The sequence below is a fragment of the Spinacia oleracea genome, chromosome 6 (genome assembly GCF_020520425.1).
Source record: "Spinacia oleracea cultivar Varoflay chromosome 6, BTI_SOV_V1, whole genome shotgun sequence".
In the NCBI taxonomy this organism is placed as follows: Eukaryota; Viridiplantae; Streptophyta; class Magnoliopsida; order Caryophyllales; family Amaranthaceae; genus Spinacia; species Spinacia oleracea.
In genome coordinates this window covers 140390774-140451721 of record NC_079492.1, presented here as the reverse complement: position 1 = coordinate 140451721, position 60948 = coordinate 140390774, and the positions used below count along the sequence as shown (strand labels likewise).

The 60948-nt window shown below is 35.3% G+C and overlaps 6 protein-coding genes and 2 long non-coding RNA genes across 13 annotated transcripts in view; 3 read left to right on the top strand and 5 right to left on the bottom strand.

The window, feature by feature from the left end:
* Positions 1–992: 992 nt before the first annotated feature.
* Positions 993–8306, bottom strand: LOC110778692 (uncharacterized). Of its 2 annotated transcripts, XR_008923433.1 has the most exons (5): positions 8012–8306; positions 5702–5764; positions 3296–4581; positions 2053–2115; positions 993–1434 (listed from the first exon to the last, which is right to left on the bottom strand). XR_008923433.1 is itself a non-coding variant. In XM_021983253.2 (3 exons), the coding sequence occupies exons 1-3, from the start codon at positions 3530–3532 to the stop codon at positions 1111–1113; spliced, it is 624 nt and encodes a 207-aa protein (XP_021838945.2). In that variant the 5' UTR covers positions 3533–3668; the 3' UTR covers positions 993–1110. The 2 variants fall into 2 exon arrangements, 1 of the variants encoding a protein (XP_021838945.2); XM_021983253.2 differs by lacking the exons at positions 5702–5764; positions 8012–8306 and having other exon boundaries at positions 3296–3668.
* Positions 8307–15021: 6715 nt separating this feature from the next.
* On the top strand, positions 15022–16959 carry LOC110778678 (5-amino-6-(5-phospho-D-ribitylamino)uracil phosphatase, chloroplastic). 2 transcript variants are annotated; one of them, XM_021983246.2, is made up of 2 exons: positions 15030–15178; positions 15660–16959. In XM_021983246.2, exon 2 carries the CDS (start codon positions 15764–15766, stop codon positions 16772–16774), a length of 1011 nt encoding a protein of 336 aa, XP_021838938.1. In that variant the 5' UTR covers positions 15030–15178; positions 15660–15763; the 3' UTR covers positions 16775–16959. The 2 variants fall into 2 exon arrangements, with proteins under 2 accessions (XP_021838933.1, XP_021838938.1); XM_021983241.2 differs by having other exon boundaries at positions 15022–16959.
* Positions 16960–17168: 209 nt separating this feature from the next.
* On the bottom strand, positions 17169–18218 carry LOC110778092 (AT-hook motif nuclear-localized protein 16). The gene has a single exon (XM_021982653.2). It carries the CDS (start codon positions 18122–18124, stop codon positions 17318–17320), a length of 807 nt encoding a protein of 268 aa, XP_021838345.1. The 5' UTR covers positions 18125–18218; the 3' UTR covers positions 17169–17317.
* Positions 18219–24850: 6632 nt separating this feature from the next.
* Positions 24851–26657, bottom strand: LOC110778673 (uncharacterized). The gene is made up of 2 exons (XR_002530902.2): positions 26287–26657; positions 24851–25352 (listed from the first exon to the last, which is right to left on the bottom strand). It is a non-coding gene; the product is annotated as an uncharacterized lncRNA (long non-coding RNA).
* Positions 26658–26764: 107 nt separating this feature from the next.
* LOC110778663 (glutamate--cysteine ligase, chloroplastic) lies at positions 26765–38478 on the top strand. Of its 2 annotated transcripts, none has more exons than XM_021983219.2 (17): positions 26765–27034; positions 27919–28219; positions 29333–29483; positions 30077–30184; positions 31152–31244; positions 31899–31982; positions 32455–32523; positions 32612–32682; positions 32786–32854; positions 33747–33840; positions 34234–34323; positions 34438–34518; positions 35815–35907; positions 36714–36794; positions 36874–36943; positions 37666–37755; positions 38110–38478. In XM_021983219.2, exons 2-16 carry the CDS (start codon positions 27927–27929, stop codon positions 37752–37754), a joined length of 1536 nt encoding a protein of 511 aa, XP_021838911.1. In that variant the 5' UTR covers positions 26765–27034; positions 27919–27926; the 3' UTR covers position 37755; positions 38110–38478. The 2 variants fall into 2 exon arrangements, with proteins under 2 accessions (XP_021838911.1, XP_021838918.1); XM_021983226.2 differs by lacking the exon at positions 26765–27034 and adding an exon at positions 27208–27801.
* Positions 38479–45026: 6548 nt separating this feature from the next.
* On the bottom strand, positions 45027–48866 carry LOC130464333 (uncharacterized). Of its 2 annotated transcripts, none has more exons than XR_008924708.1 (4): positions 48500–48866; positions 46281–46402; positions 45465–45545; positions 45027–45159 (listed from the first exon to the last, which is right to left on the bottom strand). It is a non-coding gene; the product is annotated as an uncharacterized lncRNA (long non-coding RNA). The 2 variants fall into 2 exon arrangements; XR_008924709.1 differs by lacking the exon at positions 48500–48866 and adding an exon at positions 46878–47521.
* An 867-nt stretch (positions 48867–49733) lies between these two features.
* Positions 49734–52163, top strand: LOC110778637 (tubulin beta-3 chain-like). Its single transcript, XM_021983190.2, has 3 exons — positions 49734–50282; positions 50936–51205; positions 51293–52163. Exons 1-3 carry the CDS (start codon positions 49889–49891, stop codon positions 51952–51954), a joined length of 1326 nt encoding a protein of 441 aa, XP_021838882.1. The 5' UTR covers positions 49734–49888; the 3' UTR covers positions 51955–52163.
* An 834-nt stretch (positions 52164–52997) lies between these two features.
* Positions 52998–60948, bottom strand: part of LOC110778628 (serine/threonine-protein kinase BSK7) — an 8910-nt gene continuing 959 nt past the window's right edge. For both annotated transcript variants that reach the window (XM_021983182.2, XM_056833858.1), the window contains exons 2-11: positions 60884–60948; positions 60306–60526; positions 59632–59767; positions 59367–59500; positions 58142–58247; positions 57527–57612; positions 57050–57238; positions 55497–55649; positions 54592–54705; positions 52998–53516 (exon numbers count right to left, since the gene is read on the bottom strand). The exon at positions 60884–60948 is cut by the window's right edge and continues 205 nt beyond it. In XM_021983182.2, coding sequence (XP_021838874.1) covers positions 53271–53516; positions 54592–54705; positions 55497–55649; positions 57050–57238; positions 57527–57612; positions 58142–58247; positions 59367–59500; positions 59632–59767; positions 60306–60526; positions 60884–60948 — 1450 coding nt within the window. In that variant the 3' untranslated portion in view covers positions 52998–53270. The remainder of the gene's footprint in view (positions 53517–54591; positions 54706–55496; positions 55650–57049; positions 57239–57526; positions 57613–58141; positions 58248–59366; positions 59501–59631; positions 59768–60305; positions 60527–60883) is intronic.

Here is a 60948-nt window from a genome sequence, read left to right as displayed (position 1 = left end):
TAACTATATTACGTATAAGTATAACTATATCAATATAAGTGTTACTATATGATCAGGAAGAAACTATATCACATATATTCATAATTATAAATTTAAAGTTGTTGTTTGACTATTCTAGTAACTATATTACATATATGTTATAGTTAATTACTCTCTAGATAATATCGTTACTCTTTTTAAATTTATTACATATGTATGACTTTTATGACTATTTGAGTAACTATATTACGTATAAGTATAACTATATAAACATAAAAGTTACTATATCATATATGCAGAAACTATATCACATATATTTATAATTATAAATTTAAAGTTACTGTATGACTATTAGAGTAACTATAAGACACCAAGCTTTCCATTATTTATGTTTTTTTGATTTTGCAAAGGGGATTGAATCCTTAAAGTTCCCAATAATGTAGCATACTGGGCTTGAGATTAAGAACTAAGAACCACACAGTAAAGTTCCAAGTGTAAAATTGAAAAACCAATATGGTCGTCCTGCTTTTGCTCCATTACGGCTTCTCGTTTGGATCAATAATTTGAATAATTTCTCTTCATTACTGTATTGTAATTATTATAAGGTATCCTTTGAACAGTCTATGATTTTCACCGGCTGAAATCTTGTCACTGTAATTTGTTAATCTAAACATCATCGTCAAGAACACCACTATTGAGAGGCTCACTGTCATCATCATCATCATCGTCGAAATCGTCGTCGTTGTAGATAGGTTAGTCCTCTTTGGAAGCCATGGGAGAAAGGGAGGAGAGAGAAAATGGAAGGGGTGGTGTGGTGGGAAGAGAGAGAAATAAGGGGAAGGAGGTGGATTAAGTCACGTGAAATACTCCTGGACTCACTTCTTATTTCCGAAAATACCCTGGTCCACACTAATTATACCGTGGACCGGGTCCATGCAAGTGGGATTGCAAATTGAAAGTCAAGATATCTTGATTAAACCTAAAGTGGTGACAAACATCAGTAATTCAGTACATCTCATAATAATAATTGATTCATGAATTACTCCGTGGGAGGTTAGTAGTACGAGTATGTTACAATATCCTTCGTTTAGTCTTACAAACAGCATATGAAACAGCAAGCACATGGATAATCTATACTGACTGAGGAAAGACACCTTTGCAGTCTTTGACAGTAAGACTTCGTAGTTTCTGATTGACATAGTCGTAGAACTTGCGTACGACAAACCCAGGGTTTTCTTTACGATCAGGCAACGGTTTGTGGAGAGGCACAAGATGTATCACGCACTCGTGCATCACACCGTCAGCAGGGAATTCATCAAGGTGACTACTGTAGAAAAGCTCCCTTGCATCGCGTGATTCCCAGGTTCCACCCCCCGTTTTCTTTACCTCTTCAGGCCGATAAAATCGCTGTGCTCTTACTATCAAACCCTCCTCGCCTTCAATTTGGAAAATGTCCTGACATCGTGCAAAGCACCAGAAAAATTAAACTCAAGAAAGGGGCATTGTGAAGATTAATATCTAGCTAGCTAAATACTTCCTCCGATCCTAAATAGTTGCACCGTTTTGACTTTCACGTTTGCCAACGCTATGTATTAGTAAAAATTATAAAAAGTTGATGTATTTAAAATATATATTAAGACAAACCTAATAATACTTTGTATAATAATTTTTAATTTTATTTATTAGTAGAAAAGTGAGGTCAAAGCAAGACAAGTGAATAGTGTCAAAAGTCAAAACGGTGCAACTATTTAGGAACGGAGGAAGTAATCCACTCCATACTCGATAGAGAGGAATTATATCAATGAAAAGAATACAACGTGCGCAGAAATACGATGGTTTTCCACGATATTTTTGGGAAACAAAACCCACTTAGCATTTGCAAGTCTATACTAGTTCTAACCGATTATATCAATTACCAAAAACGCACAAGAGTTTTTCTCAATGTTCAAAACTAACGGCATGCTTTGCGCACGACCAAACCAATTAGCATCATATGCAGGAGTTGTTTATTTAGATATATATCTAAAAGATAAATCATTATGCCTAAGAATGCAAGAAGCGAGGTGAGCTTACCTTGATCATTGTGACAGAAGGCTTAACCTTCCCTTCCTCTGGCACCACAAGAACAGTGTCCTCCTGCATACAAAAGACTTAAGTTGATAACACAATTCCACAAAAAAGAACTCAAGAGTACACAGTTGTTTGATCAGAATCAGAAACTTAATTTGGAACATATGCTGACACTAAAAACTAAAAGCAACTCATCTTTCAATAAAAACAAACAAGCAATTTATTCAAGTCTTTTAGTCTTTCCCTTGTTTGGATGTTAGCTAAAGGAGGGGAGAGAGGAACAGGAAGGATCAACTTTTCCCTCTTTGATTGGACTAAAAGCTTCTAAAGTTGTGTGCAATGTAAAGACAATTGTGTTTGCTAAACTTTAGAGCGAGATCAATTGAGAGGGTCAAATAATGAAAAGGTAGCATGTTCTGAGACTATGCCCTTTCCACACAAGTGTAGTTACCATAAACTGATAAAAGTGATACAAAGGCAAATTGATGAATCACCTATAACTCAAGAGGCCATGGTAGAAACTAATCAAGAGCTTGGCAAAATGGGTTTTAGAATCTTATCAAAAAGAGCCACCAAAATCCCTCACCTAACAGATATCATCAGAAAAATGCCACCTTTAGCAAGCCAGATTGGTAGCACAGTTTGCCTCACGATAAATGAGTGTAACACGAACCACATAAACATCTAAGCAACACACCAATGTCCTCTAAACTTTAACATGAGCATATCATCAGTAAAATATCATGAATTTTGTCACTGTTCCCATGTTTGCATACAGGAATACCATGGTTTTGTAGCAATCAAAGAGCAGTACAACATACTCACTTCGTTCCAATTTACTCTACCTAGAGATGAGACTACTTTCCCTGCAAATCAAAGTACTTACATTATACAATGAGTGAGATAAGGGCTAATCACTAGCCAATTCACCAAACCTCTAGCATCAAGCAACCAACGAAATCGATTAACACTGTCGAAACCAACGATGCTAGTTTAAATTGAAGGTCTAATCAATGGTTTCATGTCCAATAGAACCTATTGCATAAAGCCATAGTGGGTTCAAACGTGACATGAAAGTCGTCATCTTTCTGGAAATTGTCTAATTCTACAACCTCAAAACTCAATTCAACTACCATCATCCAACACAAGACCAATCAATAAACCCAGATTTTAAAGTTAAATAAGCAAACAGCCAAAAACAAAAAAAAGAAACCCTAAAAATGAAGAAATGAAAGAAGGAACTTACAAGTTTAAAAAGATTCCCATCGTATTCAAAAGCCTTGAAATGCTTCTTTCTCTCTATCCCATTATCAGAAACCCTAATAACCTCGCCAATTGGCTCAGCACCATTCTGTAATTCTTGCTCGCTCTCGCTGCAATTTCTGGATTGTTCTTCAATTGTGGGTTTATGGGTTTCATTAAGAAGCTGTGTCTTCTTGATTTCAGCTCTATTGTCGTTGTGAGATACAATTCTTCCCACCATTTTTATTTTTTCCGATTTAAGAAAAATGGTTTTCCCCCTCCAATCCCAAAGCTTGATTTTTTTTGGGCAAGTAATTCCAAAGCTTGTTTCTAAAAAGAGTGGGTGATTGTTTAAGAGATGGGTCAAATACTCAAATGCAAATCCATTGTTGTTTAGTGGATAAAGATATGGGTAGGAAATGAAAAAAAACGTGTTTTTCGTGCAACCAATGTACATTAAATTTATTGTACAATTGTGATAACTTTTACCCAATTACAGTAACTTTTATGGAGTACAGAGTAACATGTTTTGATACCTGTATAATTCACATTATGCATGATTCTGGAAGATTTTACATTATATCAGATAACCTTTAATCTGTGTTACAATAATTATGGAGTATTGTATACCAAGTGTAATTAAGAGCTTTTGACTAAAGATTGCATGACAAGAAATTATGAAGGTGATAAGATTAGACAGAGTAGGAAAACAACAGTATACCCCCTTTGTTGAGAATCCAGACAACTTGACCAAACCAAAATGGACCACAAACATCTGTACTTCTCCATAAGATTGTTTTATGAGTAATTTGGTAACCTATTTACAAAATCTGTCCAGCATATATACCTTTGAACTATTCTATACTCAGTAAGGCACAAAGTTCCTTTGGCAACTTAGTGTTTCCTTCATCCAGTCTAACAAACAGCATGTGTAAAAGTAAGCATATCAGCATATGTAGACTCTATAGTCTATACTGACCGAGGCAAGACACCTTTGCAGTCTTTGTCAGTAAGACTTCGTACTTTCTGATTGACATAGTCGTAGAACTTGCGTACGACGAACCCAGGGTTTTCTTTACGATCAGGCAACGGCTTGTGAAGAGGCACAAGATGTATCACGCACTCATGCATCACACCGTCAGCAGGGAATTCATCAAGGTGACAACTGTAAAAAAGCTCCCTTGCATCACGTGATTCCCAGGTTCCACCCCCCGTTTTCTTTACCTCTTCAGGCCGATAAAATCGCTGTGCTCTTACCATCAAACCCTCGCCTTCGATTTTGAAAATGTCCTAACATCATCAAAAGCACCAGAAAAAAATATTAACTCAAGAATGCAGCCATAAATTCAACAGGCAACCATAAATCCATAATGCGAAAAGAACATAGCCTTTGCAAGGTTATACTAGTTCAAATTCTCAGTATGAACTAAAAGATATTACCATACAGATTACCTTGAAAAATCAGATTATCAGAAAATATAACTGTCCATATGAATAATAAAAGAAGGATCCACACATCCACATCTACACTTTGTTGATTGCATGAAGTATTAATGTAATCATGTATTAGCCCTTCCCCCATGACCCAGCAGCAGTCTTTACAATAACAAGAAAAACATTCGAAAAAATGTAAAATTTGCTCAAGTCCAATAAAAGACCCACATCTACCTGGCCACCTGGCATTGCTATTTGATGTTGTGTTATTAGAATTGTGTAAAACTGAAAAAGCAAAGCTGCTGAAGAGCATTATACTTGGAGTAAACCGAGGATCAGCAGATAACCAGCATAAACAAGACACTTTCCCAGAAACATCATACGCAGTAAGGAACCTACTATACAAGGTCATTCCAATCTAAGAAACCACTGGAGTAATTGCATAAACTTCCAGCAAACGTAGTCTAAAACCATATGACATGTAAAAGAAAATATTTATTGGAAAATCTATGATTGTACGGAATCCACGAGTCCTTTACTAAAGAAGATAACACAAATGGTATTTTAAAGCCTAAGAGTCTGTTGTTCATCAACACTTTCTAAACCAAGAATATTTATCCTAGTTCTCGCACACCAGATAAGTAACAAACTTCTTCTCCTTGTCTTAGAGTGTGTGTGTGTGTGTCTCCTTGTCTTTCTGTGTTAGTGTGTGTGTCTCCTTGTCTTTCTGTGTTAGTGTGTGTGTCCCCTTGTCTTTCTGTGTTAGTGTGTGTGTCTCCTTGTCTGTGTGTGTGTGTGGTTGTGGTTAGTAAGCAGTTATACTAATTACCAAAAACGCACAAGAGTTTTCAATATTTCTCATTGTCCAAAACTAATATCATGCTTTGTGCACAACCAAACCAATTTGTTGCCTAAGAAAGAGTCTATTTAGATAAGGTCATCATGCCTAAGAATGCAAGAAACGAGGTGCGCTTACCTTGATGATTGTGACAGAAGGCTTAATCTTCCCCTCCTCTGGCGTCACGAGTACAGTGTCCTCCTGCATGCAAATGACTTATGTTGATAACACAATTGTACAAAAAAGAACTCAGACTACACTGCTGTTTAATCAGAATCAGAAACTTAATTTGGAACTTATGCCGATCATAAAAACCAAAAGCAACTCATCTTTCCATAAAAAAAACTAGCAGTTTGGAAGTTAGCTTAAGAAGGGGAGGAGAAGGAACAGAAACTTTTCCACTCTTTGATTGGACTAAAACCTTCTAAAGTTGTGTGCAAAGCAGAGAAGCTTTGCTAGGGTCAAGAGCGAGATCAATTGAGACGGTCAAAGAAAGAGAAGGTAGCATGTTCTGCGACTATTAATAAATCCCCAATAACTCAAAAGACCATGAGATCACCCCTTGTGATATTGCTTTTCATCTGTACACAAACATCTCTGTTTGTCCTTTGCAAATCCAGGTACCACAATAATGTTTCACATCAAAGAAAAACAAGAAAAATTCCGTGACAATCATAAAGTCCAACTTTATGCAACACCCAGCTTCAGCCCTGTATGACTGTATTGAGTTGTCCTCAAACTATAAAATACTACAGCTTTACATTTTCTTACACCCTAAATCTCAACAATATCACTAACTGCCAATATTGAAAGTACAAATTCTTATTATTTGATACTTCAACAAGTCATGAATCTCATGATACTCCAAAAATTGTACCAACAATAGAAAAGGAAAGTGGTGTATAAAATAGAGAACTACACATGGTAGAAATTAATCAATGACTTGCTAAGTTTATAAACATGGTAACCAACCCATGAAAGTACCAAAAACTCATACGGATTTGATCACAAAGATTCAGCTCAACATTTATCCTGCTCTTTTCTTGGTTTGAAGTTTTGTTCAAGGAGTATAAATGAAACAAAAAATGAAAAAATCCATAAAAATGGTCAAGTGCAGCTATACCACAAACAGCACAGAACAAATACTAAAACCACCCAAAGATGAAAAAATACTAAAAATGGAAAAGAAAAAAAAAAAAAGCCACAAAAATGGTATAGTGTAGTCATCTTTGGGTGAATCAAACAAAGAAAACCACCCAAAGACGACACGATTTAAAAAGAGAGTCAGAGTTGAGAAAGGCTGCATTATACTAAGGACCAGACTAGATCAGGGAAGGTAACCAAAAAACATAATATTTTCAATAAACAAGAAAAAATTTGGGAGGCCACAAACAGATTAGTTGAGGCAAAATTATTATGTAGGAGCACATTCACCCTCACCATCTCTAAGTGATTTCAATAAGTTCTCATCAATGTGACATTCAAATGCCATTGGAGTGCAAAGTTCCAAGTTTCTGTCTATGTTCTCGTAAGAAGGGTACATAAGATAAAAACGATTTACATCTCAGTAAGTATCAATCACTAAGACTCTAATGGTATAGCCGCATAGATAAAAGTGATGAAACCAAGTTTTCTTAAACTTATATTGCCAGAAAAATATATACGTTGAATATTGCCTGATTGCTTGTATATTTGGACTTGTTTCCGGCAGGACCAGTACAATATATAGAAGGTAAGGCAATATTGTTTTTAGGATACCCTGCTGTTGAGAACAAAACCGAAAACATCAGAACTTAGAATATCATCAAAAGGCTAACCACCAAAATCCCTTATACACATAACAAACAGCATTGGACAAATTCCACGGTTAACAAGCCAAATTGGTAGCACAGTTGGCCTCACAATGAGTGTAATATGACCCACATAAAACTTCTAAGCAGCAGACTAATGTCCTCCAAAACTTTAACATGAGCATATCACCGGTGAAATATCATGCACTTTGTAACTGTTCCCATGTTTGCATACAGGAATACCATGGAATTGTAGCAATCAGAGAGTCGTATAACATATTCCCTTCGTTCCAATTTACTCTACTTAGAGATAAAAACTACTTTATGTGCAAATCAAAGTACCTACATTATGCCATTAATCAGTAGCCAATTCACCAAACCTCTAGCATGAAACAACCAACCGAATCGATAATGTCAATGCTAGTTTAAATTGAAGGTCTAATCAATGTTTTCATATCCAATACAAACCTATTGCATAATAGGTTGAAATGTGAAATGAAAAGGCCGTCATCTTTCTGGAAATCGTCTAATTTTACAATCCTAAAACTCAATTCAATATCCCATCACCTAATACAAGATCAAACAAAAAGACCGAAGTACATCAACAACAAAAACAACAAAACCCCCCAAAATTGAGAGAAATGAAAGAAGAACTTACAAGTTTAAAATGATTTCCATCGAATTGAAAAGCACTGAAATGGTTCTTTCTCTCAATCCCGTTTTCAGAAACCCTAATAACCTCGCTAATTGGTACTGCATCATCTTCTAATTCTTGCTCACTCTCACTGCAATTTATGGATTGTTCTCGAATGGTGGGTTCTTCGATTTCAGTAAGAAGCTTCGTTTTCTCAGTCGCCCTTTTTCCCACCATTTTTCTTCTTTCCTTTCTCTGGGTTACAGAAAAACGGGTTTCCCCCGCCAAAGCTTCGGAGGAATAGAGTTAACTTATTTTGTTCCGGATGGTAATGTCAACCATTGAGTTTTAAAAAATTAATAATTAATATATTATCTTTTCAAAAATTCTCTCATTTTTTCTCATCAATGTGATCTATTGATTTTAAAATGTATGGTTTAGATACAACTCTATCTTGTAGAATTTTATTAAAACACTATAGGATCCGGACTCGTTCGAGAGGTACTCTTATACTCTCTCTGACCAAAAATATAGTGTCTGTTTTTCTAAAATGGTGTCTCTGAATAATATGCCTATTTCTATTTTGAAACATTAAAAAGGTCAGAATTTTTACTTTGAAAATTGTATTTTCTGAATTTTGTTCAACCCATGTGTTTGATTTTTATGTTTTTGAGGCTCATTTATTATGTACACACCTTTGATCCCTAATTTCTCTCTTCCTAAAAGTCAGTCACCTAACATGTATTTTATCTTGAAAGGGCAAATAATTACTCCCTCCGTTTCATTTTGTTTGTTACGTTTGGACTTTTGCACGTTTATTAACGTATAATAAAGATTTTTTTTCTTTTTTGTTAAAAAATAAACCCAAGTAAAACTTCAATCCATTAATCATTACAATAACCAATAAGATTGTTTTATTTATCAAAACGAACCAGTAATGGAAAAGCACACAGATTGCTAACTTAACATACTTGGAAATTGTAAAGAAATTTAATGAGTTGAAAAAATTGGACCAATTAAAACTAAAAGCTGGCACAAAAAATGACAATATAATAAATTTATAAAAGGAAAGATTCTCCCATGTTAGAATAATGCCTTGAATCGGTCAAGCCCCTTACTGCAACGCCCCAGCACCGGTATCTGTTATTCTGGACTAGGGTTATCTGTTTTGGGCCTATTTTCTGGGCTTTTCCGCATCTGTCTAGAGAGTACTATATAAACTTTTTAGGTCATAACCTAGTCGTATTCTGTAATCTGTACTCCTCAAGATCAATAAAAAATTCTTCCCCTCTGCCTGTGGACGTAGCTAACACATTGTTAGTGAACCACTTAAAATTCTCTGCGTTCTTTATTATGTTCTTTATTCTTTCTTTGCATCTGTTATAACATCCCACGTAACAAACATTGTGAAACACCCTAAAATGAATACGTAACAAACAAAAAGAAACGGAGGGAGTATTGTTTTATAATCTATGTTATCATTTTTCTTAATTCTCGTATTTATAGTCAAACGTGCACTATATTTTGGGACGGAGAGAGTAAATGGATTACCATACAGTATCACTTCTATTCTTAAGGGGGCGTTTGGTTCGCAAACTGGTAAGGGGTTGGAATCAGAAATGATAATAACTTGTGTTTGGTTCGAATTAGGGATGAGTATTTTTTCCTTTTGTTTGATAACTAGAGTAAAGGTATGAGTCATACCCACCCCCCCGGGTTTCTAAACCCCATACTTTGGGGGTTGAGGTATGTGTTTAAAACTCTAACCAAATACATGGTATGAGTTTAGACCATTTTAAACTCATACCTCATACCTAGAAACCGCGAACCAAACACCCTCTTAATATTTACACTTTTATTAAAAATTTGACATTGAAAAAATGATAAAGTTTTAATGTCCTAAAAAAGTGTAATTGAGAACAAATTTTGATAGAATATTAAGGCATTTATTTGATACCCCGTAATATAAAAGGAAAATTTCTCAATGTAAAGACTAAAGAACAAAACGAGACACCCGAAATGAAATACGTAAAGAACAAAAAGGGACCGAGGGAGTATGCAAATTTTGATCATAAATTTACACTATATTATAAAGTATATCATAACATTATCATATGAGATTTTGTTAGATGGATCTCGATATATACATATTCAACATATCAACTTTAATAATTTTATCTGATATGAAATTGGATATATTAATGGTCAAATATTACGTTAGAGTCCTTGCTAAGCTAAAAGCATGAATTAGGAGAGTCTCTTAACTTCTTAAGGGGCTCTTAAAGAGAGAAAACAAATAAGAGTTAGCTCTTAGGTGGAGATTGAGAGGCTCTTAATTAGAGTTTGAAAGATAACTTTCTGAAATAAGAGCTAATTACAAATAAGAGCTAGTGCTACATTCTTTTTTTGCATGAAAATAAAATTAAAAAGTATGGTAAGATGGAATAAGAGCTAGTGTTAAGAGTTAGTCCACTTCCACAATTTTTGGGGAAGAGACTCTTATTTTGAGTTGGTGCTTATGTGACACATGAGAGAGATTAAGAGCAATACATAAGAATCCCCCCTTATTGTTGCTCTAATATTTAGGGTTCAACTTTTTGGTTTTGTACCGTGTATTACCTATTACTTTTTTTTTCACCTTTTGGGACCTCATTTCCTTTTTCGCCCTTACATTAATTCTTAAATGGACTTGGTCCACACTAAATTTACCGTGGACAATGCCTAAAAAAAGGTCAGCAACTTGTACCAGATTTATTTTGGCTTGTTTATTAGGATTATTATGATAAAAATATCAAATTGGTGTCGTTGATACATATTGTGCTTGAATAATGTGATTTTAAGTCACAATTCACTTTTAAAATACATAATGTTACTATGATTCAAAAAACGGTTACTATATCTAAAAAAATTTGGTGTATAATTTATTATAGTCAATAATCTTACTATATGAAAGTCTCTATATATGTAAATGAGTGTTAGAGAAAATTATTGATTTTGGATCCACACTAATATTATTGTGGACCAAGTCCACACAAGAATAATCCTCAAATTTAACTAGAGTACTTTAAAAAGTTAGGTCTTTTTGGGTTAAAAGGTTAAAGCAAATCCAAATTTTAAGAATTAACCTTTTCGTTTTTTCACCTTTTAGAACCAAAACTTTCTTTTTTACTTTTGAGACCTCATTATGTTTCCATGTAATTGAAAATCAATTATTAAAAGAGATTTTTGTCAGAAAGGACCTTTTATAATCCAAAAATTGTGACAAGGGACATTTTAAAAAAAAGTTGTGAGATAGGACCCAAATCAGGTCTTTTTGTTGTGAATAGGGACCAAGACCCAGTTCTCGGCGGTCAAAGCCAATTTTCCGACGTTGACCTCCACGTGTTGACCCCATTTAACGATTTTTTTTTTCCTTCAGTTTTTCCCTCCAAGAATCCCCCCCCCCTAACTAAGAAACATTTAAAAAAAAAAATCTTATTCTCTCTCCTCTTACCTCTGTCTTCTTCACCATCTTCTTCTCCATTTTTTCTTCAATTTGTTCTTTGTAGTGTAATAAAAAAAAGTCTCTCAATCCCCTTTGATTTTCGTGGCATCATGCACTTACTAGGATAACTAAACTTATTTAAGTAGTTGTTAGTTCACCATTATATTATCGTTTATAAATAACTTTACTAGCTAATTAATTAATACATGTTTTGTTGATACGAACTAATAATAAACTTTATTCATTATTAGTTTATCGTTATCGATTATTAAACCAAGTTATATACAATTTACGGAATTCTCACTAACTTATATTATTGACCTTAATTAAATTCTTAATAATTTAAAAAATTAGTTATCATCTTTGTCCTCTAACTAATTAAATCGTCGATATCATCATCCGAATTGATCTGACTTGGATCACTACATCCGACTACTGATTAACTTGAACCAATAGGAATCCGAACCCGTTATAACCCGGTCAACCCTATTTCAATTCGACTTGTTTCAATCCGCTATCCGATTAAATCGATCCGATATGAACTAATAGGATGCATGAGAGCGTTCAAGCCTGAGTAACATCTGAGTGACGCCCTTCTTGCTATAAGTTATGAACTAAATTTGTAGAATCCGTAAAGATGGAGATGGAGGAAATCGGAAAGCGATAACCCACTACATTCCATATAAACAAGCAAGTTCCTCTGGAGAAACTTCTTATACAGTAATTGATTCAGACTTCAATTACGAATTGGTTTCTAGAAGGCATCAATAGTAGTACTATACGTAGTCATCCATTGAGTCATTGACATTTATTTAAAAACTTGAACAAAAGTAACACTTACTGTTTCCATTGAATGAGATTGTTATGTTTTTATTTGATTGCGTAAATCATTCGTATTGTTAAAATGGAGTACTATTTGAGTATTGCCTTTGACATTTTAATTCATGGCATATTTAGCTCCATGCTTTTTGGTACGTCAAGAAAAAAAAACTATGCACATGGAGATATGCAATTTATACAAATTAAACATGCCTATGCCAACCGGTGAGAAAAAGAACTTTCTTATGACAACTTTACATTTACGCTATTCTCATACAGTATTAATTCTTACTTCAAATTTTAACTAACATATCAAAAACAAATGTTAATATGAAGTAAAATGTTATCATATTCCAAGTTGGGTAAGAAAAAGTAGGAGAAGACTTGTCACTCTAATTGGTGTTGGGGGGAGGAGGTGTTTACCAAGTCAATAAAAGCAAGCTTTGATGATGTAGATTTAGATAATATCTAGAATTAAGCTATGATTTTTATTTTATTTCTACTTTTTTCCGGTTGTATCTATTACTTTATACTAAAACAGACATCAGGAATGACACAGGTCACTTTCTGGTGTAAAATTTTTCCGCCTAAAATATTTTTCTAAAATATATACCTTAGTTTATTTTATTTTTATTCTCTACCCTTTTTATAAACTATCTATGTATGGAAAAAATATTAGTTTATAAAATTATGGCAATAGTAGATACCACGTAATAATAATTTTGCTAAATATTTTTTTATAATATTTTAGTCAAATCGGTACATTAATAATAGAAAACATATTTATTCGATATGACGGTCAAAATAGCATATTACACATATATAATATGCTATTTATAATTATGTAGTAGTTTGGGGATATGTAGTTAAATATTTTATACTCCCTCCGTCTCTTTTTGTTTTTTACGTTTGATGTTTTTCACGCGATTTAACGACTATTTAATGTGCATTGATATTCCTCTACTTTTTTTATTTAAACAAGAAAAATTACGTTTATTTATAATGTTTTCACTTTTATCAAAAATCTGACATTGGGAAAATGAGAAATATTTAATGTCCAATGGATTTAATTGGCTAAAATAATATTTGTTCACAAATTATGATAGAATATTAATGCATTATGTGACAATATAAAAGGAAATGTAAAGAACAAAATGAAACACCCAAAATGGAATACGTAAAAAACAAAAAGAGACGGAGGGAGTAAAAAAGATTGATCATAATCCGTGCGCGCACGGGATCTAAGCTAGTTAGTCTTAAATTTGTCACCTTATAATTTTTTCAGAAATATTATGTTTGTATTGTATTCTTATACAAAATTTATGAAGATCTATGCACAACTAAATATTTTGATATGATCAGTTATTTTATTATTAATTGTACGACATTATCAACTCTAATGCTATATAATCGAACTAATTAGACTGGTTAGACTGCCTTTTATACGGAGCATATATTAGAATTTGTCCTCAACGGCTCAACCCATGACCAGACATAAAATTGCACGTAAAAATGCCATGGTGAAACATAAAAGAGTTAAGGATATTTAATTAGAAATTAAAATCTTCTCAGGCTCACTTCAGGCTCACTTGAAACAAAGAATAGGTAAGAATGTATGTCAAAATTATGTTCCGCTCACATTTTTATGTGTTCTTTTAATAATTAATTATTACTCCCTCCGTCCCAAAATTATTGTCCTGTTTTCTAAATCGGGCGTTCCAAAATTATAGTTCTGTTTCTAATTTTGTATACTAAGGTCCCCACTTTCTCATGTACTATATTAATTAAAAATGTATTGAAAACCCCACCCATATACTATATTCCACTTTCCTATATCCTATATTCTCTTTCACATGTACTTTATTCCAATTTTTCATACAACTCAATCATCATTTGTACTTTATTCCACTTTTTTCATGTACTATATTCCACTTTTCTTAAAATCCGTGTTTTTGGTCAAACATGACAATAATTATGGGACGGGGGGAGTATCATTGTTCTTTTGAAGATACATAAAACCAAAGGAGAATAATCCAACTTTTGAGCGTTTGTTTTTTTTAATAATCCAACCTTTGTTACTCATCCGCTTTTATTGCATCTAATAGCTAAAACATATAGTACACCATTTCAGTTGTCCATGTGACACGTTGTCATAAGTCCATTATAAAAAATACATTTCTTTTTAAACTTTTTTTTACAAGAGCCTCTGGAGAGAGAAGTAGATGAGAGTACACGCTAGTACTAATTTTTTTTTTTTTACGAAAGTAGGAGGGTGACCTTGTTAGCTGGTGATCACTTAGGTCTAATAAAAGAGGATGGGTATAAAAGATTAGATTATTCATTACTCATTTACTTTGTTTAAGATACCAATTAATACTTCATGTTAGATTCAATAAAAAGACCCAAAATTAAAGTATTTATAATAAAAAGAAACGGATAAGATTATATTTAGACTTTCCTTGTTCGGCAATCATCTAGATTCGTTAGAAAGAGATAAATTTGGGCAAGACATATTGAATTGAATTGCTTCATTAAATAGAAGACCAACCTTGAAGTTAAAGCAAGTAGTATTCCGTACTCATCCAACAAAGCAAAACTAAAAGCTCTATAATAAAACACGTGTCTGTTATCAAACCCTATTTTTGCGGTCCAAACCCAGTAGGTGACGTCATAATTTTTACCAAATTAATCTCGTAAAAATTGAAAAAAAGCAGCCTTGCTGTTTGTACACCACAATTATATCCAAATTCAACTTTTCTTTTCCTTTTTTTAGAAAATAAATAAATAAAGATCCTTCCTTTTATATATTTCCTGAAAAATCTCTTTATTTCTCTCTCCCTCTCTCTCTACATAATTCTCAAATCTCCTCCAAATTAGCAGCAAACCAGGTTCCTCTCTCTCACTCCTATCTCTTTGTAAATATAATATCTATAGGTTTTTTTTTATAATAATTTAGATTTGATTTCTGGATAATATATATAATTATTTCTGTTTGTTTGTTGTAAATATTGTTGGGGTTTGTGGATTTCCTAAAAGTTGAAGAATTTGAGCTACACATAATCTGGTTTGGGGTTTTTTAGATTAATTAGGTTAATGGGTTTTGTGGGTGTTTGATTTTATTTACTATAATTTAGAGCTTTGATTTGTTGAGCTTCATAAATTTGGTTGAACTTGATAAATTGTTTAGGTTTATCGGTCAATAATCAAAATCAGCCTGGTGAAATTGAGCTTATTTTGGTGAATAACTATTACCTAGATTGGTTTAATAAGGGAAAGAGAGAAGAGGGGAATTAGTGATTAGTAAATTCGATTAATTAAGTAATTGATTGGTGATGATGGTTGAGGCAATTGCAACTACATCTCTTGTAGGCTACCGGCCGCTATACGGTGGCCGAGGTCCGGGGGATGCTAGTTACAGGAAAAAATCTACGGGGAGTTGCCGGTTCCCGGTGGCAAGGTTAATAGGGGGAAAGATGGCTCTGAATCAATGTTTACACAAGAAGAGAGTTGAGAGGGTAGTTATGAGATCAAGGGGTTCTATTGTAGCTCTTGCAGTGGAATTGACACAAGAGGCTTACGCCTTTAAAGAAGAGGAACAAATACCACGAACTTGGAACTATAACATTGATTCTGACACTGATTCAATACCGGGCGTTTGGCCTCCAAATAACAAGGCTGATAATCCATCTTTGCATAACCCTTTGCTTCGGCTTGAAAGGATGGGTTGTGGTTGGCTAGGTGCTATATTTGAGTGGGAAGGTGTTATAATTGATGATAATCCTGATCTTGAGAAGCAAGCTTGGTTAACTCTTTCTCAAGAAGAAGGAAAGACACCTCCACCGACTTTCCTACTTAAAAGGGTAGAAGGGATGAAAAACGAACAAGCGATTTCTGAAGTCCTGTGCTGGTCTAGAGATCCAGGTGAGCTTCGAAGGTTGGGTTTGAGGAAAGAGGAGATATATCAGAGATTACAAGGTGGTATTTATAGTTTGAGATCAGGGTCTAGGGAATTTGTGGATATACTCATGACATATAAAATTCCCATGGCACTTGTTTCTACTCGCCCTAGAAAAACTTTGGAGGCTGCAATTGGGGATATTGGGATTGAAGGGGTGTTCAGTGTGATTGTTGCTGCTGAGGATGTTCACAGGGGTAAGCCTGATCCCGAGATGTTCATATACGCGGCACAACTTCTGAAATTTATACCGGAGAGGTGCATTGTGTTTGGGAACTCGAACCAGACTGTGGAAGCAGCACATGATGCCCGGATGAAGTGTGTGGCTGTTGCTAGCAAGCATCCCGTCTATGAGCTTGGTGCTGCAGATATGGTTGTCAGGCATTTAGACGAGCTTTCAGTTGTGGATCTAAAGAATCTTGCTGCTGTAGAATCGCCTGAATTTCAAGAACCGGAGTTGGAGATGGAGGAAGAAATCGAGGAAGACAGGTCGTCCAGGCCAACAGGAGTGGATGATATCTTCTGGTAACACACTCAAAAAAATTGTACAGTATGTTATTATCTATATTTTGTTGGTAATGATATTGGTTTCTTTTCCTTTTGTGTATATTATTAGGACCAAAAATAGAAACTAGAGGTGGTCTACATTGGACAACCTTTTGTTACTCTTTTATGTATGTGGATTATGTTCAATATACAAGTTTATTACTTTAATTGTCTATGCCATACAAGGCAATCTGCTTCATTAAGAACTCGAAACCTTTCGTTATGTAAATGTGCTGATATCATTTGATTAACTGCAACAAAGCTTGAAATAGCTGAATGAAAGATTTGACAGTATTCACATTCTCATAGCTTCCTACATAGAATTTCCAATCCTAGTTTGAATGTGAAATATAAATTCGATAATACGATGTCTCATGTCTGTGACTGTCTATAACTTGCTTTGTTTATGCCATTTCTAAATTTGTTAAATATGTGAACTTCTCAGAAGGATTAACTACTTGGGAGAGACTATTCCTAGTAAGGCGAGATTGTTAGAAGTAATAGTAAAAGTCCTTAATGCCCTGCTTCAGGTCTTTGCCAGTGATCTACCAGAAGCCCAGGAGTAAACTTCAGGAGGCAATGCCCTGCCATTGCTCATATAATTCTGGGGAGCACCACATACATCAGAGACATCAATATGCTGGTAGTGATGGCGGCGATTATTCTGGTAACATTGATTTTGAGCTGCAACTTCATTCTCCTCCTCGCAAATAGGTAAACGATCAAAAGACGCGTTCATAAAAGTAGCAGCCATAATAACCACAGGACCGGAGGCAACGAGGGCACCCACCACTCCCCCACCTACGACCTGCCCCTGTGGTCCCGCCAAGTAAACTGTAAGACCCGTGAGCCCTGGCGGTGCAACTGGCGGTGGAAGTATGGATCCTAGGAGAGAGAGAATCTCAAATCGACCATGGAGAGTTACAATGGCATTAGGGCCCTGTGAAGAAGGGTGCCTAAGAGTAACATTGGTTACATACCCTGTACCACTTAGTATGCACACTCCTTTCTGCTTCTTTCTAGCAAAGGTGATCAAGCTTTCATTGACATCACAACCCGAGCTTACCTCCATGGCGTGCGCACAAAGTGTATTCGGGCTTTCCCTCGTGATGATGATTGGCGGTTTGGGCTTGTTCTTGGACCCAGCGGGCCTTCCACGAGGCCTTCGGATGGGCTCTCCATCAGCTGAAGCAGCTGTTAGAGGCATCACTTTTGGTACCTTGGAAGAGATGAGGAGTCCTCTTGAATCGATTCCCGGTTTCTGGTGGGTTTGGTCTTTGATGCCGTTCGATTCGACCGAGTGTACAGTAGTCATGTCTATGCTCCCTGCCATGCAGTTGATTATGAAACTGCTAATAGAGGTATTAGAAACAAAAGTAAAATGGGGTGATCTGGAGAAGTTTAATGTTGGGGGGTTTAAGTACAGGAAATTATGGGTTAAATTAAGCAATATGAAACTGGTAAAAACCGAAAAGAATGATCTAAGATTAGGAGAGAATTAAGTTTCACCAAACTTGCAGATTTGTCTTTTTTAATATCTTGGTTACACCTGCAAAGAGATTCTCATGTCAATTGTGTTTTCTCATTAGTTTATCTTTTTATTTTTTATATTTGGTTGGAACCACCATAAATCACATAGCACGCCCAAAATAACACAGTGACAGACCAAAATACTTCATAGCATTACCAAATTCATTATAACTGCAGTAAAACTAGTAGTGCTGTTTGCTAATATCAACACTGTTTATTACAAATTTACAATATCCTATATCGGATCATCTTAAGCCCGTCCTGCCGCCTGGCCTGATATATAGCGGGATCTGAGCAGAATTTTAGGCCCGATTCATGGGCCCGACCCAGGTTTAAATATTTTTGGGCTGAGTTCTGGGCAACCCATAACTGGTATTATAGATGTGAGGTGCAGGTGGTGATGATCACCCCGGGGTATGCTGTTACAAAATATTACATGAGCTGAAGGCCTATAACCCGCTCCTTTTGGCAGAAAACAGGTATCTATTACTATTTACTAGTATTAAAAGAGACATCAAGAATGACACGTGTCAATTCCTGGTGCGATTTTTTCCCGCCAAAAACCATTTTCCCAAAAAAAATGTATCTGTTTTATTTTACTTTTATTCTCTACCTATTTTTATAAACTACTCCTTATTTATGTATGAAAACAAATTTTAGTTTATAAATTATGGCAATAATACATACGACGTAATAATAATTATTCTAAATTGGTAATATTTTAGTCAAATCGCTATATTAATAATGGAAAATATATCACTCAATATTTCTGTCAAATTGTCATATTAGCATTTTAAATATGCATATTAGATGAATAAATTTAAACGAGTATGTTAAAAATGTTATACCTATGCAGTAGTTAGGGAGATATTTAGTTAAATATTTTGTGAAAAAAAGTATCAAAATTCGTGCGTGCACGGGATCTAATCTAGTGGGCTTAATAAAGTGGTTTGACACAACTCGGCCCGAAATGATGGGCTGGCAGCCCGACTTGATATCATCCCAACCTCCTTTAGGCCAAAGACTGGCAGTGGCACGGCCCGTGATCTGGTCTACATTATCCTACTGCTATACTACCTGATTAAGTTTTCGTTGCTAACGCAAATAATATACGATTCGTAATTTCGTCCACCATTTTTTTTAGTCTACTTAGGCCTTGTTTAGTTCACCTTATTTCTCCTGATCTAATCAGATCTGATCTGATCTTATTTTTTCTGATCTGATCTGGTCTGGTCTGATCTGATCTGATCTGATTATTCAGAATTAAATTTAAACAAAAATCTACATTTATTAATATTAAACGACTTACGTGTAAAATAAATGGTACACAAATTTATAATATTGTTATTATTTATTTGACTTTGCTCATGATTTAACTATTCCTTATATTAGATAGTCCTATACATGATCTAGATAGATCGGTTATGATCTAGACATATAAGTTCTTATCTGGATATGATATGTACAGATTGGTTCTGATCTAGACATGATTTGTACAGATCAGTTATGATCTAGACATGATCAGTTCTAATCTCGACATGATCTGTACAGATTAGTTATGATCTGGACATGATCTGGACATGATCTGTACAGATCAGTTCTAATATGGACATGATATGTACAATTCAGTTCTGATCTAGACATGATCAGTACAAATCAGTTTTGATCAGGACATGATCTGTACAGATCAGTTCTAATATAGACATGATCTGTACAGATCAGTTCTGATCTTGACATGATCTGTACTGATTAGTTCTGATTTGGACATGATCTGTACAGATTAGTTCTGATCTGAACATAATCTGTATGGAGTCGATATCTATACCAGTTATAATTTGGACATATCGATTATGATCTGAACATATTGGTTATGTAAGGATCGGTTCTGATGTAGAAAAGATCTTTGCAGATCTGGACATGATCTGTACAGATCAGTTATGATCTGGATATTATCTTATCCTATCAGTTATAGTCTGTATATATAATGGTTCTGATCTATAAAAAATAATTCTGATATGGATATGACCTGATCATATCGTTTCTGATCTGGACTTAATGGTTTTAATTTGGACATGATCAATTTGAATATTTTGTTAGTGTTGTTTTATGCCTTAAATAATAGATTTTAATTGCACCGACAACAACATTATATTTTATTAAAGGCATAATAGTAATAAAATATTAAATATAATAACAATGATATAAACATATACCAATAATAATAATAATAATAATAATAATAATAATAATAATAATAAAATGCTCTCAACAGGGGCGATTAGGTTTCGTATTATGGGCGATTAGGGGCTCCACGTCAATATTCCGGCGACATACAAGGCTATTCCGACGACGATTCTTTAGGTGAAGGTTAGACGGCGGTTTCAGGGTGCTTTAGGTGCGGTTTCGGGTGGTTTCTCAGGCGGTTACGGGTGCAGTTTTGGTGCAGTTTCGGGTGGTTTCTCAGGCGGTTACGGGCGCTATTCGTGGTAAATTCTAGTGCAGTTGGATTTTTCAGTTTGAATTAATACGGTGCTGTTGTTCGTTCGGTTGCGGTGGTTCTTTTGATTCGATCGTTCTGTTTGTGGTGTTGTTCAGTTTCGACGGGAGTTTCGGTGGTTGTTGTGTTGGTGTGTGGGCGGTTGATGCGTTGGTGTGTGGGTGTTTCGGTGGTCAAACATAAAATTATCTCACCCGCCCTTCACTTCGATAGTAATACACTAATACCAACTTAATACTCGCTACGTACCCCCGTCTACCTCATTACCTGATCACTTAACACCTATCTAGACCATTTACTTTATTGAGTTAGAGATGACTTTGAGACGGAATAGGGCTTGCACACCCGCACTCACCTACAATTCTCATCTTTATCCCCTCCATCCACGATAGGAACACTACCCACCTCTCCTAACCCCCATCTCGAGAGATACAAAATAAAATGCATTCCCTCTTCAACACCTTTTGGTAAGAGAGTTTTGAATTTTAAAACTCTATTGTAGAGCCTCTGAAAATCCGTTTGTCTGGTTAGAGTTATTGACTAAATAAACAAAACATTATAATATGTAAGTTAATAGTATTTTTTTATATATATTCATAATCAATCAGATGAAGGATTAGCGACTCGGGCAAGTACAATCTAAAATCCATCAACACCCCTTCACCCGCGACGATTACATTTTTTAACCCCATCACCCAATAAACTTTCCTCCATTGCGGCCCACTTGGGGAGGATGCACAGGGGGATCTCCCAAAAAACCTGCCCCACTGACAATCTGACATCACTATATTTTATAAAATAATCCAATTTTTCTTTAAACTAAATTTTAAATATATTGACATAAATTTATTATGAACTATCAAAATTGATTGTATTATAATTAGCTATAATATTTTAAAAAATATATTTAAAAGTGACATACATAATTAGGATTGCGTGAGTGTTCTCAAATCCGATCAATTCAAACTCGCCCCATCACCAAGGTGGGTACATGTTATCCTTATACCCATCCACCAAAAATCTCTTTTTGTTAGTCAACATTAGTCAATCATCTACGTTTAACTTTGTCGTCAGACCAATTTAAAATCCAAACTCGCCCATCATCAAGTGTGATTCACCATTTACATAAAATTATATTTTGCACAAAATTTTATAGTGATATTTCAATATGTTACATTAGTTTATAAAAAATAATTTTTTATTGCAAACATATTAATAATAAAGAAAATTAATCATATAGATCTTATGGCTTTGTATATAGTTGATTACGATATATTAGTCAAAATTCCAATCAACATGCTCTTAAGACTTCAATAATATGAGCGAAAAAATTATTATTCGTGCTCCGTATAAAATATTACGATAATGAGAATGTGGCAAATGTTATTTTTGATATTTAAGATTAAGTATATGCTTCGTACGAAAGAAAGTATATGGCTAGAGGGCTCATTTTGTTAGTTAACAAAGGGCATGCAAAATGTTTGAGACGACCTTATTAAATACATTAAATCAATAGTAACTTTTGTTGTGCATATCCGTATTCATTATATGACACAAATTCTTAAAAAGTTGATAGTATTATAATAATATAATTGATAGTCCAAGTTAAACTATTATAAGATTCTCTATATCAGTTATTAGGAATTGTATGCAAATAGTTTTCTTTGGTACAAATAATAATTAATCGAACAAAGGAACGTTCGAACATATCCGTACTCAGTATATGACATAATTTCTAAATGAAACTTGATAGTACTTACAATTAGTCATTATTTATGTTATAAGAGAGACAAATCAGAGAGAGACATTTGTCATCTCTACATCGATTTGCCTCTCTTTTAGTATAGTAAGGAGTACATAGATTTAAATTAGAAATTTATTAACATGGGTAAATAAGTAATTCGTAGTATAATCGATTATTACTATAAATAATTAGAAGATTTTAGGTAAAATATATACAAAATATATTAATTATTATTTCATAGGTTAGTTACCAATATTATAAAAGAGGCAAATCAGAGTGGTATTTGTTAGCTCCATATCAAATTGCCTCTCTTTTTGTATAGTACTCCGTATACATATGTTTGTTAAAAATCGACTAAAATATAAGTCAATTGCTTAACCTAAAATATTTGGAGGGACGTTTTTAAGTAGAAAGGAGTACGTAGTCGCGCATCATTTTTCTTTTTACTACTCCCTCCATTCCTTTCTGTTGTTCCCGTTTCCTTTTTGGGCAATTCTTTTTGTTGTTCCCCTACTGAATCTTTACTATTTTTGGCCATTGTGTTTTTTTTTACCAAATTACCCTAAGATTCTCCACTATTTACCAAAAAACCCTAAGATTTTACCCTTATTTCACCATTAATTTTACCACTTTCCTTATTTTATTCATTTCCTCTTCCCAATTCACCCGTCCTTATCTTCATCTCTCTCTTCTTTTCAACCGGCCCTTCTCTTCATCTCTCTCTTTTCATTTTCGGACCTCCTTCACTTTTTTCTCTCTCTCTCCTCCTTCCTCTCTCCCTTTTCTCTCTCTGTTTCTCTCAAGAACATCAAGATGTTCTTCATTTTCCATCTTCCTACATTCATATATTTTTCATCTTCCTCTCACGTTTCTTTCAAGAACACTGAAATTCTAGATCGCCGCTACCACCACCACACCTCCGCCACCGCCACCACCCTCCAGCAAAAGCTGTAGAATACGTATTATGGCTTTAGATCGTGAAATTCGACCATGAAAATTCTAAATCTAGAGTTTTTATGGTCGAATTTGACCTATAAAACCTCAAAATCGTGATATTGAGATCAATTGGGTATTAATTTATTTTTGTGTTCATGTTTCAAATTTTTAGGGTTGATTTTTGTCGAACTTTTGACGAATTTTTGGGTTGTTTGTTGTTGATTTTGGTCGAGTTTTTTAGGTTGATTTTTGTCAAGTTTTTTGGGTAGATTTTCGTCGAATTTTTTGGGTAAACCAGTTTTATTTTCACAGTTGTTAGTAAATAACTTCAACTATTAATATATTAAATTATCGATTAGTAAAAACTATAAAAAAAATGTTAGTATTATGTAAGTGTTTAGACAAATCCAACAAATTGCTACGGAGTACATGACTAAGTTCATCATAATGTATTAATAATCACCAAAAAACAGAAAAAGTAGAGGTATTTACGTGTGAATATAATAGCTAGTGTAAAAATCAAATAGTTGCATTTAAAAATTTTAGGAATTAGGTAGTAAAGTAGTAGATAGATTAGATTACACAAGTTTTGTTCATGTTTAAATAAGTTATGTACATAATTTTTTTTAAATTAGTAAAATATTACTATCAATGGGGTGAGAATTATCGAATTTAGTTGCTAAATATACTACGTATAAAATAGTACAATCAATGACGGTTATAATTATCGCATTTAGTTGTTAAAATATTATAGAGTACTATTGTAATTCTTTTATACACTCTTATTCATACTTGATTGATTTTCTAATTTATTTGTTTTCGAGTTATGTAAGTACGAAATACAAATAAGTAGACTACTCTTAAATTTTTTATATAAAAATCTTACTACGTATTTCGTATAATGGATTAATTTTTAATAAAAAGATAATCTTATATTGGTTATATTTGTTACCAAATATAGAAAAGATATATAATTTTTTTTAAAATATTCCTTATCCATATAATGAAATCTTTGTTTTATTTTGAGGAAAAGAGAATCAAACATTTTTTGAGGCAAAAGTTAACAAAATTATTATAGAATCAAGGATTTTTTTTTATAACTTTTTTAATATCTATAAGAGAGGCCAATCAATAAGTGACATTTGTCATCACCACATTGATTTCCTCTCTTTTAGTATAATATATAGATGAAATTAATTAGTTAAGCACTTGAGCCAATTAGTTAAGCAACGAAACTAATTAGTTAAGCATTGTAATCAATTAGTTAAGGAATGAAACCAATAAGTTTATAGATATAAAGAAAACATTTGTTAAGCCTGAAATTCAACTAGTTAAGCAGTGCAACCAATTAGTTAAGCAATGAAAATAATTAGTCATATAATACAAAGTATAAAAGTTGTACTTTTTTTAAATTTTTTTATCATATGTAGTTACAATTTATGGGTACACGTATTACTATACTAGGGACTTTCTAGTTACTAGCTTACAAAAGCAAACCAAGCTATTAAACCATAAAGCAAAAATTACATGAAATCTACTTAGGTCAAACCCATTCAACTTTGGCTCACAAGGAATAAAGTGACTCAATAAAGCTTTGCAAGATGCTTAGCTGTAGGATCCTCTGTGTGGATGTAGTATTTGTACATCGGAGGGATGCAAAGGAGACAAAGCACCACATAATGAGCTTTATAACTTATCTTGAAATGGAATAGGTAATGGACAACGACAAAGATAACACCATTGAGGAAGAGGAACGTGGGCATTGTGCTTCGGTAGTGCCAATCAGGTGAACACAAGATGTAGATATAGAGGAGCATTTCCCAGACCATTGGAGTTTCATCACTTTGCTGCTGCCTGCAAAACAACAATAGGCATATTTAATGCACGGATAATATAACAAGCACCCTTCATTAGAGTGCATGTATTATGTAGAGGGCTACCGACACTAGCAATAGATTGGTTGCGAAAGCAACAAGCAGTGTTCCAAATCTGTTAAACAACAGCTAAAACTGCTGCTGCCTGATTGACTTCTTAGATGCAAGAAAAACTAAAACAAAATATAAAGTCGCAGATGGAAGTAGGTTCATGAAAGAGGCATGCTTGTTTTTTTCTGTATAACTTGTAGTCCGATTTAGAGATACTCAGATAGTCAAGGATATCAGGAAGAAACTGGATTCCATTGCAAGAGACTATGCCCAGTTTGGTAGTGTACTGTCTGCACATCAAACACAGGCAGGGAATATCATTCAAACAGCAGGGTCTCACATAATCACTGATGTTGTAACTTGTAACTGGGAGAGACACAGAAAGGAAAATCTATCATAAGAACGCTGTCTGACAACTCCATTGATTCAGATACTTCTCTGTTGCCTCTATCGTTGGGATTGGTGGAGCGGGGAAAACTACATCAGCTCGCTACACAGGGTGATCCTATACTCTATTCATGAAAGATTAATTGTCAGAGAACCGAACGGGCTAAATTTTATCACTTCTGATAACAGATAAACCATTCTTATTCGACAGTCGAATCAATTGGAAATCAAAATCACTACTGTCAATAATTGACATAAATGAAGAATATATAACTAAAGCATCCTATTCCATAACTAAATAGGACAAAAGTTTAACTAAAGAGCCCCAAATCATGACATGAATGGCAAAATTAAATAATATTATTTAACTAAAACAAACTTAATCTTAACTAAAACAAACTTAATCCTAACTAAAACAAACTTAATCATAACTATACGTCATTAAAGATAAGAAAAAGGAAAGGGAGGGGAATCACTTGTAAAATCCTGTTGAGTACCACGCATTAAGGACTATGCCTAGATCTGTTCCAGATGTTGCTACGGCCGCCGTCCTTCCACCACAGCAAGCTCAAACTGAGAAGGGAGAGAAATCGCCGAAGAGTTTGAGAAGGTAGAGAAATCGGCGGCGAGATCTATGTAGCGCCACCGTCGTACCTCCATCTTGGCTCATCAACGGATCACCGAGAGAAATCGTGGCCCACCTATCCATGGTTGTGCCTCCCAGAGTCCCAGCCGTGAAATTAGGGTTTTAGGAGGGAGAAAAAAAACCCAGAGAGTTTAGGAGAGAGAAGGGGCAGAGAGTCGTTGGGAGGAGAGAGAAGGTGGAATCGTGTTTGCAGGAGAATAATGGGAGGAAAGAGAAAAAAACAAAAACTTATACAGCGCGTGAAAACACGCGCGCGCGAGCTGCTGAACCCGATTACACAATGAAAGTCACCTTATTTCGGATATCTCTTCTCGATTTGATGTAACACATCACGATACACCCGAGTCGTGTATAATAGAAATTCGTCTCCTCGGACTGATGTCTATTGTCTAATCTCAGTCGCTCGCTTACGAAACTAGAAATAGAGAAGTCGGATTTGGAGAATCTTTATTGGACTTCTCTTCCACCTTTCTTTCTCCACCTCTGTCATCAGTACTAAAGAAAAGAAAAAAAAAAGCAAAGGAGAACCTAGGCGCTTTATTCTTATTCTCATCGCCTGAAATCTCATCAAATCCCAGGTAACTTCACAGCCTTGTCCATTTCTATCTGTTCATTGTTATTTTTTGTGAATTATGTTATCATATAATGGGAAATCAATTATAACATTTTATTGCACCGGAACTTCCACATTTTTTCAAAAAAATTGATGAAATCGTTCCTCATGTAAAAATTTACAGTTCAATGCTTGAGGAATTAAGTTCATGGTTTTTAACTCGGTTTTCTGAATTTGGGTTAGATTGTTTTGTATTCATTTAGTTGAGAAAACACTTGTGAATTGTCTGGATTTTAATGGATGATACAGTTGAGTTAGGTGAAAAGCGAATAAGCAATGAATCTGGTCATTTTACTTTGGATTAATTGTTGTTTAACAAATGGGGTTTGTGGGAAATTTTGAAATTTAAATTAAGTGGAACCCATTCTCTGGATTTTGGTGGGACCAAGTAGGATTTACATTCTCATGTGTGAGATGAACAGCGCTGAACTTCTTTTCAAGCATATTTGAATGTGATAGTGGATTTGTCGAAAACTGAAATGGTTCTTCGATGCTTGTCCCACAATGTAAAATTGAGTGTATGGCTTACTCTATCTCGTGTTTGCGGAACGGAGAGTGCTATAAATGGTGTTTATGTTCATGAGTTGGTGACTAATTTTGTAAGGAATGTCGCTTAGCAATTTGGCATTGAGACTTTATTTCGTGTTTGCGGAACGGAGAGTGCTATACATTTGTTGTTGTTTGTACTGTAGTCTTGTGGTCTAGGAAGTTTCTGCTCTCAGAAAATCGAAGGTGCAATTGTCATTGCTTCAGAGGTCTTCATGTTTATTACCCACTATTCAGGTGACTTGTAGAGTTGTAGATGCTAGTTTTGTCTATTGATGAAATGCTGTTACATAACTTTTGTAGGGGATATCATGGCACTAGTTTACAAGGCAGCTGTGCCATTGTCCATGCATGCTGAGCCAGTTCGATGTGAAGCTGTATACAAGGAGACTTGTAGCAATGTGTCTTTCCTGTCGAGGGCTACTGTTAAGAAAACTAATCTTTTGAGCTTAGACGTTATAAAAAGAGAACGGTCTCGTGGGCTTCACACCATTGTTGCTGCTAGTCCTCCTACAGAGGATCCTGTTGTTGCTGCAGAACCACTCACTAAAGAGGATCTTGTGGGATATCTTATGTCTGGATGCAAACCTAAAGAGAATTGGAGGTGGGTTTCTTTTAATTTGCTCCAATTGGCATTTAGGAACCTAAAGTGATGTTATTGCTTGTTGTACTAGCATTGTTCCACTTTTGTTTCCCAATCACCATCTTTTGAGGTTTGTAATGTTGTCTAGTCATACTGCTTCCAATTTTCCATTTGATCACTAATAAACTCATATTTACCTCTGTTTTGATCTTAAGTTTTAAGTGAGAGATTTTAGCATTTTCCGTCAAAAAAAGAAAAGAAAAGGTTAAGAGATTGTGATTACAGGTTATTTCGTGGATGTAGTATGTTATCATACACTTTCCAGCGTTACGCCTTATAGTCACATTTTTTAATTTTCTATAACTAGATTTAGTGTTACTATTACAAATTTCTTTTCTCGATTTCTTGTTTTTTTCCTTCCCACTTGGAATGTAGATTTCATTCAAATACTGCTTATCTACTTGAGTAAAACAATGATAAGGCACAGTTTTAACACCAAAAATCTTTTTTCTTGTATGTTTTCTTTCCTGATTGCTACTCATTTTTTAGCAGCACTGAGATTGCTTTCTCCCATTTGATATATTATGTTGTGCTTATCCCTTGCTCGTAGAAGAAATAAACTGGGTCCTTGTTGAACAAAATTCATTTTCTATTGTGAGTTACGGCTGTGGACTTGTGGTCATACATTGACCTTTTCTCATTCTTTATGGGACGCCTCTAATTTATCACAGACAGCCTTCCTAGTGTTTGTGATTAAAATCTTGCTCAGCTTCGACTTTTACACTGGTAGCACGGCTGCCAACCATGGTTGGGGGTCACAATCACACTGTCTTTACATTTTGGGCTTACATTATTTTCATATGTTATATGTGGGCTGTATAGCTGCATAAAAATGGCTCCAAATTCAAATCGGACCCTGGAGAGGGGGGGAGGTGGAGGGGTTTTGGGACTTCCTGCTTGCTAAGCATGGGTGAAGTTTGGCTACAATGAAGTCTACTTGCAACAGTTGACTGTTATGCCACTTATGTGCACCATATTCTTTTGTTGACAATAATTTCTTAAGTTGCATGTTCGTTCTTTTTTTGTTCTCTATTTTTCATATGGTTCTGAATTTTCTTGTGTTTGTACCTGCAGAATAGGCACAGAACATGAGAAGTTTGGTTTTGAAATTGATACTTTACGGCCCATGAAATACGAACAGATAGCTGGGTTGCTTAATGGTATTGCAGAGAGATTTGACTGGGATAAAGTAATGGAAGGTGATTATATAATTGGACTGAAGCAGGTAAACTTTTGTGCCTGTTGATGATGATGATGCGTTCTTCTCTATTTTCTTTCCTTTTCTCTTATGTTACCTTAACGTCTCCTCACAAGTATGTTTCAAAGAGGAGACTCTTGCTGGGGTCAGTTTTGGGTGTCTATGCAGTCGCATCACTACAAATGGTACAATGTGTAAAATTATTCATAGGCATGCAGACATCACAATTATATAAGGGAAGAGAAGACAGGGCATTTGAAGATTCAATTGACTGGAGTGAGAAGTGTGAGATATTTAATATTAATGAATAGTTAACTGGCAGAAATGCTATGCCGAAGATAGGAAAGCTTTGATTTGACTGGTGGTGTCTTAGAAAATCGAGAATACGAGCTCTCACTTTATTCAATCACATAGTTCTGGATCTTTTTCTTATGCACCCTAATGGCTCAAATATCTACCTCTTCTTACCCCCCCACCCCAATCCCAAGGTTTTCTACTGTTGATAGTTTTCCATCTTTCCTTACAAATATATGTTTGAGTTTTGACCTTGTAGAGTTGTTTGGATCTTGTTATCTGCTGCTGCAGCCTTTTGAACATACTGTGTTTATTGCTGTAATCAGGGGAAGCAAAGCATATCACTGGAACCTGGAGGTCAATTTGAACTTAGTGGTGCCCCACTTGAAACATTGCATCAAACTTGTGCTGAAGTTAATTCACACCTGTACCAGGTTAGTTTAGATAATTGTTGTTTTTCTAAAAACTGAAGCTTTGAGTTGATGGTTGTCTTTCGCAGTGACTGGAAATATTTCTCTATTTTCATCCGCGTGGGACTTTTAAAAATATGTGCTTGTATTTGTTCCAGTTTAACCCATTTATCCCCAAGATATTATAATGCTTTCTTATTCACTCTATTTTTTTTCTCTGTGCTACCACATTGGGTCTTATCTGATTAACGAAATAATATCTTGTCGTGAGGGTTGTCAAAAGAGGTAGCATGGTTATTTGTTTTTGTTATGTAATGGCAATGTCATGATCACTTCTAATATGTATATAACATTTCTGAGATGTTGCAATAGATTTCACACCTATCTGACACACTTAGGAGTAATTTATGGATACGTACAACTGTACAAGGAGGATAACTTATGTGAATAAATGGGTTGAGGTTTAAGTTCTATTTTTTCCCCTCTTTGTAATGATATCTCTATAAAATTGATGTCAGGAATAAGGTGAAGTGTTTTAGATAGCTCTACAACTTTTATTAGTCCTCTAAATGTCTTCTTTTTATAAGAAAGTGGAGCCAAATGAGTGTCGATGAATTGGTTTTCTCCAGAGGGAGTTTCTTGCTGTGTGGGTTAGACATTTCTAGTGGTCTTTTAAGAATAATATATGCTTGCTTATCCTAGTATGTGTCTTGGATTTATGTTGAAACATTTTTGGCAGTTGTTAAAAGATGTATCTTGGATGAAATTCTGTTTCCTGCATCTATTGTTTCTCCCTTAAGTTTCGTATCTGTGACAATTCCTAACGTGGAACGAAGCAATCAGTACACTTAGAATCTTGGGGAAGACAAATGGTCACGCCTTCTCCTCTCCGCCCTTTTTGTTGACAGAGAACTACATCTATGGCATGTTATTAGTTGTTTTTAAAAATGGCAACATGATCATGTCCTTTATATTTCAACATATCTGGCAGGTCAAAGCTGTTGCAGAAGAAATGGGGATTGGATTTCTTGGGATTGGATTTCAGCCCAAATGGGGAATCCAAGACATCCCTGTAATGCCCAAGGTAATTGTGCTAATTCTTTCAGCACATAGATGCCATGGTCATTTTAAACTTGCAATCATGCTATGTTTTTATGATCTGTGTACTTTCCCTTCTTTCTTTGTTTTTTGCATCTTTCCCGTCTTTTTGTTTTTGGTTTTCCAGTTAATTACTCCCTCCATCCCTTTTATTCTTTACGTTTAGTATCATGTGCGCGAATTTAAGCATAATAAAAAGGAGCTTTGATTCCATTATTTTTTTAATTGAATAATAGAAATTCTGCTTTCCTCATTAACTAAATAAGGTGAGTGGAGTGAAGGAATGGTGAAGTGAATTCAATGTTTGAATATTTTATTAAGCACATCTTTTTGTGGAATATTGAAAGAAAATATTCCAAAAGTAAGATAAAATGGGAAGCCCAAAATGGAATATGTAAAGAATAAAAAGGGACGGGGGGAGTAGTTGATTTGCTTTTATGACTCGATGATTTTTATTGTTTACCTGACGTTATATTATATCCACGACCGTTTGACCTTATTCACATTTGGTGATTATGATTATTAGCAGCCTCAACTTTCCTTGTTACTTCTACAACTTGCTTCCCAGATCTCTGATGCCTTGTATATTCATGCTTGTGTTTTTCTGCTTTTATGCACTATTGACTGTTTGTGCAACCAGGGAAGATATGAGATTATGAGGAACTACATGCCCAAAGTTGGCTCACTTGGACTTGATATGATGTTCAGGACATGTACTGTCCAGGTATTTGCTGTGTCTTTCTCTGGATTGCTACTTTGCCCCTTGATTTGAATTTTTTTTGCTCTTTCTGTTCCAAAATGTTGTTAGCACAGGGAATTTTGGGTAAAAAAAAATAAGTGAGCATACTCATTTACTCTTTTCCGTTGAAGGTTGTATTTATCACTCACACTGTTACATACTTTAAAAAAATGGTAAAGCCAAGAGACGTATAAAAACAGGTGTTAGTCTTTTGAATACCAATGCATTAACTAACAGGTTGTTAATATATAATATGTGTAATTGTGTATGTAAACTTAAAAGCTACATGATGAGAAATGGGGGTAGTGTCATCCAAGCATATTTCCAAGTAAATTATAGGACTGCTCAATTCAGAAGCTTTTACACTCTTTTTTTTGGGCGGCAAGAGTTACTCCGTATTCATGTATACTGTATCGTAGTCATTACTGAACTGTCTTAGGTGTTTCTGCCTTTCCAGGTGAACTTGGATTTTAGTTCTGAAGCTGACATGATCAGAAAATTTCGTGCTGGTTTAGCATTACAACCTGTGAGTAAAATCTTGATTTTTAATTTATTTTTTTGATATATTGGTAGATTTCTTATTCCGTTAACTGACTATTGAATGAATTGAACAGATTGCAACAGCATTATTCGCGAACTCACCTTTCAAGGAAGGAAAGCCCAACGGTTATCTCAGTATGAGAAGGTTCTATCGATGTTCCTCAGAAACCAAAGTTGATGATGTTGATTCGTTTTCTTGTTTCAGTCTCTTTTTTTTTACTTAAGCCCCCTGGTTTATGCTTTTTCAGCCATATCTGGTCGGACACTGATAATAATCGTGCTGGGATGCTTCCCTTTGTCTTCGACGACTCTTTCGGGTGAGCAGTGTTCCAGCGTAATGTTTTGAAAATTGACATCCATCTGTAGATGCAGTTATGTCCTTGTAAACTCATACATTTTTCATTGGAGCATAATAATGGGATAATACATGAGTTCTCCAGCACATACCAACTTGATTGTCTTTTCGGTTAAGATGAACAAGTTTACTTTTAAGCCTAGGACATAGAGTTCATATGCAAATAATTGAATAGTTATTCAAATTATTTTGAGACATGATGAACACTTAGCTTCCACTTTGAATTCTTCACCGTGCAAGGCTGTGTATGCATTTGTGTTACTATTAGTGTAAATGGCTGGTAGAATCTATTACATAGACTAGGTAAAAGGACGCAGTACTGTTTATAAATTGCACTATACCTCTTTCTTTATACAACTATGTTTTATTGAAATTGCTTGATTGTCTTATTCTCTCAGTTTTTGCAAATTTAGCTTCAGGGTTGGAACTGTGAGAAATTCATACTATCAGTCTGTACTAGAGTTTTTATCAGTGAAGAATGTAAAGTACATAAATAGAGGGCAAAGTACTCTGTAAATGAATAGATGATTAACATCTACGCTTAGTGAAAAGCCCTTTTTTTTGGACGGGTTTATGGGAAATTTTGATTGTAAATGCCGTATGGCTTTATTTTAGTGAAAGCCCTAATGCCACTGAAATGAGGGGAAAGGATCCATTTGTTTATGAGGGATCCTCAGATTTTTTTTAGTGCTTACTGGAAGGCTTGAAATGTTACCAGCCAACAGTGTTTTGCTTCTAAATCCAATATCACTTGTTTTCCATCTTCTTCCTTTTTTTAAATAATTATTTATAAGGGTGTCCCTTGTGGTTTAGTACCTAGATTCTGACATTAGTGTTTCATGTTATTCATGCAGGTTTGAGCAATATGTGGATTATGCCCTTGATGTTCCCATGTACTTTGTTTATCGGAACAACAAGTATGTTGACTGCAGTGGATTGTCCTTCCGGGTAATCCTCTGCCTTATAAGATTGACTGCAGTATCACATCAATGTTTCATGTCCTACATTACCCTGCCCCCTAAGAGCCCCAACACCCCAAAGATATAGGTGTTTCTTGTCTTTGAGGGGTGGGGGAACTTGGCGAGTGGGGTGGCAGGGGGGTTTCCTTTCAGGTTATCCTCCGCTCTTGTGCGACGGGGTGTTTTCCCGTTAAATGATTTTTGGTTCAATTATAGTGTGTTTCTTGTCTCTTTTTTTGTTGGGGGGGGGGGGGGGGGATTTTCCTTTCAGGTTATCCTCCGCTCTTGTATGACAGGCTGTTTTCCCGTTAAATTACTTTAATTATAGAGTTTCTTATCTACATGACTTATCTAAAAGGTATTTGTGTATCATCTTATCTAGGACTTCTTGAAAGGGAAACTTCCAGTTCTCCCAGGTGAGTTGCCGACGCTAAATGACTGGGAGAATCATCTGACAACTATATTTCCAGAGGTCTGTCACTTGCATTCAAGATTTTTTTTTTTTTTGACACTTCTTGTCAACCAATAATGTTTATTTCATGTCATCTACAAGGTCTATCTTATTATCTCAGTTCTTGTTTTTCAGGTCAGGCTGAAAAGGTATCTGGAGATGAGAGGTGCTGATGGAGGACCATGGAGGCGGTTGTGTGCATTACCTGCATTTTGGGTATGTTGGATCACTGATCTTAATTATCAAAAACTACTGCCATATATAGCTGATACACTGATCTATTTCCTGTTCATGACAACATAACTACTCCTCCCCCACTTTCAGATACCACAAAAAGTAATAGAAGAACAAACCCATAAACTAATAAGTGTATATTTGAAGATAAAATCTTGCTTTTGATTACACAAAGGTAAATCAAATATGGTCTCTATTTAATATTGGATGGATGGAGGGTGGGGGTGGGGGTGGGGGTGAGGAGACTTACACAAATGGCCAGGGAGGGGTGTAGCGAAGGGTGTTTCATGTGACGCTTGTAGTAGCTATGGCTTTTTCCTATTATGCTTCTGATGACCTGGAAAATAAAATTGCGCATTTATTGGTGCCTGTGAAGGCTGGCCCTGAATTAGAAAGTTAAAGGTTCTTGGGAGTTCGAAGGTCGATGCGAAGTTAATAAGGGTCATATTTCACAGGGAGATAGTTGCAGGAGGTTGTCAAAAGAGAAGAGACAGTTTTCTGCTAACTTTTGGTGTTAGTATTGACTATCAATGCCCGCTATAAAACAGCTACCTCAGGGAGGGTGATGTACCTGCATAAGACATGAGTAGAATTCTAACAGAAACAGACAAGAGAGAAAGAAACGGGAAAGTAAGGTCGGAGCATGCACGTGATAAGTGCTTTTTCATTCCTATTGATCTGACCCTCACTCACTGACCCGGGTATCCTTCTTTCTGGCAATTTTCTTCTTAAAAGCAAAAGGCGGTCCTGAAGTAATTTACATGCCTCATTCATTCTTCATGTAGAATTTACAGTGACAGAAATTGGTGTGGATATCACTACCGAGTACCGGCACAATATGGAATCTAGATGTATTCTATCACTAGTTGAGGGGAAGTTTCTGACAGACCTGTGAGACCTCTACAAAAATTATTTAATAAGTGGTAAGAAAATACAGCAAAAGAAGAGCAATGGTGAGAAACGACTCCCCAACTAAATGCAATAACATAAGAAAGAAAGGGTATAAACATATGGTTGGAGGGTGAGGGTGGAGGATGCAAAATAAATCCTCAAGTGCCGGAAGTTTCTAACAGCGTCATTTTCTTAATGCGCTCAAGATGAACTAAATATACCTACATGATGTGTAACTCATTCTTCTATTACGTTGTGTATGATAGGTGTTTGTTTCTATCAGGAGGTATAATTGCATACAGTCTTTCTTGGTGATATTGCCATTATCTTGGTCTATGAAGAGATTGTTTGACCAGCAGTAATGAACATTACATTTATGAATTTCAGGTGGGTTTATTATATGATGAGGACTCCTTACAAAGTGTCATAGACATGACATTTGATTGGACGAATGAAGAAAGGGAGATGCTGAGAAATAAGGTACTCCCTCCTTTTCTTTTTGTTTGTTACGTTTGGACTTTTGCACGTTTATTAACGTATAATAAAGATTCTTTTTCTTTTTTATTAAAAAAATAAACCCAAGTTAAACCTCAATCCACTAATCATTACAACAACAACCAATAAGATTGTTTTATTTATCAAAATGAACCAATAATGAAAAAAGCACAAAGATTGCTAACTTAACATACTTGGGAAATTGTAAAGAAATTTAAAGAGTTGAAAAAATTGGACCAATTAGAATTAAAAGTTAGCACAAAAAATGACAATATAATAAATGTATAAAAGGAAAGATTCTCCCACGTAACAAACATTGTGAAACACCCTAAAAGGAATACGTAACAAACAAAAAGAAACGGAGGGAGTACCACCTTTATCCATCAACATTTACTCTACAGCTGAATCAAAATATCCAGGATCATCATACTAGCCTCCTTTGAATCCTATTTTAGGCCACTCTATGACCATCAGTCAACGAGCACAGCTCAAAGCAGATTAGCCTGTGCTGTTGATTCTCAACACCTCAGGCATAATTGCACCTTTATTTCCTAGGACCTGTGGTTGAATTACTGGGTAAGAAACGCTTAAAAAATGGCTGCCTCCTGCTGGAGAAATTGAGCTACTTTACTTTTAACATATTATGATTCTTGATGATCATTTATGTATAGTGGGTTGAGAATAGTGAGACCTGATTTTGATTCTCGCTTGGGAATTGAATGTGAAAAGTTGCTTCTATATTACGAGATTCATTAAGATGGGAAATCTGAGTTTACTGATGACTTGATTAGGTACCAAAATTTGGTCTCAAGACTCCGTTTCGGGATGGATATGTGAAACATATTGCAGAGGATGTTTTGAAATTGGCGAAGGTAAGTTGGCTACGTTTTTGCACACCATTAGCCAGTGCTACAATTTTTTATTTTAACATTGTGAACATCATTTTCTCAGGAGGGTTTGGAAAAAAGGGGCTACAAGGAGCTTGGATTCTTAAATGAAGTAGCTGAAGTGGTCAGAACAGGTATTTTGAGTTGAGAAATAATAGTTTGTGTAAAGAGCATGACTTCAGACATCTTATTCATGGAATTTGTATTGAAAGATGATACTCCCACGGGCAATGAGAATAAAACTCAAGTTATTACTTATATTTCTATTGTGAGGGTTTTGTTACTGTGTTCTTTTCTGGATAATCATCAAAAAACCTCAAGTATCACAGAAAAAAAAATCTGTTGTCGCAATGGCGGTGATAGTCACAATTGGGATTGGCGTGAACTGACAAATTTGAAAGATCCACTTTATCACTATAATTCAGTAATTTCATAATATGCTTGTATTAGTTATATTGTAGCTTATAAAGTACCTTTAAAACCATTTTCTTGTTAATTTGTTAGAATAATTCTTTTGAAACTTTTATAGTAACTAAAATATGACCATAATCTGTTCTTATATGTGAATTCAATTTGATAAACATTCAATAATGGATTAAATTGATGCTACAATCTATAATGGGTGCTAAGTTGTTTTTTTAGACCCATGATTAGACCCATGAGACGACATACCGTGGAACATTAAGTTCAAAATCTGTTACAGAAATGACCCTAATGGAACAGAGGAACCTTGTTTGACTTCCATGCAAGTATCTCAAAATTTATGTCACCCCCCCCCCCCCCCCCTCCTGTAAAGAAGGTTTCCAGAAAATATATTTCCGGTCTTTCTTTGCTGATAGTGGGATCTATGTTGCAGGTGTTACCCCAGCTGAGAGGCTCTTAGAGTTGTACAATGGGAAGTGGGAACAAAATGTGGATCCTGTATTTGAGGAGCTGCTTTATTAAGGTAACCTCGAGAATTTTCTATTCAGCATTTGTCTAATGATTAGTTCGTCATTTGTTTCTCCAATACTCCAACCCCATTAACAAAGTTGAGGTATGGGACAAACTCCCTTGATTTGTCTAGGGCCTCAACTTTGTTCTCATTCCTTGTCAACCTCTTTCCGTCCCTTTTTCTGCAGTATATTCGTGTAGACCAGGGTCAGAATTCGCTTTATCCCAAACGAGTATCGGTCTTATTAGCAGTATTTAGCTGATGTAACTAAAAACATAGGGCATTATCGCCTTTTTTCTTAAATTCAGTTACACATAATCTTAATAAACGTAACTTGATGCTAACGCTTTTTATCCGCATCTGCAGGATTTTTGCTCGACCTAGCACTATCTCTGAAGCTGGTAACTTACCTTCTCAAATTCAACGGACGCTTCTCATTTCCAGAACTTTACACACTGCTTGCCCGAGTTCTAACTACTGGCTGCACTGTTATTAATTATACCACTACCATCTTTTAAAGTCGTCTATGTTGTAATTCTTTCAATTTGCTCGTTCAGTTACAACTTTATCTGTGATAACCCCTTTGGAACCGGATGCTAGACATAGCTGCAGCCTGCAAGAGTCATTTTTATCCTTTGCGCCACTGTGGATAAAATAATGCCCACTTTGACTCTGTTCCCATTTTTATATGAAAAAAGTCAACGAAGAATAAGAATAAACTTGACGTTTGCTTTATCTTGGAAACTCGTTTAACTCTTTTAACACCAAACTACCGTTGTTCATATTTGATAACACACCTTTTCGCCTAATTATATTTTAAAATTGGGGTATGAATATAATTTATTACCTATGCACTCTCATTGCAAAAAATTAGGTTGAACAGTAAAAGTTGCAACTAAAACCAAACAGAAGGAGTATTAACAATTCGGAGCATCAATTCAATTATAAGCCTCTATTATGCACGAGGGGTGATCTTTAAGGTACCTATCTTTTGGAGTATTTTTTTACTCCCTCCGTTCCGGAATACTTGACCTGTTTTCCTTATCGGGCCGTCTCTTAATACTTGACCTGTTTCTAAAAATGGAAATATTCTAACAATATTATATTATTTCTCTCTCCACCCCTATTAACCCACCTACCCCCTACTCAATATAAAAAATAATTAAAAATTCAACCTCTACTCTCCCCAACCTCACCCCTTTACACATTTCCCACTAACTACATTAAAATAATACCCCACTATCAACTACTACCTATTAAATTAAATAAGTCAATTCAAGTCCCTTAAATTCTGTGCCGGTCAAACCGGGTCGAGTATTCCGGGACGGAGAGAGTATTTTTTTTTTTGGGTGGGAAGATGCATATAAGAAATCTCACAATGCAGTACCTATCTCCTTCATTCATTATTAAGATTCCAATCATGTACAATACCTTTACAATTTCAGGCTATGCACCTGTTAGCAAATTGGTTACGAGTATGGATAAAATGCAGGGTACCCGTTAAACTCTAAATATCCAATAAGCTGTGTCTTCTTTTATGGTCAAACTTAAATATTTTTGTCTAAATCCTAAATTTTAGGCAAATTTGCTAAAAAGGATCTTTTATAACTCAAATTTTACGAGAAAGGATCTTACATAATTTTTTGTGAAATCACACCTTAATGTAAATTTTTTTGCAAAAAAGGATCTTAAGGAAGTTTCCGGTATTGATTGAGTTTTTCCGGCCATTGACTTGCACGTGAGCAACACGTGTGGCTTAAGTTGGCTAAAGACACCGATTTTCCCGAGTCTTGAATTTCCAAACTTGATTTTGTTTCGATTTTTTTTTTCAACTTAAGGTTTTAAACTTGGAATTTTGGAGGAAAATTGGGTGTGGTTAGCAAAATAAAGCCACACGTGTTTCTCACGTGCAAGTCAATGGTCGAAAAAGCTCAGTTAATGTCTGAAACTTAATTTTGGTTGTCTTTTGCAAAAAAAAATTATATTAAGGTGTGATTTCACAAAAAAAAAATTATATAAGGTCATTTCTTGCAAAAAAAATTACATTAAGGTGTGATTTCACAAAAAAAATTATATATGGTCCTTTCTCGCAAAATTTGGGTTATAAAAGGTCCTTTTTAGCAAATTTGCCTAAATTTTATAACTTTACATTTTATAAATGTTCATTGCACCGGACCTAATCTAGTCAACCCAGCTAATACAAACAACTAACATCTAACAGGTAGTCAAATCAGCTAACAACTAACCGCTAAACAGGACTTACATATAGTAATGTACCCATGGGTTTGAAATAGTAATACACCCTTGAGTAGACCTGGCAAAAGTGACCCGATCCGAATGATCCGATCCGAATGACCCGATCCATTACCCGATTTTGACCCGAAATGACGACCCAAAATCAACCCGAAACCCAAATTTATCCGAACCGAAACTGAAACCGATCCGAAATTGATTTTAACCCGAAATGATCTGATAACTGAATCGGCCCGAACCGAATTAACCCGACCGAGTTTCATCCGAAACCGAAGTAACCCGAACCGAAAATAACTGGAAATTTTGAATCAAACCGAAACCGATCCGACCCGAAGATCCGAAACCGATCCGAACCGAAGAAAAACTCAAATTTATCAATAGTTCAAACTAAATAACACAAGTTTTCTAACTTTTATTATTATTATTATTATTATTAGTATTATTATTGTTATTATTATTTTTATTGTTATTGTTGTTATTATTATTATTATTATTATTAACCACATATTATCTATGAAATAATTCGAGAGTTTGGTCTCAAATACTAGTTACTTTACTAAATCATGATAATGTTTTTTTAATTACCAATATATATTGTTATATTCGTCAATATTTCATGTTTCGTCGTCTAGACCATACATTAGTAGAAGTAATACTAGAGTCGCCTAAATTATCACTTGTAACAATGTGAAAAGGTAAATGTAACCCTTATTGTTTACTAAAATTCCCATACAGTAAACCAGTAATCTCGAACTGTATACGCTTATCCCTTAATTACTTCGTAAGAGATATTGTTATAAATAATATTAAAAATAATTGAATATTTATGAATAATGACCAAATCTAAAGCGAAATTGCCAAACTTGAAATTAAACAAGAAAAGTCCGATCTAACCCGAAAATATCCGAACTAAACCGGAAAAAACCGATCTGATATGATCCGATCTGAAATGAACCGAACCGATAATGACCCGATCCGATATTGACCCGAAATTTTGACCCAAATCCGAACCGATCCGACCATCAAAAAACCGAATTAAACCCGAAACCCGAATGGATCCGAACCATACCCGAACCCGATCCGAAGTCAAAGTGACCCAAAATTACCCGATCCGAACAAACCCGATCCGAACCCGATCCAGACGACCCATTTGCCAGGTCTACCCTTGAGTGTGATTGGTAGAAGCATAAGCATAGCCACAAGGACAGATCTTCATTACGAAGTATAGTATATTCAACAATAGTATTATTTCTATATAACTTAAGCTTTTTGATATCACTAGTTGTTGGAACGTGCGCTAGCGCGCACGTTCCCCCAAGATATAAAAAACTATCTCCCGAGACACTATATAGATCATACACAAATTCTTGTTTATAATGGGTGTACAATAAATATTGTACACCGGAGTAAAAGTTGACTCAAAATGCTTAAAAGTTACATTTATATAGGTAAAAGTTATCTATTTTTTAGTGATAAATTTTTTCATTTGAATAAATATTATTTTTTCAAAATCACCAATAATGTATAAATTAATCATTTAACCCTTTAAAATGTTTATCTATCAACTTTTTTATTTTATAATATAAAAGTTACAGAAAAATAGGTTAAAGTTATGAAAAACTGCATAAAAGTTATCTGGGTGTACGATAAATTTATTGTACACCTTGTGCGCGCAAGACCTTTTGTAAATCATAAGCCTAATTACTCTATAGAAATAGTTGAAATCATGAAAAGAAACACCGTTAATTACTTGATGTAGGTTACATATATAGAAATCATGGCTAAGCACAAAAAAAATACATGACTAAGTATAGAGAAATTAAACACGACCGACATAATAGCATAAAGAACAGTCGCGATAGTTCCTCGCCCAACTTTGTGGCAACGTACAACTCTGCAAGAAAAGATACATTATTACTTAGTTGATCAATGATGAAGCACGAAAGCAAGAAACTTGTCCGTCCTGCAATTATTGATTATAATTATAATTATACACAGACTATTGTCGCACTCAATCACCTGATATAAGGTCTTATGCATAATAGTATTTTAGAGTTGGATAACTACGTTTATTACGTTTATTTGCGCTGGTGAAATTTCAATTGCACCCTGAATATTTGTTTACATTATATTTACCAGAAAATCCAAATAGAATTAGCTCTTCATATTCATTTATCAAGTTCACTTATGTTGTGGTGTACTCTAAATTGTAATTTTGAGAGAGTGCTGTAGAAATTTGTTGATTGATTATATGTAAGTTTAAGATATCATGTTCCATATTTGTTGCCCTGAGACTTCATTTGTAGATTATACGTTGCTCCTGAGATAAGGAGGGATTTAAAAAAATGAGCTAACTTTTTTTTTAAAAATGACAAAAATTAAACAAACCATCCTTTCTAAGGTGACAGACACAATGTTGAGTGTCCTCGACGACAACATTTCCAATACGTACTGCTAAATAATGAAACAAAAGCAACGCATTTGCTGGAATTTCAAGGCTCCTACACTCGTACCAATCTCTAACTTCTTTAGAACTTGGGGGAGCAAATTTCCTTACAAACGAGTATGCAGAGTACTTGTCTCCGTTTCTCCATAGTCTGACATCAATCTCTCTCCCTCGGAGTCCCAATCTATCTGATTCATCTTTTATAGCGCTCACTCAAAGATGCCCTCGTATGCCATCTTCAAATGACATATTCAAGCCTCAGAAAAGAAGAATGCAATAATGATGGCCTTAGGAAGAACTTCGCAATAAAGGGCTTGGATTTATCATCAAATTCATACTTGACCACTTCAGGTCTGAAAACGATCCTGAATATTTGTCCCAAAGTGGAGAAGATCAGGCTATCTTCTTGTTTTAAACGCGATAACCAACTGGATTTAACTGATATCCTGGAGTGCAACAGGGGACTCGTGAACATGAACTTAACTTGCGAACTGAAAGTATCTAGAAAAGACGCGGTTATCTCAATGTTAGAGGTGTTGAATGTACAAGATTTAGAAATAACTGATGAAGTGTTAGGGATGTTGGTGAGGATGTGCCCTAGGCTGGCTCATTTGGATCTAGAGGATTGCGACGAGTTGACAGAAGAAGGGGTAAAAGAGGTGATAAAGCCGTGTAAAAAACTAAGATTTTTAAGCCTTAGTGCTTGTTTGAATGTGGATGTCAACATTATAGTGTGGATTGTGGATAACATCCTATCCTTGCGACGACTCGTCTCACCATCTTACTCATACCCAGACGACGAAGATCAAAAACGTTTCTTGCAGCAAGGTTGCCTTGTTAGTAAGGGTAAAGATTACGAAATGTATTGTGTTTGCTTTGCATTGATTTGTATGAGACTCTTTTCTTGTATTTTGTTGTGTACATTACCTTAATTTGGTTTGGGGTTGATGATTATATAATCTAATGAAATACGAAGTGTAATATGCTAATTAATTTATGCTTATGGTATGCTTAGTCCTAGTCAAATATTGCTACTACTTCAGGTTAGGTACTGCATCAGTTTACAAAAATCTCAGAATGTGAGGTACGGATTACTCATTAACTTTTGATAATATTGTAGTCACTTTTGGGACGCATTTTGATGGTTGCATACTTGATGTACGATGTGGGTTTGCCTGTAATATTCTATCAATAAACAAAGTTGACTTTGCTCTTTTGGTAATTAGATTGGTGGATTTGGAACCTTTTTTGTTGGTGCATTTTAATATTTGTTAACAATGTGTTGGTCATTTTTAGCTTAAGAACTCTGTAATATTGTCATTTTGTATTTAGTACTTCGGTTTGGATTGGTTCTGGCAGTATGGGGTAGTCAAGGTTAGAGGCGCTGTGTAGAGATTGTTGCAGTTGGTGTAGTGCATCAGTTTCTAAAGTCAGCAGGTTCAGACGTCTCAGATCGTAGGCTCATTAGGTGCACTCGTGAGCTGTTGTGGCTGTAGTAAAGCGATGGCGTTTGCTGGTGGTTTATAGGTGGTTGTGTATCGGAGTTATTGCAGGATTGTGTTAGAGGCTACTTGTGGTAATGTTGTATATATGTTCTTGCAATGTAGGTTATTTTGTTGCTGCAGTTGTCACTTGTCATTTAAAGTGAACTGACCAATGTTGACTTTTGGAGGGTGTTAAGTGTTGCTTCACTCGCCTGTGTTATCTTGTTTTGATTTCGTTTTGCAAGCATAATATACTTCGTATAAGCTAGAAAAGCAATCAAAATAGAGAACGATGACATGGTGTTCAATAAACGAAACCTCCATTAAAATATGACTTTTAATTACAGACCAACCCATTCTGATTGCAAACTAAACAACCAAACCCAAATAGTTTGAATCATGAACCAAATAATAGTCATACCTACAGTAATCAGACTGACTTTGAAAACTGACAACAAAAAGCTGAAAAGTTTTCATAATTTGTAAAAAACAGAAAATTGAAAACAACAAATGATACTGAACGATCCCAGAAGCAAAATTAAAGCTTCCTATCACTATCCCAAAAAAATTTATTGAAATTGCAGCTTAAGTGAAGCTAAGAAGACCACAATAGGAATTGGGTTTATGAAACTGGTGTACCTTTGAAAATGGGATGTTCCAAGATCGTTTGGAAAGAAGATCGTATACGAGAGAACCACCATGAAAACGCCATTAAAATGTTCTAGTTTTCCTGACGTAGCAGCCGTTATAAGAGAACCACCATGAAGACGACATTATACGAGAGAACCACCATGAAGACGATAGTATAGTTGATCAAATAAGTCTTTTTCGCAACAGGAAACCCACACCTATAATTGATAGGTTTAAAGGTAGCCTGATGCAAAAAAATTGAGCAGAATTAGGGAAATTGTATGATTTTAGATTGGCAGCCATTTCACGGATAATGAACCACAAATAGAAATAAGGTAACACTGATAAGACCTAGTCTATATAAAGCATGAACTATGTGAAGCCAAATTAGTGTTGGTATCATGAAAGGTTGGTGTACCCTGAGAAATTATATCAGGGATAAATACCAAGTTTAAGACGGCCTAACACCAACCCAGTTCAACAGGTATTGTGGTACAGCTCAAGTCAGTTCAACAGGTATTGTGTAAAGCTCACCTGAGATGCTGAAACCCAGTGTATCATTGACTTAAGTTGTGGATCTCCACCAAATCTTCACAGCACACCCTAGTAAGAGATAGAATGGAGGAATGATAGTAAACATTAGAATGTCAATAATGCTCCCAAATTGCGGAAATTAAAGAATGGGGGAACGATAGTAAAACCCCTAAAAGCAAAATTTAAATACCTACCCCTAAAAAATTGAAAATTTGGGAGAAGATAAGACTCTGAACGTACACCAAGAACCCCTAAACCCCCTAAAACTCAAAATACTCTCATCGTCTGTAGAGTATTTTTACTATGTGCCTTAAATTTAATAGAAAAGAAAGGAAGGACATTGGTCCAGAATCATAAGAACCTGAGCACTTTACCTGAGCCTGCTATATGATCAGGATTCTGTCAAACAGCTGCTATTTGAATATTTTCTGATAATATGCAATTGAAGAAAGAACCTGCAACTTAAGAAGCATTGATTTAGACAAAGGAATAACAAGTTCAGATATAAATAGTACAATTAACTACAGTTCCTTAGTTTCAAGATTTTTTTGTCAGCAAAGGCGGCAATGTACTTATCTCTCTGTCTATGTATCTCTCTATCTCTTATAGTTATCTCTGAGTCTTACTATTTACACTCTCTCCCCCCATCTCCACTATCTCCCTCCTTTTAAATGATGATTTGAATTTTGAAAGGCTAAATGATATGAGATAATCTCGTGGGTAAATCTCCTGATTCCATAAATCAATATAGACTTTTACAAATCATCTTGTGAGTAAATCACCGAATTCTATAAATCAACATAGATTTTTACAGTCATCGAACTATTTCTTCACCACAACATAAACTGATGACAAAAATGCAACACAATAACATCACAAAGACGATTTCAAGTGCACAAACGATTCCAATTAAACATGAAAAAATCATCAGAAATCCTAAGCTAAAATTAACGAAGCGAAGCTCAAACTTCAGGAAAATTAAAGAATATCGTACAAACATAAGGCTAAATGAGAATATGAAATGAGTTATATTGTGAGAAAATCAGTCCTGATTCTAACAAAGCAAACCAGTTCGTGATAAATAAAGCAAACAAAATTGAATCCCTAAAATTCATTATACAAAATTGAATACAAGTAATTGAAGCGGGGAATAAAGCAAACCATATCTACAGCAAGCAGAAACCGACAACCTCAAGTTCATCTGGCGAGATACCCTCTTGTGGTATAGCCGGGTATACTTGCACTTCAGGAGAGCCTGCAGTAGCATAGATTCTTCCTTCTTCAGTGAGAACCCAGCGCTCCCTCTAATATCCTGAAAATTGCCAAAAATACATATTCGCTATAAATCATGCAACAAACCCAAGAAAAATCTAATCTAGTATCCTATACAATTACCAAACATGTATTAGAGATAAATAACATAAATACACAATAAAATCCAAGAAAAAAATTTCTCGAAGAGCATAAATCCATAGGCCTGGAAACAAAAACCTTTTTCCTTATCCACACAGTTAAACGAACTGACCTAATTGTACAAATCACAAATGGCTGAACAAACTATGCAAATTATATTCAGTTAATATAAATGGCTGGACTCTACAAGAATGGAAAAGTTAATATAATTGACCAAGCTTAATAACATGTACTTGAAGACCAAGCTCAACAATAGCTTATAAAAGATATCAGTGACATTGTGCACAAGTCAAACAAGTCACGGAGACACTCAAGTCATTAAAAATACAAGAATAAGTCTCACTATATAGGGGAACATTCGGCTAAAAACTCACTGTATAGTCGGATAATTGCTTGTTTATGCCAGCCTTCACTCAAAGTAGCAAGAACTATTACGGGAAAAAAACCAACTATTGAGTTCTGAAATAAGAATTTGGAGGTGAAATGTGATCAATAAAGAGATCACTTGTTAGTTATATACATCACTCAAAGTAGCAAGAACTATTACGGAAAAAAAAATACAAGAGTGAGTAAGCTTAGTACTATTAGTCACATTAGACTCAAGAACCTTGTTTCAAGCAACCCTCAAAGTGTAACCAAAATCATTTTAGGCAGCTTACAAAAATTCAAGTGCCTATACAGTGTAACTACAATATATCACTCAACCATACTTCCCTGCCACTTACTTCCAAAACATTAAACCTAATTAACTCATCAAAGTTCCACTCTTTCCTGTTTTGGCGATATCTATTTAAGAATGATTCCCAATATTTGTGTCCTGGATATACCTCATATCTCCCCATACCCTCCTAGAGCTAATAGAATTGCTTCAGCCTGCGATAATCAAATACTCAAATAAAATAATTATTCCCTCTGTTTGATAATCTAAAATATCTAAAATTAAAGGCATTTGAACAACATATAATTCAGATAAAACAACAGTGGACGGAAATTAATTTACTATCTCACTTGAGGGTTAGCCTCTCAAGTCTCAATTACATCAAACACGGATGAATGAAGTAATAAAGCTTACTATCACACTCTTATTCCTAAAAGAAGTAGGTCAAGCTAATCTAAAGATAAATGAAGTTTTCTTGAAAAAGGAAAACTTTCCAAATACAACCCTAAAAACTTAACATTTTACGGGTTACAACCTCAAACTCTCATTTTTGTTAATTACAACCCAAAACTTAAGCTCCCTTATTAAATTTCAACCCCGGGTCACATTCCTGCTAACTTAATCGGAATGTGATGTCATAATTATAATTTCAACCAATTTAATCCCAATTAAATGAAATTGAAAACAAAAATCATTAACAAAAATTAACAAAAAGGAATTTACTCCCTCAAATTAATCCATCTTCTTCTCAACTCTGTCCCTCGATTACTCCCTTCCCCAATTACTCCATCTTCTCACTCCCATAATTCTCAAATTGCTTCCCACAAATTCAGTTGTTCATCCATGGAGCTCAACACACACATCCTCAGTATCAAAATACACATATGAGGGCCGCTGCGCACCTCAACACAAAAACACAACTCCAGCAAAGACCGGTAAGAACAACACCAATAGGATGACCACGCAACTACAGTAAATTTAAACATAAAGAACATCAAATTTCTTAGTTGAATCAACAATAGTTATTCTAACTTCTAAGCAATTTGGCTATGTAATTGACACAGAAACACAAAACTCCGATAGCAAAATACCCATACGAGGGGGCTTTTTGCACCTGCACAGGGATGTACTCGTATGAACCAATTCAACAGAGAGATACGAGAGATACTCGTATGAACCAATTCAACTAAATTGTAGATCCAAAACACAAAACCCTAATACAAAATCAGCCATATGAGGGATATTCTCAAACCTCAGTCCAAAAAAAACACAAAACCAGTAAAGAAATATTAGCAGCTAATCATAAAAAAGCTTTCTTTGAGTTTTCTTTGTTTGTACCTTCCGATGTATCAATGTTGTACTCCTTCTCAGAATCCTCGAACGTGGTCTTCTATCACCATAAAACAACATCCTCTTGAAGAAGAACGAACATTGACGATCTTAAAATCTAGGGTGATGGAAGGAGATGTGTGAAGGGGCGGAGGAGATTGTAGAGAGGAGAGCTAGGGTTTTTTGAAAATGGAAGGGGATGAAGATCCCAGTGTCGAGGAAAAGGAAAGGGGAAACAAAGAGGAACAAAGAAGGCAGATGGTTGATGGAACATGTGGCATCATCCAACATTATGGCAAAATTCAGTAATTAAGGTTGAAAGTTAGGGGCAAAATAGGCAGCACACTATTGCTGCAATAGTAAATTGAAGTTTACATGTTTTAAAGTGTTAGGATATAATAAATATTCTTATCAAAATCAAAAATGATTTTTGTTGTGTTATGTTAACCGTTACTTGAAATGGCGGTTTATTAAATAAGCCGATATTTCAGATAGTTGTTTACCCCTTTAAGCCGTTGTTTTAAATAGCGGTTTATTGTAAATTTTATATAAAAAAATAGACCGGCTTTCTTGCTGACGTGGACGGTAAAGTAAGAAATAAGTGAAAAAGTAGTGTATTTTGAAAATTTACGAATCTTAAAACATTATTGAAAGAAATTGCTCAACATAATCAATATTTTTGGCTAGGCGATAAAATTAAACCATCAACCAAGGTAGGGTGTATAATTAATACTCCGTAATAGAATTTCCATTTGTAGCAAAAAAAAAGAACAAAAGGTCTTGCGCGCACTAGGTGTACAATAAATTTATTGTACACCAAAATAACTTTTACCCAATTTTTTGTAACTTTAACTTAGTTTTGATTAACTTTTATATTAGTAATAAAAAAGTTGATAGATAAACATTTTAAAGGATTAAATGATTAATTTTATACATTATTTGTCATTTTAAAGAAATAAGTTTTACTAAAATTAAAAAATTTATCACTAAAAAATACATAACTTTTACATATATAACCTTAACTTTTAAACATTTTGAGTTAACTTTTACTTCGGTGTACAATATTTATTGTACACCCATTGTGAATAAGAATTTGTGAAAAAAGAAAAAAAGTTAAGAATTTCCATTACATGTTACGTGTTACAAAAATGTAAGATAAAAACAGAGGCTAAAAGATCGGAGACCAAGTTGTCTCTCGCACATTTTTTGTCCTTTGACGTAGCCTTTCTAACATGCCTCACATGAATTTTGTCATTGTTTCATCTATTTTTCCAAATTTAAGCATTTCCTCTTCCTCATAATTACAACAAAACAAATACAAATAAATCAATTTTAACCCCCCCTTACATATTTTTGCCCCATTCATTGTAACACCTCCCCTTATTCCAAAAACAAAAAATGAGAGAAATCCTCCACATTCAAGCAGGGCAATGTGGTAACCAAATCGGTGCACAGTTTTGGGAGGTTGTATGCAATGAGCATGGTATCGATACCACCGGCCAATATATCGGTGATTCTCCGTTACAACTCGAACGATCCGACGTCTATTTTAATGAAGTTAGAGGTGGTCGATATGTTCCTAGGGCTGTCATGATTGACCTTGAGCCTGGTACCATGGATTCCCTTAAATCTAGTCCTTATGGTCAGATTTTTAGGCCTGATAATTTTGTTTTTGCGCAAAATGGTGCTGGTAATAATTGGGCTAAGGGTCATTATACTGAAGGTGCTGAGTTGATCGATTCTGTCCTTGATGTTGTTCGTAAAGAAGCCGAAAATTCTGATTCTTTGCAAGGTACTAACAATGTCAATATGTAATGTCTGTTCTTATTTCTTTTTCGGACTTTGATATGATCTCATAACATTATTGTAATGGAGATTGATCCATACATTATATTCTAAGGAACATGACAAGATCTGAGCAAGTATATTTGTGTATATTAATCATCTTTTCATGTTGATTCAAATTTTGAATTATTCTCTGTATTAATCATGATTAAAATTACTAGCGTTGAATTTGACTTTTTTGGTCATGATGTTTCTAATCATGCTATGAATATTATGGACAATAAGGGAATTATAAATTACAAACGGGGTAGACAAGATTCGAACCTTCTAAGTTTAAACTTCAAAAGGTAAAAATTAAATTAAATTAGACATGGGTTTATAATGCATATTTAATTTTTAAACCTATCATAGCCGCGCCAGCCCCCCTTAATTCCGCCTCTGCATGCATAGACCCTCGGACCACATGACGAAGACATCGTTGATTATATCTCGAGGTTAATGATACTTGTAAAAACTTTATACCTCTAGCTAGACTAGACATAGCAAAATTGATTAATCACATACCTAAAACTCATGAACACATACCCCTTCATTAGTCAATCATATGTATTCTTATTATCTAGAATCTTCTGACATGTGGTTGCTTAAAATGCTTGGTAGGATTCCAATTATGCCATTCTTTGGGAGGAGGAACAGGATCAGGAATGGGAACACTTCTAATCTCAAAGATTAAAGAGGAGTACCCAGATCGTATGCTGATGACCTTCTCTGTATTTCCGTCCCCAAAGGTGTCAGACACGGTTGTGGAACCTTACAACGCCACGCTCTCTGTACACCAGCTGGTGGAGAATGCTGATGAGTGTATGGTTCTTGACAATGAAGCCCTCTATGACATTTGCTTCCGCACTCTCAAGCTCGCCAATCCTCGCTGTATGTTACTACACACAACTGTATGCATCTCTTGTTTCTGCATTCTGCTTGATTTTTGTTTCTGACATTAGTTTCGCAATCATGCAGTTGGGGACCTGAACCACCTGATCTCAGCAACAATGAGTGGCATAACATGTTGCCTTCGATTCCCTGGTCAGCTAAACTCTGACCTAAGAAAGCTTGCAGTGAACCTGATACCCTTCCCACGGCTCCATTTCTTCATGGTCGGGTTTGCACCTTTAACCTCCATCAACTCCCAGCAGTACACATCCCTGTCCATCCCCGAACTCACTCAACAAATGTGGGATTCCAAGAACATGATGTGTGCAGCAGACCCGCGCCATGGGAGGTACCTCACTGCATCAGCAATGTTCCGAGGTAAGATGAGCACAAAAGAGGTTGACCAACAAATGACAAATGTACAGAACAAGAATTCATCCTACTTTGTAGAGTGGATCCCTAACAACGTGAAGTCGAGTGTTTGTGACATCCCACCAACAGGGTTGTCCATGTCCGGGACCTTTATTGGGAACTCGACTTCTATTCAAGAGATGTTTAGAAGGGTGTCGGAACAGTTTACTGTCATGTTTAGGAGGAAGGCTTTCTTGCATTGGTACACCGGGGAAGGTATGGATGAGATGGAGTTCACTGAGGCTGAGAGTAATATGAATGATTTGGTGTCTGAATATCAGCAGTATCAGGAAGCTGGTGTGGAGTATGAGGAGGAATATGAAGAAGAGGATGCTTGAAAATTAGTTAATTTCAGAGGATTCCCTTGAAATTATGAGGGAGAAATGAATGGAGTTTTAACATCTTTCAATAGCAAAAAGGTGGTAAGAGGGGGGGGATTATTTTTTTGTACAAGGAAATTGTAACTTGGTTTATTCTGTTTTTATTAGGATGTAACAAAAACCAATATGCATAATATACTGAATAAAATAATGTTTACATCCAACAATGTTTTATTTACAATTCCGTAAAATTTTATAGAATTTATAATGCTCTATAAAAAAAAGAAACTTAGACCCTATTATGTTGGACTTTTTCCCCTAAAATAAAGTTCAGTTCAACTTAATTCAATTTAATATTGTAAATAAGTTCAGTTTAGTTTGAATTTATAAGTTCACTTCAGTTCAGTTAATTTCAACTCACATTTATTCGATCTATAAAAAAGAGTCTTACGCTACTAAAACATGCTCCTTATCCACAATGACTTTCAAGTTATTACCCGAGTTAAAAAAAATGAAGTTTTACTATACACAAAGATGAGAAAATAAATATTGAGAACAAGAAAATGATAGGTATTTTTTTTTCCAACACCTGAAAAAAGGGTGCAATTGAAAATGTGTAGACTGTACAGTACAAAATTCAAACATATAAATAAATATTTACAATACCTCAAAATCCTCAAATGGTACAAGGATCTCATAAAAAGTTGCATTAATTTAGACTTTTTAGTCTTTACATTTCTCATTACTCATCAGCCTGAACAAAGCTCAACAACAGAACCAAACAATTTCGAAAATCAATTCCCTACTCGGATAGTCGGATTCTTCCAGTTCCGCGACAAAAAGAGACCGAGGCAGTAATACATCAAGTATTAAACGAAAACCCTAACTCTAAATTCATTCACCAACCTAAACTATCATCATTATATTTTAGTTACATTGCATCAACCTTCAAAAACCAATCAGAAACTACGCGCTAACAAGAGCTTTTCTTTTTCCAGTCTAAACAATTATAACAAGATCAAATGGCATGTCATTAATGGTAAACTCTTAACACAAAGAAGTCCAAAAATAAAGGATTTTCCAATCATCGTACGACAAAACAGCAGCAATATTCACCTGTACAATACAGTTTTCATCTCTATAGAAGCGAAAGTTACACCAAATCAACTCACTAAAGCAAACTGCTAAATAAACCAAATTAACCCCTGTAGTGTTATTAAAGAATGATGATTACACAAAAAAAAACCGGGTTGAAGATCTTTGAATACTCCATGTACATTGATGCTGTAATAGCAATATGAAAAACGAAGAAGATTGATTACCCAAAAAAGCTACTATCCGGTACTACCTCGTTTAATTTCAAGGGATGATCCTTCTTTCAGAGCAAGCTGTGCTTCATTCTCTCTTTCAAGAGCAAATAAAGCAGCAGCCTGTAAATAAGAAGCGATATGCCATACTGGAGATATAACTTGTGCTTGTGATGCATCTTCTAGTGCTTCTTGTGGCATGTCATTCATGAGATAACACAGACTACGGCGTGCAAAAATTGTTGGTGACAGCATGGTTCCAACATCAATGAACTGGAGAAAACAGAAATGAATGGAAGTTGTCAGCTCAATCACCACCTACATTTCTTAACCACACACAAGTCCACAGCTTTGAAAACTAAAACTACTGCCTTGAATTATTTGATTTGGGTGGACAAGCCATGCTAGTTTTGACCGTTAAGTTACCAAAATATGTATTCTAAACCACTTTACCATGTGTTTGGTTCGCATAGTGGTATGGTTTGGAATTAGGAATGAAACCATGGTGGTATTGGTATGGAACTTGATTCCTAATGGCTAATACCATGTGTTTGGTTATAACCAGGAATGCATACTTTTCTTTTATTTGATACCTAAAGGTTTGGTATGAGCCGTATCCACCTCCCCTTGGATTTCTAAACCCCATACCTTATGGGTTTGAGGTATGATGGGTTTAGAAAATGAAATTTTATAAACCAAACACAAGGTATGGTTTTGTCCATTCCAAACCCATACCTCATACCAAAAACCTGCGAACCAAACGCCCCCTAAATGGACTATCATTTTATGCCATATTTTCACCTTTTTTTTGTGAGACGCCCCAAAATAAACTTTACTGTTTGCATGTCTATTTAAGTAAACTTATTCTTTAATCATTCTATCCGTCAATCCATCTCTATCTCCAACAACATTTCAATCACTACAACCATTTTTATTCAAGTTGATAACTATCCATAATCCTTTTGATGTCTCCATGTGAAATAAGGGGGCAAAGGGAACTGTAATAAAATTAAACAAGGTATGATAACAGTCTTCAAATGTGGCTTATCATTTCGAATAGGAAAAAGTGCTGATTTCAAACTTCCAAGTAAAATCCCCTTCAACACCAGTGATAATTTTTATTTTTTACGAGCGCCTAACTGCTAAACTAATACCTGCTCTCCCTTTATTTGATTTTCCTAGCTACTCCTTATTTACTTTTAAATAGTCACTTGCCGAGCACATATAAATGCACCTTGTTTCTCCTCCCCTCTAAAAAAATGATAAGAAGAAAGAAAGAAAAAAGCACACGGAAGATGCAAGACAAATAACTTAATTAAACGTAATGTCTATATATACAAGAACATACTTGGCTGTAGCATTCTATTGCTATCTTGAAGTCCTTTTGCCTAAAGGCAACATCACCCTTTTTCTTAGACGTCAGCGTATCCTGCATTTGACTGGTCCACATCTGAAAAGAAAGCTGCAATGCGAAATCAAGCAATTAGTTTCACTTAGAAAGATAATTGTTCATGCAAAATTGTCAATCAAGAGCAACAACATAGTGATTTGGCAGGGAATAAAACAGTAACCACTGACAACAGACTGTTACGCTTTTACAAAAGAGCATCTAACACTTATCTCGGCCTTTTGACTTAGATCAAACTTGAATAGGTGCTCTTGTCAGTTAGAATACAATGTAATTGGAAAATGAGATTTGCAGGGTATATAAGGGGAGGAGAGTGAAACGTCAATAGTCTTGAATAGTAATTAGGTTTGGCTAATGGTTAGGGGAAGGGAAAGAAAAGAGGGAATAGGGGGATCCACTTTCCTTCCCTAATTCATAAACCAAATCCCTCACAAGTTGGAAAGATTTGGAAGGAAAAAGGACCTTCCTTTCCCCTAAAATGAAAATTCTCAGTCCAACCACAGTTTTCAAGAAAAGAGTGTGGCTTGCATCAAGAACAATTTGTACAGTTCATATGGTATCCTAATACCACTTTTGTGAATGCTCCGTAGAAATTGCAATATGTCACACTACGTAGTATGAACAAATACTCCCATCCTTCAAAAAAGTTTGTCACACTGGCATTAGAAAAACTAACCATATTTTTTGCACCCCTTTTACTCAAAAGCTAGCATTTATCACTCTCACAATTACCACTCACACATATCAAGGCAACATAACCATATTTCAGGACAGCTAATTTTAGAGTTCAAACTATGAAGCCCAATAATGCACGATGTCTTCAGTTTAAAGATTTAGGTACAAACCTCAGTAGCAGCTCCCTCATCATCTTTATACCCTATACCTTCTAATATTTCATGTATGGCAGTCAAATCTTTTCTTGAGCAAGCTTCCCCGAGAGGGGAGAGAGTTAAATCTGCTGCACCGTGAGGTATGCCCATTAACACATGAGATGGAACCTGCAGAAGGAACAACAGATCATTAATATATTCCCATATTATCAAACTCTGCATCTAAAGAAAGGCCATATGTAGATGGACAAATAATTTCAAGCACAAAGCAAGGAATTAATTAAGTCATCTTGATCAAAAGTGATATTGAAATGAGATCAGCTCTTTCAACAATTGAGTACCATAAATACCGACTGTAATCATTATAAGCAATTAGAATCGACAGTAATAAACACCATAGAAACTATTCACTTGAAGTTGTTTATGTTCCAGTTTTTGACAACCTTGTAGAGAGAAATGAATAGCAAATTAAGAGCTGGTGCTGAACTGACCATCTCTACTTATGTGAAGGAACTCGAGGATCCACGTAGTGTTCTAGAATCTAGACAGGCACGCACACTTGGGCCAGCGGACTACTATGCACAGCTGAGAAACATTTTCAAAAATCTCCAAATCTCCACTAGTAAATCTCACTCTTTAATCAGCCGAAAACTTAAAAAATAGAAATGAAAGCAAAAGAATGCTAACACAACCATGAAGTTTAGACATTTTGTGGTATGTTGCGCAGGGAATCATCGGACACTCCTCCCGAGGCTACAGAAGCTTGTCAATTGCATGCATAACAAGATAATTTTCATAAGTTTCCATTAATTTTCTTAGCGAACAGGCGTAAAGGGTCTGAGAGGAAGAAGTGAAAAAGCGGGAGCTTACAAATTCAAATATCCACCTTGGACTAAGCCCAGAAGTACCTCCAGAGAAATAGTCAATAAAAGTGATAATCTTTTAAACTCATTGTATACATAAAAAAAAAAAAATTAATTCTCTTGTATTCATCTATGGTATTTCTTTGTCCATTTGAATTGTGAGTGTTCGGTGACAAACAAGAAGTTCAAGGTTCCAAATCCTTCTTTTGAAGTTTTACTTACTTAAAAGTCTTTCTGAAAATACATCATGGCAAAGGAGAGAATTAGACAAATAAAAGTCAGGTCAGTACCTTAAAGCAAGAACGGGATCATCCACTCATCCAGTTTCTAAGATTTGTTCCCAAATTACTGTCAGTAAAGCATAACCCCTATAAGGCCTAAGAAACACTACAAAATATCTAAGTCGATACCCTCAGCTATTTATCAGCCAAAGTACCTAAAGGGTTGGTACTTGGTACCCTTCAGAGAAAATTTTATACTGATTGAGATAATTTAACAGCATCTGTAAGATCTCAAGTTCTCAACATATACTTTAAACAAAAGACATATTCAGGATACATTCTAAGTTTTTTCTCAACCTATTGGACATGAAAAGTGGATGAAGTCTTGGTTTGTAAAACCAAAACATAGCATTAAAGAATAGCAACAGACAAAAGCAAGGAATTAAAAAATCCGCAACAAAAACGAGAGGAGTAACATGCAGACCTCGGTTTCCTTCTGAAGAGGAATCAAGGCAGCAACCAGTGACTTTGGATTTGGTCGCTCACGTGGCTCATATTGCAAACACCTAGAAGCTAAACGTACTAGCTCAGTCCCATCATCATTCGAAAACTGGCCTTCCAAGCAAGAATCCATCAACGTTTGAATGTTTCTGTCACGAATCAAGTCAAGAGCCTGAAAAATATCAAGCGATGTTCAGACGAGCTACCATATTAGACACAGAACACCACCAAAAATTTACATTTCTGCAAGAAAATCAGACTTTATAGTTATAGCATCCTATATATCAAACATTTCCACAAACGCGTGCATTTTATTGTCACATGCAAGCAGAAATTTCCCTAATGAACATCATTGCCACCCCACCTTGAATCAGGAACTCAAACACTTTTCTGCCTTATCTAGATTAGATTGGATCATACAAAATAAGAATAGAAAATAACAGCCAAAAAAGAGACTTACATGGCTTGGAGGGATGTGCTTTCCGCTTAACAGATCAAGCAAAAGGGTTCCAAAACTATATATCAAGCTCTCTGGGGTCACCCTACCTATCAAAAGTAGCAAGTACAAAGCCATCACATGTACAGACAGCAAGTTAATCATTCATGATAATCAATCAAATACAAAGCATGTATTTAAACAAAAAACTGATGCACGTAAGGCTATACTTGATTAAACACATATTTGATCTTTAAAACTGTGATTAGTCCGTGATATTTTTATTTTCTGATAACGATTCTTTCCCGAAGAAAAGGGAAGATGGAATTCGTGAAAAGATTCGATTGCAAGGGGGGGGGGGTGAATGAACACTATATGAAAGTCTGGCTGTACACATGCCTCGAAAATGGAAAATAGACTCTCATATCAAGAATTACAGAAGCATCACTCTCTGGTGAAGGCCCTATTCCCAGAAAAATTAGACCCACTATAGCGTTGGGCTTATTGTTCTCCGTCATGTAAACAAATTCTACAAAAGCACTGAATTTATTACCAACTCCAATGTCAGATTATATATTATCAATGTTACTACAATGAAGAATACTTTAGTTTGACATCATTGAAATGGCAACCACTTACCATTCCTCAAATACTCGGGTGGAGTGAAGGCCAAATTTGTACTGTAGCTTTTCCCATCTCTACTATTTTTCATCAAACCAAAGCAGGAAAGTCTAGGATCACCTTCCTACAACAGGAATAAAGAGAAAAAACTATATCACAAGAATGAGGGATCTAAAAGATTAAAACAAAGTATGGATAATTTACTTTTTTGATGGGAGTATAGATATTATTTTAGCTCACTTTTCATGTAATAAAACTCCTTTCGTATAGCAGGGATACACTTAAAAGTTCCTTTCTAAATAATGATAAAGAAAGCACCCAAAACCTGAATAGGTAAATTGCATTTAAACATAACAAAGCCTGTTCTCCAATTTATCAAGTAGGTCATCAAAATTTAATGCATCTGAGGGAGCTAGAAAGAGCTCCTTTATGAACCAAAATGTTTGCCAAAATAACCAAATGTTAATCTCGGAGACATGGTCTAAGCGGTTCCATGTGCTTACCCCCTACGGAAGGAACTAGTAGGAAACTGGTTTTTATGAATACTGGTTTTTACCAACTTCTAAAAATCCAATCCACTTGTGGATTAGAGTACTCTATTTTTAGATTACGTTGGCTTAGACTAGTGAGTTTTTATGAAGGCTAATGGATGGAAAAGAATAGTTAAGGGGGGGTGAGGGAAAGTGAAATCGCCGTATGAAGAAGTGAGAAAAGTCATTTTGAAAAATGAGAACAGTTAGTGGAGCCCACCAAATGGACCCATGGACACAATTTGTCACAACTCTCACACAGAACTAATTTTCATGATTTGGAGCTTTAATCAACTTTTTTCCAAAAAAACAGTAAAATCGAAAAGTGGGTTTTTCAAAAGGTATAGTAGAGGTTTTTTCACTAGACCCGCCAAATAACATTGTCAGTTTTCAAATAAACCAGCATAAGGTTACTCGTCACTGACACCTTAACCAATATTTTTATCATGGTAACAACTCATTTTGGGAAGATTATACGCCAACTGCATGAAGTCCTTAAGCTTCTATACTGCTCTTTCTTTATATGCTGATAGTCATAGTTTTCACAGGGATCCATGGGTGCTGTTATCTTTTGGCTTCTACTAGCTAAGGATTGGGAACAGGAATCACCAAAAATATCAATTACTAACCATACAAGGAAAAACAGGAAAACTAAAAGCAGGAGACTGAAAATTGAAGGGACTAGTTTGAGAGGAACAAGGCCAGAAAGCTACCTCGTCAAACAAAACTCTATACGCGTTGAGATCATGATAAAGAGCACGTCCCTTAATGGTACAGTACTCTAAGGCCTGTGAAAGATAAAATGCCACTCTTAACCGCATCGGCCATTTCATAGGCTGTGCTTCCCCTGTGTTGATGACAAATGATTAGACGAGCAAACACTAAAAACAGTATCACAAAACAGATGGATACCAAAAACCAGCATTGCACATTACTAAACGAAATCTTTCCAACAAGAACATAAGAAAAGAAACTCACAATGGAATAGATGTTTTGCAAGGGTTTCATTCGGCATGAATTCTGCAACAAGTAATCTCTCGTCACCTTCACAGCAACAACCCAGCAAACTGGCCAATCTGTTGCTTCTCAGCTGTCCAACTGCTTTTGCTTCTTCCTAAGTTTGAAAAAACAGATGAGAGAATGATTTAAGATCTCGAAAAAGAGTTGAATAAGATACATCTACAAGGAATTACTACAGAAAAACTTGAAGGCACGATAACAGAATAGCATACAGGGAAAGTTACTCGTGACCATCAACCCTTATCATTCCTGCTCAAAGGTTGAGCCCAAAATATGAAATCCTAGTCAACATCCAAATCTCCTTTTTTGCCTTAGGATTTAGGAAGCTAAGATCGATTTAATGGAGATACTAGTGGAGTAAATCAGCTCTCTCTTTATCTCGAAGAAGAATAATGCTACATTGCCTCAGAAACACCAACTGCTAGTATGTGCATTGACTTCATAACTTTTAACCTTTATGTCACATGAAATGGGAAAATGGGAGGACTAACAAATTCAAAATTTAAGCTAGATAACAGAACATGGTCAAGTTTTGATAGATAAGCATGGACTGAAAGATAACAAATGTAAGAGCCTACATGACATAAATGGACCTATTACCAAGGGAAATCAAGAAGAACTATATTTCATACCAAGAACTGACGAGCGTCAGGCCAAGCAGACCTGTTGAAACGTTTTACAGCAATCCGATTTTGGTTCTCCAGCTTTCCTTTGTATACAATATTGGGTGCCTTCTCTCCATGTTCCGAAACTATATTCTCAACAGCAAAGCCAGATGTCGCCGTCTTAAGTTGTTCAATGCTGAATTCGCGAAATGCTGGCAAACCATCAGGCTCACCCTTCTGCTCATTCGCTGATAGACAAAGAAGGAAAAAATACGACATGATACTAATAACGTTTTACAACTCAATATCAGACTATGATTCTATGATACATATACTCCTTCCCTTTGATCCAAAATAGAAGTCGTTTAAGAAATTTCCACGGATATTAAGATTGTTGGTTAAATTCAATTCAAATTGCATTAGCATTGTAAAGTGGTGTCATTAAACATTGTATTATAATAAAATGGCCATACTTGATACAAACAAATGACTTTGAATATTACATTGGAATTGTAGAACAACTAATAAATCCAAAACAACTTATATTTCAGATCAAAAGGAGTATTTCTCAGCACTACATGTGCGCGAAAAGAACAACCAAGTACCTTGATCAGGTTCTTGTTTCTCTCCATTATGCCCTGGATCCCAGCAACACTCCGATAGGCGTGAG

Excerpts from the sequence above, each read along its gene's own strand:
- LOC110778692 (XM_021983253.2), bottom strand. The coding sequence starts at position 3,532 with ATGGTGGGAAGAATTGTATCTCACAACGACAATAGAGCTGAAATCAAG. Across the intron at positions 2,116-3,295 it reads ATGGGAATCTTTTTAAACTT|GAGGACACTGTTCTTGTGGT; the intron begins GTAAGTTCCTTC and ends TTTTGTATGCAG. Across the intron at positions 1,435-2,052 it reads CTTCTGTCACAATGATCAAG|GACATTTTCCAAATTGAAGG; the intron begins GTAAGCTCACCT and ends GCACGATGTCAG.
- LOC110778678 (XM_021983241.2), top strand. The coding sequence starts at position 15,623 with ATGATGGTTGAGGCAATTGCAACTACATCTCTTGTAGGCTACCGGCCG.
- LOC110778092 (XM_021982653.2), bottom strand. The coding sequence starts at position 18,124 with ATGGCAGGGAGCATAGACATGACTACTGTACACTCGGTCGAATCGAAC.
- LOC110778663 (XM_021983219.2), top strand. The coding sequence starts at position 27,927 with ATGGCACTAGTTTACAAGGCAGCTGTGCCATTGTCCATGCATGCTGAG. Across the intron at positions 31,245-31,898 it reads ACATCCCTGTAATGCCCAAG|GGAAGATATGAGATTATGAG; the intron begins GTAATTGTGCTA and ends TTGTGCAACCAG. Across the intron at positions 34,324-34,437 it reads TGACAACTATATTTCCAGAG|GTCAGGCTGAAAAGGTATCT; the intron begins GTCTGTCACTTG and ends CTTGTTTTTCAG.
- LOC110778637 (XM_021983190.2), top strand. The coding sequence starts at position 49,889 with ATGAGAGAAATCCTCCACATTCAAGCAGGGCAATGTGGTAACCAAATC. Across the intron at positions 50,283-50,935 it reads AAATTCTGATTCTTTGCAAG|GATTCCAATTATGCCATTCT; the intron begins GTACTAACAATG and ends AATGCTTGGTAG. Across the intron at positions 51,206-51,292 it reads CAAGCTCGCCAATCCTCGCT|TTGGGGACCTGAACCACCTG; the intron begins GTATGTTACTAC and ends GCAATCATGCAG.